At 32.5% G+C, this 72089-nt stretch overlaps 5 protein-coding genes across 11 annotated transcripts in view; 2 read left to right on the top strand and 3 right to left on the bottom strand.

The window, feature by feature from the left end:
- Positions 1-12669, bottom strand: part of LOC123712475 (monocarboxylate transporter 13-like) — an 18476-nt gene extending 5807 nt beyond the window's left edge. For 2 of the 3 annotated variants that reach the window (XR_006754100.1, XM_045665579.1), the window contains exons 1-5: positions 12347-12669; positions 7243-7366; positions 4976-5119; positions 2630-2896; positions 897-1041 (exon numbers count right to left, since the gene is read on the bottom strand). Coding sequence is in view for 2 of the 3 variants with exons in the window: in XM_045665579.1 (XP_045521535.1) it covers positions 897-1041; positions 2630-2896; positions 4976-5119; positions 7243-7366; positions 12347-12463 (797 nt within the window). In the remaining variant the exon portion in view is untranslated. The remainder of the gene's footprint in view (positions 1-896; positions 1042-2629; positions 2897-4975; positions 5120-7242; positions 7367-12346) is intronic. The other variant, XM_045665580.1, reaches the window with a different exon arrangement.
- Positions 12670-19992: 7323 nt separating this feature from the next.
- Positions 19993-47870, bottom strand: LOC123711761. 2 transcript variants are annotated; one of them, XM_045664512.1, is made up of 9 exons: positions 47497-47870; positions 40735-40871; positions 38011-38281; positions 27654-27937; positions 26246-26596; positions 24807-25020; positions 24326-24481; positions 22840-23031; positions 19993-22479 (listed from the first exon to the last, which is right to left on the bottom strand). In XM_045664512.1, exons 2-9 carry the CDS (start codon positions 40846-40848, stop codon positions 22343-22345), a joined length of 1719 nt encoding a protein of 572 aa, XP_045520468.1. In that variant the 5' UTR covers positions 40849-40871; positions 47497-47870; the 3' UTR covers positions 19993-22342. The 2 variants fall into 2 exon arrangements, with proteins under 2 accessions (XP_045520468.1, XP_045520469.1); XM_045664513.1 differs by having other exon boundaries at positions 47728-47867.
- A 1410-nt stretch (positions 47871-49280) lies between these two features.
- On the top strand, positions 49281-56970 carry LOC123711679. 3 transcript variants are annotated; one of them, XM_045664366.1, is made up of 7 exons: positions 49281-49388; positions 50096-50195; positions 51801-51927; positions 53389-53532; positions 53934-55400; positions 55904-56095; positions 56823-56970. In XM_045664366.1, exons 2-7 carry the CDS (start codon positions 50097-50099, stop codon positions 56954-56956), a joined length of 2163 nt encoding a protein of 720 aa, XP_045520322.1. In that variant the 5' UTR covers positions 49281-49388; position 50096; the 3' UTR covers positions 56957-56970. The 3 variants fall into 3 exon arrangements, with proteins under 3 accessions (XP_045520322.1, XP_045520324.1, XP_045520325.1); XM_045664368.1 differs by lacking the exon at positions 49281-49388 and having other exon boundaries at positions 50073-50195; XM_045664369.1 differs by lacking the exons at positions 49281-49388; positions 50096-50195 and adding an exon at positions 50822-51189.
- Positions 56971-57554: 584 nt separating this feature from the next.
- On the top strand, positions 57555-67523 carry LOC123711680 (monocarboxylate transporter 9-like). 2 transcript variants are annotated; one of them, XM_045664370.1, is made up of 7 exons: positions 57555-57672; positions 61746-61991; positions 62388-62658; positions 62727-63065; positions 63150-63707; positions 66063-66254; positions 67186-67523. In XM_045664370.1, the coding sequence occupies exons 2-7, from the start codon at positions 61920-61922 to the stop codon at positions 67317-67319; spliced, it is 1566 nt and encodes a 521-aa protein (XP_045520326.1). In that variant the 5' UTR covers positions 57555-57672; positions 61746-61919; the 3' UTR covers positions 67320-67523. The 2 variants fall into 2 exon arrangements, with proteins under 2 accessions (XP_045520326.1, XP_045520327.1); XM_045664371.1 differs by lacking the exon at positions 57555-57672 and having other exon boundaries at positions 61407-61991.
- Positions 67524-68557: 1034 nt separating this feature from the next.
- Positions 68558-70811, bottom strand: LOC123712223. Its single transcript, XM_045665227.1, has 2 exons — positions 70754-70811; positions 68558-70565 (listed from the first exon to the last, which is right to left on the bottom strand). The coding sequence occupies exons 1-2, from the start codon at positions 70809-70811 to the stop codon at positions 68566-68568; spliced, it is 2058 nt and encodes a 685-aa protein (XP_045521183.1). The 3' UTR covers positions 68558-68565.
- Positions 70812-72089: the final 1278 nt, after the last annotated feature.

The following is a 72089-nucleotide window of genomic DNA, read 5'->3' as shown; positions in this document are numbered from 1 at the left end:
TACTATCTTCTGTCAAATAGATGTGATAAAAAAATAACGGGGAGTGATTCGTCTTTTGTTTAGCAACCCTTACTTAGACTGATGTTTTGATTATAAAATCGCTTTAAAAAATACAGTCATTGGTCTCCCTGAACTAAATAAAAGGGAGGATATGGACACTTATAACACTTTATTAATTAAGTCACATAAAAATGTTAATTTTAAAATGTTTTTGCTGTTTATAACTCGTTTTTTGATATAATATTGAATTTATAATCATTTTTATTTGAGCCATATACGTCATTCCGCACAGCGTACGTAAAACATAAAGCCAGGCCCAAGAATTTGAAATTATATAATAGTTATAAATAATACTAGAATGATATATTTTGCGTTTTTAAGTTCTAAATATAAAATTAGCTTCAAATGTTATATTTTGTTTGCAATTACATGGATGAGGTTGACAAGACAACCTACGCCGTTAAGGCAACTGCCAAAGAGTAACCATTCAAATGAAACGCTTTTACTTTAATTTACGCTTATTAATGATTTGTCAAAGGATTTAAAAATAAAAGTGAGGGAAAATTTTGTATCACAGACGTAATTTAAATGTACATTAGTACTTACTATACAGCGTGACCACGACGTTTCGCGTGCTTTACAGCATAACTGTAAAGCACGCGAAACGTCGGAAAAAAAATTAAATTTAAAATTTTGTAAATAATTATAAGTTATAAATAATATATAATATAATAAAAATAATAATAAATAGCTTCAATCCGTTTAAAGAGTGTTTGTTATTAATGTACATTATTTTCATTTGCTATTTATGAGGAAAAGTCCCGTTCTTGCCTTCAGGGCCGGAACTTTAAGTGCAGTTAACAATAATTTATTCTAAATGTTAACTTTGTACTTACATAATGCTTTTCTGGATCGACTGGTGCCGCAGAGGTGATTTCTTAATCTCAACGACGTCATCACCTGGCAACATTTTTATAACAGCTTCGTCAAAGGACTCGCATTTGTTTTTAACATTGATAACGTCACAATGTGATGAGAGTTCTGAAAATGATGTATAAACACATAGAAGCAACAAACACAATGATGACACAGTGCCGAAACCACAGTGGACACATTTTTATTTATTGAAGAACACCACAAAATGCATTTTCTACAGTACTATGATACAAACTATAACTATCACACTACATGTATCTAAAATTATGGTGAACATAAATTTTACAAAGAAAACAATAAAAATAAAACATGACCAATTTTTTTCGTAGCATACACATCAGATAGGCAATTAACAATGTTTATTTTTAAATTGATCAGCCCAATACTGAACATATTAAGCTCTGGATAAGTAGTGTTTATTATTCTATATTCGAGAAGAGTTCGAATGAGAGGTGCCTGAACTCCTAGGTTGATTTTTACAGACGGAATTTGGAAAATTCTGCAGATTTTGAACCTTAGGATAAGGGACAATGTTAAATAATGTTAATGTCATTTTACGAAATTTAAACTGTAGGTCAATTCTGTAAAATGAATGATTTGGAATGGCACTAACTGTCTGTAACAATATGCCGATTTCTATAATTAAGACGTCATTAAGGACAAAATGTTATTACTATAATAATAATAAAGTTTATTTGTAACACATTTGTAAACGATACCAAAGCTTATTGAATTAAAATTAAATTGTGATAAAATATATCAAGTTTGATTAAAGTTTTTAATTTTTATTAAAATATATAAACAGCCACAAACTTTGAATAATAATAAAGGTTTAGTTATTAAAACTATGAATTAATTAAATTAAAATGAATAACTGTTGATAATTATGCATCCCTAAAAAATATGCAAAGAGATATGAAAGAGAGAAACTAAAGTAATCAACAAAATAGAACTAAAGCAAAGTTTGTGAGTGTGAGAAAGAATTCAATGTAAAGTCAAACTCAATTGACTATGAACAAATTTTCTGTTGCATCGTAATCAAGGCTTTCTTGAAATTCGGAAATTGCTATTTTCGTTTTTTTATTGTTACTGTAAATACTTAAGAATTAAGTTTACTGTGGAAAAATGGCCCCAGAAAGCAGAAAGCTACCAATTATGGAGTAAGACGGATAACATTAAAATATATATTAACAGAGTTTACTTGGTTAAATATAAAATCCGCCCAAAAATCAGAATCATTGTTAGAAAAAGTAGTAGTTATGAACTTTGCGGTTAGTCACGAGATGGCGTTAATATGCAAATGAATAATAAACATGTCAAAGGGAAATAATTGTGTTGTCGTGTATAATTCGTTGGTCTGGCCTTTAGTTTCTATTGAAGTCTAAAAGAAATGGCTACGCAAAATGGCCAAATTAACCGATTTTAATACAATCCAAACTAGATTTGTAATTTAAGTCGGAATATATATTTTTATATTTGTAACACAATGTACCTGATCCAAATTCAAATTTACTGCCAGTTCAGCCAGGCCAGGCTTAAAACGGACGAGAAGAACTGGCAATGAAACAGTTCGTCACTGTTAAATCACATATATATATATATATATATATATATATAAATACGAGATTCAATTAAGAATGAAGAAGAAGATGAATGATTATAGAAGCGTATGTAGTCTATTTTTTTCACTTACCTTTAACTTCAGGTGCTTTGACCATATGCCATTCAACTGGATGCATCACAATCATTGCGAACAATAAATGTAGATCTATAGCCATTATTAACGCAAGAGTCCACCGAAAACCATATTCCGCTAGTAAAAAAGTTACTAGAATTGGAAATGTGATGGATGCCATGCTACTCATGGTCTGGTTAGCGCTCATCATGGCTGTGCGTTTCTTTGTAAAATAACAATTAAATGCTGTAAAACTAACTGGTATCATAACACCGAAGCCGGCACCTGGAATAAAAATTGCATCAACGAAAAATGGACAGTCTTAGCTTTGAAATTGGCTTAAGACAAATTCATGTTTTCATAAATTTCAGGTTTTTACACAAATTAAATGTTGAATTCTCAATTAAAAGCGATTTTTTCTTAGTATTTCAAATCTTTTAAATACTTTATTTAGATCTATTTATCTTTATATAGAATCTACATGAGCAGTGTTGGCCTAGTGGCTTCAGCATGCGACTCTCATCCCCATAAGTTTTAATTTTACGAGTGTACGAGCTTTAAGCATATAAGTTTATATAAGGAAAAGAGTCTTAGACTAGACATAAAGATGATAATCAGCACAACCCACATACATACACTCAAATTCAAAACATCACACAACACAGCTGAATTAAGTGTACTTAGTTAAATCTATTTAAGTATTTTTATTTTTGTAAACATTAAAACCTTTTTATATATTACTATGTATTCCAACTTTGGCTATATCATTAATATATTTGTTTTTTTTGTTTTCTGTATATAATTTATTAGAGCCGTGTTGGCACAGTTGTTTCAGCGTGCGATTCTCATACCTGGGGTCGTAGGTTCGATCCCCGGTTGTGCACCAATGGATTTTCTTTCTATGTGCGCATTTAACATTAGCTCTAACGGTGAAGGAGAACATCGCGAGGAAACCGGCTTGCCTTAGACCCAAAAAGTCGATGGCGTGCGTCAGGCACAGAAGGCTGATCACCAACTTGCCTATTCGATTAACAAATGATCATGAAACAGATACAGAATCTGAGGCCCAGACCTAAAAAGGTTGTAGCGCCATTGATTTATATTTTTATTTAGCATCTACGCTATTAAGCAACTGAAGTTTTAGGTTTTTGATTAAATGTGAAAATCTTGGGATCGAGGAAGTATATATTACAACACGGCCGACTAATCGAGAACATAATAGCCGGACGCAGTGAATTCATCTATCTAAAACCTTTTTTTTAGGAATGGAATCTCGCGGTGGCCTTAAGGGCTTTTACAGCTCAGCTCGGGCTGTTTTGGAGAGCGTAGCTCGGCCTGAATTGGCGTTTATCCCGCGGCTAGCGCAAGGGCGTCTCCTGTGAGACTTGGACCTCGGCTTGGGCCGTCGCGGGGTGGGTATCTAAAACCGATGCAGCTACAACATTTTATAGATCTCAGATATATGTATCTCTTTCATGATTACGTGATCTCATAGGTAAGTAGGTGATCAGCCTTCTGTGTCCGTCACGCGGGTTGGCATGCCAGTTTCCTAACGATGTTTTCCTTTACCGTACGAGCGAGTGTTAAATGCGCATATAGACAGAAAGTTGTTGCACAGTTGGGGATTGAACCTACGAACTCAGGGGTGGCGCACGCTGTCCAACACTAATGTTCATATTCATGAATATTTAATTTATACATTTATTCATAGTTTCCGGAATATTCATACGCCTTTTTGCGCATTTTATTCATTAAATTAACGTAAAATAAATAACTGTTAATAATTAAATTCGTATACCTTCAGATAATAACACAAACTACCAGCAAATAGATATATTTAATGTGACTAAACAATGCTTAAAAAATAGTAATTTATTTTATTAATAATGGCTTTGTTATTGTTCCTTTATATTAAATATTTATTATAATGATCAATGAATCTTAGAACTTAGAACTAATAATCTAGAATTTAGTATGAATTTGTAATTTGTTATATTTTTAGTATAAATAGGTAAAACTGTGCTTTATGTTTATGTTTGAATGTGTATTCCGTTTTTGGCTTTTGTGTATAATGTAATTGTTTGAATATTGTTTAATGAGTAGCTGTAGGAATACTTTAATAAAATAAAATTTATTGATAAGATTTTTGTAATTCTGTATTTTATTTAATTTAGTATCTAGCGAAATGGAATACGCTGGGACAAAGCGGTAGAGGGTAGACAACAAACTGAATAGAACGCAGGGATTCCCCGGGCATAGTCCGCGCTTCGTTTGCATCTAGATCAAACAAGATGCTTGTTTACATAACTTTTATAAAGCGCGTTGTATTGGCAATTAAATTTTTATAATCTAAACGGTATATACCTCGTATTACACCAAATGTAAATACTAGTTGATATGTCCTTTTCACAAATATTGTCAGTATATCTCCTAAGACGAACAATCCAGCGCCGACTAACCCGACTTGTCTGAACGAATACTTCTTAAGGGCTATGCCGCTTAGAAACCCTGAAAAAAGCATACATTAGTTTTAACGGAAATTCAAACAATGTAAAAATCTCTTGGACTTCATTATATGTCATATAATATGAACTTAGGACACCTAGTCGATAAAAGGTTTGGCAACGCATTAACGAGTCGTCTGGCGATGAGTGTCCAACATGGGTTACTTAACATCAGATCAGTATTCTAACCGTTTGCACTATTCTATAAAAAATACAACTCTTCATTCATCGTTCATTCAATTTTTTTCGGTTAAAATAAGTAGCATATTTGATTGTTTGCTAGGTTCGTTCGTTTCGCCTTCATATGGAGCATTTTGCTATGCTACCCAATATAGACTGTTGGCTTTTCCCAAACTAAAACCTAAGTACTGATTAATAAAAGCATTTTTTGTCCATAAAATCTTCCACAAGGTCCAAGATATACATGGAAAAAATACTCCAATTTGTCCAACTGTCTTCGAGTTCTGCGCTTAGCAATATATATACATAATATATATTATTATATTTTATTGTGATAAGATGTTGTTTCTGAACTGCTGGCAGTGAGTTATATAGTAAATTAGTTACCAAAATTTGTTTAGCGTCTTGCCATATTCATAAATCCATCCATATTATTATAGATCTCGTAAAATAAATAAACTATTAAAAAAACTTATATTTAAACCGAGGTAGGTATATCATAAAATGTATTTCAATCAATATACTTTGAACGAATATTAGGTACTTAATCGCTAATCGGAATAAATCGCTTGTTAGCGATAAGGTTGCCTGTTGCCTCAGCTACGGTTATTAGACCGAACAACTCTTCTGAACCCAAATTTGTTTGTATAATTATGTTTATTACGGTAACAAATTATAAATAAATACTTTGGGACTGGCTTTCAGAACGTAAGACGTCACAAGATGTGCCAGTTAATATTTCTTGGATTTGAATCGTCAATTTAATTGTCCAAGTATATCAAACATATGCCGAAATTAGGCCATCCCTTTTCAATTTTAATCTAATATCTCGGCCAAATCAATCAATGACAGATGCAAAATGAAAATGACAATGACATAGCTCTCTTTTAATTTCATAGATTAAGATATTGGTTAACCTTAAACATAGATTAGGGTCAACCCAATGTAATATGACCCAACTTTAATAGATTCACGATCTAATGGAAGCGCTTGTATTAACTTTATAATTACTTTCATGTGAACAAAATTGAATGGCGGCCATCTCTAAACAATTTAATGAAATCGAGTGCTGCCAAAAACCATTTATCGGCGTTGGGAGAAAAAAATACCGTCACAATTTCGGTTACGCGTCACATTTTTCCGTTACGCGCCATATTTTTCTTGTCCCTACCACGGTTGATTATTGAGTACTTTCTCCAGCGGAGTAGGGATAGCATGTCGTGTACAATGATAGTAATAATTATATTACAATTAATTAAATTCTGTAATAATCTTAGTAATAATATGGTAATATTAAATTGGTTGAAAAATAATAATATTATTTGTATTTATGTCTATGATAATAAAAGCCTTATGTTAAACTTTACATAATTTAACTTGAACCAATTTCTGTAAAGTTGCATATAGTAGATCTATTTTCGAAAAATAAGGTCATAAATAAGTTTCATTTCTTATTGGTGTACACTAGTACACGCACTCATTTTTATTTATTTATAAAAGCTGGTCAACGCTCCGCAAACTGATACAAGAAACATAAAATACAATATTTAATGCGACATGCGACTTATTGACAAACAACATACACGAAGAGATAAAAATAAATATTCTAATAACCACAGGAAAATCGATTTCACAGTGTCAACGGGATCTATGGATAGCTAAACCTCGTTTAACAGATTGCTCAATCTGGATATGGTTTTGGCCAAAACGCGTTCTTCTGAAAGGAGGGACAAATTGGATATTGGGCTGTCTTCGGGATTCGAGAGAGTACGCGAAATATAAATTTAGTCAAAAGGCCTTAAGGTCTTAAATACCTTAAATGCAAACGATATATCAACTAATTTTCTACGATTCTACAAACTACATCTTAAAGTGCGCTTAGCTATGGAATTTTATACGAATACTATTACTTAGCGTGACGTAAAAAAATAAAATCGAATTAATTACCTGCAATTGATAATGCACCATTATATACACCTATGACTAGAGGAAGACCACTCGCACCGTCTTGTTCCATGAAAAAACTATTGAAAAGTATACCAAAGGCATTTGAAGAGCCGAATCCAAACATCTGAAAATAAATGCAAAAATGTATAGTTCTATGGCCTTGGTGTTGAGAAGTTAGAACGTAAGTTCGGACCTTTTGTTTAGTTTATTAGGGGGCAAACGAAAAGATTCTTATTGAACCAATTGCATTTCATATATATAGGCAAATTTATAGGAGGGAATATTTTATAAAAATAATGATTTTTCAGTCCATAGTAGTATCTATTATATTTCTTCATATTCATACCTCGATTTACTAGATAACGAAAAAATAAAAATTATAAATTAAATAGGAGGCCAGTAGGCAAATGATTGATTTCTTTTAATTATTTAAAATTATTTCTAAAGATGTGTACTTAGGAATGGAAAAAAAGGCTTCAGATACTCTAAAATACTATATCCGTTAATTACACAGTAGTGTTCTTAATTAAATAATAAAATCAATAGAAACCAAAATTTTCGTCAAGGCTAACTATTGCATACAAGGATAAAATTTATTGAATTCAATAAAGATTATTTTTATAGGTGTAAGTCGACGAGCTAATATTATGATAATAGTTTATATTCGTGATTATATTCGTCACAATAATATAAATTAGAAAAGTATTACACAATCGTAGCAGACATTTAATTTAAATTTGGAAAGTAACTATTACGTAAAAAGTGTTGTTTTATAATATGGATATATGTTAGCTGTATTTATTTAAATATAACGAATTTATTAAGCCCTATATAAAGTATTTCTTATAGTTGTTGTGTTAAATATTGCGCAATATTTTGCAAAAAAAAAGACGATATATTTAAGTGGTTTGCGTATGTGTAACAATGAATTGTGTTAAATATAACTGAAATAAATATCAAACTGACCTTCCCCTTCAACAGTTAGTTAATTTAAAAGGTTTAATAGTTTAAACTAGTTAATTACGATAAGTGTATTTTATATGCTCGTTTAAGGGTAGTATATGTATCTGTTATATTTAAGTGGCTTTTAAGTATTGAACTATGGTAATAACAATAATAACATTCAATTTATAAATTCACAATAAAACGCGTTTGAATTTGTTTTTTTTTACATTACAATAAGTGACAAATTGTTGTAACTGTAATATTTTTGTAACTATACTGTAAAAGACGTAAAAACCAGTAATCGCAGCACATTAATAAAAATATTCCTTAGAATATATTGAACTCTACAAAACAATACGATAAATATTATATCATAATAATGTTGTGAATTAATTATCATAAACCAACTTTCACTTATTAGTAATAAATTATCGTTTCTATCTATTGTGATAATGCTATTCTCGAAGTATTCGAGATGAATTTCGAACCTACTACAAACGATAAATAATATTCAATTACTAACTACGTTGTCTGATTGTATTTACCTATACTAATGCCCATGGGGTCTTCACAGGGTCTTGCTGTATGACAATTGTTTAGTTGTCATTTTTAGAAAATATGTTTTGTTTCTCAGACAAATAAAAAAACAGCAGTGCTACAACCATCTCCGTATGGGCCTCATATACCCTATATATGTCGTGATCATTTATTTGTCTAATAAATAGATCTGCCTTGTGTACCTGATATACACCGCCGACTTTTGGCTCTCATGCCGTTTTCATCGCAGTGTTTTCCTCCACCGTATGAGCGAGTGTTGAATGCGTGAAGAAAGTCCACTTCACTGCTCCATTTTGTAGGCAAATACGGTTTAAAAACGATCCTAATCAGTTATCTTTCTAGGACATTATAAACACACTTATTCATACAAATTAAAACTTACTTTGTGACCGCATAAGGGAATGCGAATTCTAGATTTGACCTCAACCGAAATATCTCTCATCAAGAAAAGTACGATAAATACAAATACATGAAAAAGATCGAAGGAAATCATTGTGTCCTGTATGATTAATCGATGGCATGTGCTAGGCACAGAAGGCTTTATTTTCCTAGAAAATTTGTCAAGAAAACACTTTTACTAATCAGAGGCCAACTAAATATGTGGTGCCAGACAATTGTTACATTAGGATTAGTTTGATTAAATACTTCGCTTGACAACTACGTACCTAATTACTTATCAGCCTACTTTAACTGATATAGTTCCGTTTTCATATATATGGAGAGAAGAGAAAATAAAACAATAAAAGGTTAATTGGATCTATTTTAAGGGTACGTTTCAGTAGATTATAGCTCAAGCATTAAGTTAAAAGTTTATCAACTCTTGATCATCACGCTGAATATTTTTAGTGTTTTGATATAAATTTATGTCCTGACCAACTCTCCAATGTATACCACTGTTATACCAATAAACAAGCTATGGGATTAAAACAAACACAGAAGAACTTAACAAAAAAATTGCATATTTCTGGAATTTCTTGTAAATGTTTACAAAAAATTTATAAGAGAAATAGGTAGTAGTGTTTAATCATCCGGATTACCAATACCATTAACTTAAGTTGTACATATACGTTAGTTTTTTATTACTTCCGACGACAACGTACATAAAAAAAATTACAAATCTGTTTCATTGAATTGGTTGCATGATAAATGCATTATAAATTACCTATGTCGACATACATATTAAATTTTACATTATATACAATGTTTACAAATTAATATGCATTGATATGAATTGGACTAATCACGAGCTTAAAAGCAAATATGATCACGGATATAAATTTTAAGCGCAATACCAATAAGTCAAATCGTCAAATAATCATAATAGCAAATCTTTTGAATAACAACCTAATAAGAAATGAATTAAACGTTATGTAAAAAACAGTCCAATGTAATTATTCAACTACATGAAGGTCAAACTGTGCTCAATATTATTTGACATCTCGATAACGCATTTCGAGTATAAAGCCTTCATTATTTTTAAGTTTATCAAATTTCATCAGATAGTTCTGATTAATCAATATTAATAATTATATTTTTATACGAAAGGCAAATTTCACTAGAGCCGCCTTGACGTTTTCACTACCCCTTTATGAAACCAATCTATTCCAGTTATTACCGAACCGTTACGACATAGGGGCTCTCATGAGAAGAGCGTACACTTGCAAACTTCCTTGTGTTGCGGGTGTCCATGGGTGGCATTAACTTTGAGGTGACCCGACTGTTCGTTTGCCTCCTATCCCTTAAAAAAATAGTATGCACTAAGACATGACCGACAAATCTCTACGTGGAATTATCAACGTTTCTAGTTACAAGTTCAGCCATCAGTGTCTCAAATATTATAAGCATTAGTCAATCTTATATATATTTAGATAGAGTCGAGGCAGAAATGGCGATTCCTTAACAAAATCTTAATCATAACAGCATGAAATCATTTTAATAACACACTAAGAGTGTATATGAAAAACCATATTACTCCAAGTAGAACCATACCAACCATTCTTGTGAGTATATTTATTTTCGTCTATTAAAATAAACATTAATATCAATTACACACTAAAGAGATTCACTCTTAATTGTATTTGTATAGTAAACAATAGTAATAAAATTACTACAATGATGCTACCACTATCCAAAAAGATATAAGGAAAATGTTCATCAAATGTACATAGATAAATATAATTAAATTTCTCCTCAGTGATCGTTAAACAATATGGGCATATATTTCTTCGTTTCGGTAGTAAACTTATTAATTATAGTATTCACTATGAATTCGTACTGCAAGCAAAAAAAATCAATGGCGCTATAACTCAGCTCAGATTTATGTATGTTTCATGATCATTTGTATATAGAATAGGAAAATAGGTAATCAGCCTTTTGTGCCTGACACACGCCGTCGTTTTTTTTAATGTTAAATGCACACATAGAAAGAAAATCCATTGGTGCACAGTCTGGGAACGAACCTACGACCTTAGAGATGAGAGTCGCACGCTGAAGCCACTAGGCCAATACTGCTCTTTAAGCAAAACCAGTTTCAAAAATAAAGCGTTACTTCACAGTCAGAGTTTATCACGCATTTTGACACTTTTAAGTCATTTTTGTAAAAACAATTTAAATGACCATACTATATCACGCAAGTAACGTGTTACATTCTAGATCCGCCCTTGGTCAATTTATGTATTAATACGTAATAATTTCGGCCCATTTTCTCAACGACAATTTTTATACAATGTCTGAAGGCACACACTAGTTTAAGATAATGATAAGATACCAGCAGTCATTAGCACGACAATAAAACAAAAGAAAGTAAACACGCTCACCAGTAATTCATTTATACATATAACATTAAAATGTAATGAATAAATCTGAAAACGCTTTCGTCAATTGGTTCTTCAATAGATCAGAATGACTGGCTACTTAAAATTGTATTTTATCTATCTGTAACATAAACAGTTTGACTAATACTATAAAAACCTTTCTTTCTATAATGAACAGTGTAAAATTGGAATCGTGGATCTCCGGATTTCCCGCACAGTTTTAGCTAAGTTTAATTAATAAGTAGTGTTTTTTTAATGTTATACTAAACTAAATCAGTAACGTTCAGAAGTTTTGGCTACATTGTGTGAAGTTAATATTACATAAAACGAATAAAAATTAAATTATTACATTACACATTCTTCATGCCTAGATAATAAAAATATTCGATGCTTATTCAATTCAACTAAACTGTGAGACTGTTTTTAGACATTAATTGACGCCGCTCAAAAGCATTTCACTTTTTTAGCAATTTACCTTTAATTTTATCGCATTTCAGTATATTTAATATTTTGTGATGTAATCTTTTAAACATTTAAAGTGTATGTAACTTGAAATGGGTCAAGAGAAGCCATTTCCACAGTTGTTAATTAAAATTTAAATTTAAAAGTGATTTCGAAAACGATACGTTTTTGGTTCGGGAATTAAACTGTTTAAACACTACAAGTGTTCAACTAAGATGCTTGTAATAAAATGTTTATTCAATTAAAAATAGTATTAGGTAGACTTACAAAGAAATGAAGACCACATGACTCGATAGAGTTAAAATACTGTATTGAAGGATACTCACAAATGTAAATCCAACACCAAGGCATACAACATATCCCCATCCCCCATCTGGGGCTACACCTGCCTTTTTTCCTTCCCCCTGTTTATTTCCCTCCAAATGCGCAAAGGCTTCATCCATTATTATTTTTTTCACGACACAAATATAAACGATTACATGTGATTTATTAAATTAAATCATAACTTTCCAGACTTTGGAGGCGACTGGTGCGCGGTGCGGTCTACTTGAATCTGCCATTTTAAACATATATGGAGCATGAGGTTCCGACTGAAGCGACTCGCATCCCTACACACAATAATACTGTCAAGTTAATTTTTATTATTCAGTATTTCACGACCACGATTGTGCCTTTCATAAACGTGCTATAAAAATAAAACACTAATGGAATTATATATTAATTGAACTAATTGACTATGAATTAAGTGAGTGAGTTAAGATTATCTAGCTTTTTTCTAACTGGTTGAGGTTTGACGTAATTGCCGAAAAAATTTCTCGTGCGTCCTTAAACGAGTTTTGGATTTGAACATTTTTCAGTTCCTCGTGGATTGAGTTACTGCCAAATGATGATTGGAATTGAGACATATCGTGGGACGATTGATAGTTATTGAAATTAATTTGATGAATTATAGTTACATTTAACAGTTCTTCAAGGAGAAAATAAGAGAAATAATTAAATTCTTAATAGGCCTGCAACTTGCTCACCCTTTTTGGCATAATAAGTATTCTTGGCGATAGTGGCAATATTTATAAATAATAAAAAATGTGTGCGTATACTAGTGTACACACGTAAGAAGTAAAACTTCTTTATGACCTTATTTTTCGAAAAATGATCTACTATATGCAACTTTACAGAAATTGATTAAATAAAGTTAAATTAGATAAAGTTAAACAAAAGCCTTTTATTATCATAGACATGAATACAAATAATACAATTATTTCATTTTACCTTATTACTACTAAGATTATTACAGAATTTCATTAATTGTAATAGAATTATTACTCTCATCGTTATCGTTATTATATAATTTTGTTATTTATGGCTTCGAATCTCTTCGAATCAACCGCGGTAAGGACAACAAAAAGAAAAATGTGACTGTAATTTTTTTCCAACGCCTATAATAAGTTTCTCTTCAAAAATGAATCGTAAAATCAATTGCGCAAAACTCTGTGACCGCTGGTCCAATACGAAATGTTTTTTTTAAATCCTTGAACTCTAAGGAAGGTTATTATGGAAAGAAAAAAAAATAGTAATTTCGTATTTATTTCGAAAAAGTCCATAGTCTTGGTGTAGCATAGCATAATGTTTTATATGTTGCTAGGTAACTAAGAGGACTAAATAAAAATATAATATTTAGTTAGTTAGTAGGGCAGTTAGTAATTGAATAAAATTGACATTAAAGTTCATACGTTCAAAATTTATATTTTTGAAGCGAATCTTGTATCCAATGTATAATATGTTTTCGTTCACAATTGATATTCACGATATCTAATTGTAGCTAACAATAGTACCTTTTTTATTTAAGCAAAAACTGACAAAACTTACTTGAGTTTTAGGTGTTATGAATGCGCGAATTACATCACGAAAATACTATTTAAAAATAAATAAAATCTAAATTAGATTTTATAAAAGTGTTTTTATATTAATAAGAACTATTATGAATAAACGTTTGGATTAAAATATATTAAAATTAGCGTAAAACATTTCCGTATATAAATAATTTATATATATAATTAACTGTGCAGTTTTATTCGTGACATTTCTTCATTCGGTAATATTTGTATAAATTATATTTTCACCAAAATACATTATAATCGACCCGGCGGTGGAGTACTGGCGCCACTTTCGTATATTTTATATTATATAGCGATATTGCTTTAATAGATAAAAGCAAAATTCTGTAACAGTCGGTGGCGCGGCCAGCTTTTTGCGTGTCTCCTTTGAAAGTTCACCTCTGGAAGCGAAGATAATCCAATACCACAAATACACTGAATAATGCGTGAAGTATTTTAGTATTACAAACCTGTTTATTTGTATCGTACACATAAGCATTTCTGCAAGTTGGGAGCTATTAATAGAACTTGTACGTTTTTTAAATGTAAGTAATTAATTAGTAACTAATAACCAGTAGTTCCGTGCTTTCGTATGTTGTGTATTTACGTAAGAACTAAACCACTTAAATAATAATAATTTAAAAACAGCTTTACAGCGATTTATCGATTTATTAAATTTGAATAATTTTTAGTCACGTCATCAATGTACGCCAAAAATTCCTTTAGTGTTCGAATACAGTACATACTGTAATACATACATTCCATAGTACCATCTATACAACCTTCGCTTGTGCATACATTTGTATGAATTAATTAATTCATGTATCAGCTGATTTCCATTAGGTAAGCGAGCGAAGAATTCAAAAAAGTTTAAACAATAACAAATGACCTCATAAAAGAAACGGGATTTATTTTCTTGGTGAAAATTTATCAATCGAAATCTGTATCAAGATATTAAGTAAAGCTATTATGACTGATGTATATAATGACAACTAGCGTTAAAAATTATATAATAACTAGAAAAGGATTTATCAATAATGACCGCAGTAATTGTTTTACATTCTTAAAACTCATGATATACAAATTACCCAAAGAATTTCAAGAGTCTATTAAAAATTAGAATAAACCCGTAGACAATATACTAGATTAAGATATAAGAGATTATAAAATATACATTGTATTGATACACTCCCAACGTACAATATCAGGGCTTGTATTATTATTACTATCAGTAACGCCTGATCGCTGCTCCATATATTGTTAACATTCAATAAGAGATGCGACCCTGACGTAGGATTTGTTTTATTCACGCTTATCCCTCAATGTTACTTATAAATTCAATATCCGCGTTTAATGTTACGTCCCATTCGATGATGCCTATACATACTCGGGACCACAAATTTTATAGGGATTTACCCTTAGATTTAATTAATATTTACTGGAAACAATATGAAATATACATGACACGTATAATAATATACATTCGAATCTAAATAATATATATATATATAATTTTTAGACGTATTTCACAACGATTACACAACACTTCGTAATATTTGCTAAACTAGCTTGGTTTTTTTTTTACATAAGGTCATAATATATACTATTATATAAATTTTAAAATCACTATTATATATAATAACAAACACATAAAGTATTAAAATAATTCAAATGAGGCGAGGTCTCTAAAGAATGCATTAACAATTCCAGAGTCGTTTTATTTTGTTATACTATAAGAAACGCTGTGTTGCTAAGCGATTGTTTTTTAAATCCGATTATATGAGGAATTGGTGTCTCGTTATTCGAGAAGCCCCGAAATCGTGGCGGGCCAAAGCGCGTAATAAGTGTACGATAATATACAGGTATCTCGCAACAAACACATTGAATTCCGTTTATTTTTAACTTTTATAAACGGCCAATTCACATTGCATGCTTATTTTTTGGATTTTTTGTTCACCGTTTTCTTGCCAAAAATTAGAGACGTATAAGGCTACTAAGGTAGACGACGTTGGCTGGGGCATCGTGAGCTAAGAGTAGGTCAGCCAACCTGGATCGACAGAGCGGAGAAAGAACTGCTGCAGCTAAAATGCGCTGGAAGATTCAGATTTCAGAACCAAGACACTTGATGGGTCGCAGAGGCTACGGAGTGTGTTGATGTTTTAAACTGTGGTCTTCTGAACTTGCCACCAACACATTATTGCCATTGATTATATTATTATCTACTTGCAACTTAATGTTAGGGTAAATGAAACTGCGTAAATAATATTAATTGATTGTGCTTCAGATATATATAGTGACGTATTTAAAAAAACTTAATTATTGATTCTTTGTTTTATAGGTCAAAACAAAAAAGTTACAATAACTTAATATTATGAAACCTTTAATTTTTTATAAAAATAAATAATACACCAGGAACCACTTTAAAGCAAAATATTGAGTTGCAGAAAAAGTCATATTATTGCGTAATTTCTTTCAGTTCATATGTAAGGTCGGTCGCGCGCACGAAGTATTTTTTATCTTTTCTCAATAAATTACACCGAATTTTTTATTTTTTATGCAATAAAATGTCAACATATATTCATGCAACTCCATCCTAACCCAAAAGTGATAATAAACACTATAAGTACGAGCTTTAGACCTGAATTAAAAAACCATATCACTATCGAAGCTTCAGTTTAAGTTCAATAAAAGATCTCTTCAAAACTCTATTTATCCAGATCAATATCGTAAGTCACTATCGTGAAACAGGAAGTAGATTACATTACCATCCAGAGGACCTCAACCTCCAAGGATGTCTTATCAGCATGGTTAGATGTATCACTATCAAACCACAATATGTTAGAAATAGTTTCAAAAATAAATAAATTATTAACTTTTATTTTCATCAATATTTTAATATATGTATAAGACTAAAATTTTATCGCAATTAAAAAGTACAACGTGATTGCCGCGTTACAATTCTTTCTTTGCGAAGTTCTGAACGTAGATTGACACTTCTGACATCATCTGTTTTCTTAATATAACAGCGGACAAATGAGTAAAAGGCTCGACTGATGGACCGCCGCCTATGGACTCTATGCTAGAAAGCTCGCAATGCGCAAAGCTTTAAGTCTGGTAAGGTTATGGTAGAGGGCGAAAAGTAGTGCGAACCTACCTCGGCTATAATAATTAACGTTGGCAATATTAAATGTCTTATTATAACAGAAAATGATATAATAATTTCACTAATTAAAAATACACCATCATTGTGAAACGGCCTTAGACATACATCGTATTTTAATAATCAATGTGTGTCCAAAAATAGCAGGGGTCGTTTTCCTAAGCATTTCTTGACTTTCTCGGTCAAGCTCATGACGTGACATTTTACAGTATGGGGAATTAACGGGTATAACAGGCATTTCTTGTCACTGGGAACGACAGAGAGAATGGCCAGAAGTCGGTTTTTTTTATGTAGTCAATACCGACGACCGAGTCATTTGGGATGAAGAAAGGTCTTTAAAGGCTGTTTGCACTCTCGAACTTAACGGTTTTGGCGTTCTCACGTGTTCATATTACGTTATTAGGCATTAAATCAGCCCATCACCCCTAATGTATACAACAATTAAAGTATAGATCACTCTCGATAATTCGAAAATGAAAACCAGAGATAAATTTCAAATTACTAAGTTTAACCACGAGGATGATTCAAGTAAATAAGAGTTTGATCGATTCGCAATCACAATTAAATACGATACTACAATTATTCACAATTTTTTTTTATATCGAAGACAAGTCCGTAATCTTTTTTTCAGTTATCGACTTCTCGTTGTCGTCTATCATTGTCATCAAACATTAACATGACTTATCAACGTTTGAAAGACTGAAATGCAAACTTATCCATATCCTATTTATGTATACAATTAGCAGGTCTATGCATGATAAAACACGTCTAACTATAGTGTAGTCGTAGAAAAGCTCGTACTTTAAGTTATCGGATGTTGGCGAGCAAGATCCTATTCCTACAACTTCAAATAACCGAGGAGACCAATTGACATTGATTTTATTCAACTTATCGAGAATATTTCAAGTGACCGAAATAAGTTAAACTATCGAGAGATTCAAATTAACGAGAGTATTTAAAAAATTAAAAGATACCTTCTTTAATCTATGCGTCCAGTTCGCGAGTTGGCAGAAGAGGGAAGGTTTAAGATTAGAAGTTTTTATGTATTACTATTTAACGTATATTTCATTAAAAAGTGGATGACCTAGTAGATTATGCATAGATTACATAATGACCCTATGTAATCTATGCATGTTTTGGCGGGAACAGTAATGACAATTGACCAGTCGTTTTGGTGAAGTATAATTAAATGATTTTATACCGATGCTTGTCTAATATGTTGTCCTTTTATACACATATATGTGACGTTAGACTATTTTAAAGCTAATCTAACTTAAGTCTAACTTAAGCTCTGGTCTACCTCGTTGATAATTTTAGCAGTAGCAAAATTCATACATCTTCATAACTGTCTTCTTAGGCGTAGGGACATAGACAATGTGCGTGTTGTTCCCACGAGAATGTAAGTGCGTGCTCCTACTTCACCAAGCTTCCTGCTGATGTCATGTGGAACATGGTGTGATGGTTGAAGCTCCTTACAAACGTTGTGTAATACAAAAAAAACTTGACGGTTAAAAGGAGTGGTGGAGAGTTTATTGACAGTTCTTCTCTTCCGTTCTACGCCCTTGATTTGAAAACTGGCAGTAAATGTAAAATTAGAAGCATTTCTTTTTCTTTTTTATAGACGTTCATTTTCTTTTTATTGACGTTCATAAGTGTACATTGTGTTACCTATATGAATAAATGATTTTTGACTTTGACTTTGAATGCTGACAATCTTTTTGCTGTATTGTTGTATGTATGTTCACATTACATTGCAGTTACTTTTTATAAACTCGATTCGTAGCTACAATTTAGAATGGTCCTAATCGTTTCTCAATTGTAATTGTAATTGGATGTAACATGTTTTAATGTGACTTCACTAAAATTAATATTTTTTTCATTACTATTTAGATTATAAACTATACTCACAGACTTGTCAGATTTATATTACATTTACTTCCTCGAATAGAACTTCATCCTTATTAACTAGGCATTTGATCGATATTATGACGGATTACTTTATTTTGTTGGTTTCCTAAAACACGCTCCGTTTCACAAGCGTTCTAATTTGGTGAAATCTGATATCCGGAATTAAGACCGCATTAGATATCCTAACTAAACTTTGTATTACACTGCTTCATTTAATGCAATATTCGTTGTAATCCGGAAGAAAACCTTTTCTTCTTTTTAAATAAATATTTATAAACACATTCCACACGTTACAAAAAAGTCTAAAATCATTAAATTTTGAAAATTATATAGAGTAGCTTTTAATGTATTACACGAAAACGACTGGTCAATTGTCATAACTTTTCCCGCTAAACTATCACAATGAACGCCAGGCATAGATAATATACGGTCACGTTATCCATAGATCTTCTCTAAAAATCTATTTTGTGGTAATATTATATTACTATAAGAGATTCTCCAATATATATTTAAATATATGTTTATCTGTATACAGAGGTGTTATTGAATTACCATATTAACTTTTGTCGTCGGATAATACTGAGGCTTACACTAGATCGAAATTTCTTTAGAGTAATCAAGTTTTTTCAGTAATATCTATTGTAAACTGGTTGTGACTACCTGATTGTCAAGATAAATTTCTGCCTCCACTAAATGATACATTTATTAATGTTTCGCCTGCAATTGAACTTATGTATATGAACGGCCCCGGCTTTGGACTGTTATAAAACAAGATGATCCATTTAAGTTGTTTTTTTTTTTATTTTTGTTTTAATTTTACTATTTTTCCATAAATATATATGTTATAGCGGTAAAGTGTCTGTTAACTATATTAGTTATAATCTAATCAGTAATAAATTAAACTTAGAAATTATATTTTCAAAGAAAAGCTACTTTGGCGCATACCTAGTCTTGAAACGCCTTTATGGCTAACAGTACTTACCTGTATTACTTTGATGAAGTATTCATGCAGGGAAATAAAAGGCGCAAATAACCAAATGGGTAGTCGTTTAATTTGATTTTTCTTTTATGTACAACATCCGAGATTATAAAGTACATTAATACAAACACTTCATAGAGCGAAGTTATACTGAGACACCAGCCATTGTTAAAACTTATTGTAAAAATAAACTCTTTAAACCTGCGAAATAATCGAATCATGCAAATGCCAGCTAGACATTGACATTTGACGCTTGAGATGTCAGTTGTCAAGTTTTTCATAGAGGGGAAGATGTCACAAACAGTAAATCAGATATAAAAATACTTAAATACTCAAAATATAGATAATGTTGTTTATCAAAAAACATCTTACAATTGAAAGGCAGGCATTAAAATTATTAGTACAACAAATATAATTCTAAATTTGAAATTATTGGCACATGAAATTATTAGGTAAAATTTGGCAAATTTTTATTCAAGTTTTTTGGAAGATAGAAACATGTAAATGTATTTATTAATAACATAAGGCATGGTATATTGAACAAAACATATCACTGGACCATAATTAACAATATTAACACAACCTATAAAATATATTTCATAAATGTGAACCGGTAACAATATATTTAAAATTCAATACACGAGTATCACTCATAAAACATTATCATCATTTGAAATAACAAACAATAAACTGGATCATAAAAGGAAGTCATGCTGATTGTTATTATTTAAAAACGTACGTAAACAAAAAAAAACGCTCCTCAATATTAAAAATTTCATTATTAGGAACAGTGTACTAATATGTCAATTTCATTTTCTAACTGTAGAACCCTTAGTACAGATCACATTCAATACTTTTGTAGACAGAACGATTCAAAAGCGACACTTTTGTTGATATTTTTTATGAAAAATTATATTTTTAGAATTATTGTACAAAACTTTGTACTAAAAGTACCACAGGTTGGCTGTCATGGTATCTAGATACCCCCTTATTTATATAATATATTTAATAGTCTCTTTCTGATATATTATGTAATGCTACAATGAAGTGACAAACAGTTGAAATGGATATGTCTGATTTCTATAAATAAAAAGGTTATATTTTTTATAGAAAATATATATACTCTGACCGCATATAATTGCCAATTCTATATCTAAAACTTCTTCTAAAACTACACATCATACATTTTTCAAGAGAAAAGATCAGCTGTCAAAAGTGTAGCATTGTCACTGTTACCATGGTAACAAAACAAGTACAAATTTTATAAGCCATATTTTAGATATAGAAACCGGACGTTAATACTAAATAAGGTTTATACGTAAAAGACGAGCTCTGAGTGAGTATCTCATAAAGGGTTTTATAAGGCAATACATGAAATTACTTAAGCACTACATCGCGTATATAGTCAACAGCTAAAGGAGCATTTATCTATAAGATCTTAATCTACGTAAAACTTCAAAAACTACAACAGTCATCTAAAAATACAATCAATAAAAGAGCTACGAAGTTAAAAGGTCCTCTAAAACGATTATAATTGGGTAAATGGGTTTAAAATGTATTAAAACATCATATCTCATACCAACCACACAGGTAAACAATAGGCAGTTTGGGTAAAATTATCAAAAAATCTAACGCAAAAAATATGTTTTTTAAGAGTACAAAGTAAGAAATAACCATATAAACTTAAGAATCTCAATAAAAATCAAGTAGAAATATTTCGTCAATTAAAAAAATTAAGTCATGGTAGTGCCGATGATTGAGCTGTACAGGAAATCATAAAAAAGTTACATTATTATTACAAAAATATAAAGACGGAATTCATATTTTTAAATTGCATGTACTTTTGTGTAAGTAAAATTTTACCGCCATCGTAACCTATTTAATTAAATGTCAGAGAACATAGAAAAGACATAAAACGAGACCACAGACTTTTCACCGCAAATTGTCATCGGACTTTGACAAGTACATATATCATGTACGTGAGACATCACTGAAGTAAAAAATGGCGGGTTTCGGCTAATATAATTTTTGTCCCGCAAACTTGTGGTGTTATTCCATAGCCAAAAACTATTATAGGCCACGAAGTAATCGCTACGTCACATATGACAATGGCAATTGATAGACACAGCTTATTAATAATTGTGCCATTTTACTAAATAATGTTGAAAAATTTGTTGCTTATAAAATGAACGAGAGAATTACATGTCTTACCTGCGTTCAGAACTACCGTCATTAAACAAGAATAATTAAACTAAAGTTATATGCCAACGGCAATAGATAAACATATTTCTAGGTAATGAATAAACTTAACCGTCATTCATTATTCCATAGCCAACAATAAAACGAGCTATAGATTAAAAACAAATTCGTCCATACAGTCATACTAAGTACCGTATAAGTACTATATTTGTACAATCTTACGTCGCCGGGTTAAGTTGTACGCGTACTCTATGCCCCATACGAGTACGCACGACATTATAAGAGCGTTTTGTACGTGAATGCATATCGCGAAACTGCCTGTGAAATCTCTCACGTAGCCTGAAATTAAAAAAAAAAACAAATAGTAAAATATTAATACGAAGAGGAACGATACAATAATGTTTTGTTTACATTGCATTGGATCCAAAACTGGACCGATTTAAATAAAATTTTCACATTAAAACTCCCTGATGAACATTTTTAAGTTAGGGTTTACCCAAAGTATGAAATGATACAGGCAATTTTATATAAAAAAAAATGCTTTTTTCTTTTAAAAAAAAATCTAAATTTCTTGTCTTTTTCCAATTCCGTCAAGATCAAGCGCTCAGTAACATATCAAAAACATATTAAATTTGGCATGACAGGAGTGCTAAGTTACGAATCTAAATCGTTATACAGGAGTAGCCAGAGTATACTAACCAATCAGTGGTCCAATAAGTACAACTAGTACACCCTTGCTGACCATGTGAAGACCAAAAGCAGCGGGCAACTTCTCCAGCGGGCAGTACTCAGATATGGTTAGAGTGAAGTTGCTCAAACACATTCCACGGAAGAAACCACAAATTGAGAGCCATACCATAAGTGGTACCCATTCTGATTGCTCTGCTAACACTGAAAATTGTATAATTTAACTTTTAATGGAGATTTTGACGGTCCTGAGATACAGCCGAGCGTAGAGATTTCGAAGAAGATCGTGTTTTGGGACCTGGGACGGGTTAAAAACATTTAATGAGGAAAATTGCTTTGCAATTCTGCGCTCAACAACCAACATAGGTCAATAAGTTATCGCAGCTATACCAATTCTTGAAAGGCTTCTGGCAATGTAAGTGTCCATGGGCGGCGGTATCACTTAACATCAGGTGAGCCTCCTGTCCGTTTGCATATTAGATAAAATAGGTTACGGAACACTGTATAACAAACTCAATTTCAAAGCTTTTTCGATTTTAAAATGGAAATCCCAGCCGCACTCATTGACAACTCCGTGGCGTAGAGATTAAAAAAAAAATCAAAAATTCAAATTCTTTACTTGTTTAGATATTGTACAATAGAATTCAGTTTGAGGTCTCCCTAGTAAGTCAGAGACATGTGACAGGGAAGCTTCGTTCTTCTTTAAATTTACCAAGTTTCATCAAGGGTATCCAACACAATTGGTATATTAATAATTGAAAAATTGGTGTTACTACCGTCGTCCGACATTATAACAGTCAGTGCGCACGTCCGGCGCAGGCGACGTTCGAAACTCAAGTGACTAAAGAATTCACTTACTGCCACAAAACAGTCGCGCCACTGACATCACACAGACTAGGCATTGTCAATTGTCAACGTTGACAGTCAACCTTACCTTACCACACCGCATTCTACGACTAACTTCAGAGTGGCGGGAATTTTAAAATATTCATTCTCCGACATATATATGAATATATTATGATGACTATGTAATGTGTTTGTGAAAGACGAAACGTGTGCGCGTGTTGCATGAAAAGATGCATTAAGAAAAAAATTATATTAGAGGATTTAACAATGCTTCTGTTTTGTTGTAGTTGAGTGTACCCAGCCAATGGTTTAAAGTTTTACATTTGATTACATTTACATTGATACAGATTTAGGGACAATTGTAAGTATTTTTTCAGTACTGACAACATTTAAAAAAATCATACAACATCCTATACAAGGACTCCGGGACGGCTGCATTTTGAAGTAATTTTTTTTATATTTTAAATTACGATATTATTTAGTTACGCATTGCTGCTTTTGTACAAGTAATATTACCATTTTCTATTATTAGTGTTGACAGGAGAAGAACTAGCAACACTTTGCATTATGACTTTTAATTAGTACAATTAGCTAAGGCTAATTACATTAAATCTTAAGAGATTTAAAGATTAATGTATATAAGTAATACTACCTGATCGTGTTGCAGCCAAAAAGAATGATGAAACGAAGAAGATCATCTTCTTGGAGATGGTGGTTCTGTCGAAGATTGGTGGCAACACCAGCCTAACACCGATATCCGTGATGGCTGTCATGGACAGGCAAAACGCTGTCTCGTTCATATTATAACCTGAAAATATTTAGTTTATTATAATTGTCATTAATACAGATTTTAAATGTCACATGGAGGTTGGTAAAGCATAAAACTTTTTATATAAAAAAAACATATTAGAATGGTGGAAGAGTTATCGCCAGTTCTTCTCGTCCATTCTACGCCCATGATTTAAGAACTGGCAATTAAATATGAATAAACGATATTTCAGTATTGTGTTTACGTTGTGATGAAAGAGACACCGTGCTTTCCAATAATATATAGTTTTTATATAAGAACATATACGTAAGATATTTTGTGTTTTAAAGAGAAAAAATCTTTAATATACAAGATATATATATACCTAAACTTCTAATAAAGAATGGTGTCAACATCCTAAACTGCAATTCCCCGCTCCAGAACAGAGAGAGTCCAAGTAGAAGATTAAGAAAAGACCAGTCTTTTAGCAGATCCAAGTCCATCATAGCAATAAACTTTCTTATGAAACCATCCTTCTTCTTTTGTTGAGGTTCGCTCTTCTTTATTGACTTCATTTGTAGAGCGTCTTCGTCAGCCGTCTGAAATTATTAGATTTTTGGATCTCTACATCCGATGACGATTTTATTTGAATCCCGGATTGTAGATTATATAATTATAACTAGCTGCCCCCGAGAACTTCGTTTCTCCTTAACGTGGTTTTAGTTAGCCTTAATACCGTGACACGAAAGAATAATTTCACTGTATTATCGTCACTATAATTTGAATTTGATTTACACTTCGGTCTAAGTAACACGTGGTTGGCTATGCTAACACCAAAAATTAAAAAAGTAGAAATAATTGAATTTCACGGTATTTCGTTTACTACAAAATAAATTTAATTTATACTTCAGCCTCAATAACACGTGGTAATCATGATATTAAATTGTAGCTTATATGACACGTTTGTCGGTTTACCATAGCAGTGCCATCTATTGATTACTTACTCAATCCAGTAGAAAAGTATCGACATCTGTTAGAATCTTTTGGAGTTAACTGATAATTGTGACTGTCAATTAATTATAGACAAATAATTTGCAATAAAATAAAATTACGAAATTATTAAAGAACTAAGCTATCCTATTTCTTAAGTTGGTCCAGACTGCTCATGGTGTGTCAATTTAATTTAAACTCGATTAAGGAGTTTAGGAGTCCATCGAGGCCAAGATCGTGACAGGAGATTTATATATATTAAGATATTAATATTATCGGGATAAAACAACGGACTACTCTGAGACCCTCTAGACTTAGCGCGACCTACAACTCTCTAATATATTCAATGTTTAATTTTTCGTATATAACATTATTAATAATGAAATCTTTTTTTGATATAACAGAGGCAAACGGGCAGGAGGCTCACCTGATGTTAAGTGATAACCATAAACATTTACATTGCCAGAGGTCTCACAAATACGTTGCCGGCTCTTTAATACAAAACATTATACATTTGCGTGTCGTTCCTACGAGAATGTAAGTGCGTGCTCCTATTGGTGTGATGGTTGCAGTTCCTTACAACGTTGTGTAATACAAAAAAAAAACTTGGCAATTAAAAGGAGTGGCGAAGAGTTTATTGCCAGTTCTTATCTTCCGTTCTACGCCCTTGATTTGAGAACTGGCAGTAAATGTAAAATTAGAAGCATTTAATGTGTATTTTTTATTGACGTTCATAAGTGTACATTGTGTTACCTATATGAATAAATGATTTTTGACTTTTGACTTTAATACATTCTAAGTAGCAAATAGTAAATTATAAGCTTTAGTACTTACATCTAAATACAGCTGAAAATAACTGCCAGTAAAATCCATATTTGATATATTTGATATCACAGACACTTTCCTCTTCCTGGCTGCTTCGCTGATACTCCCACTCGACTTCACCATCGGCATCGCCGCCAAAGAGGCAGCTGTTGTCAACCCTTGGTCCTTGGAATTCTCGAAGTCTTGTAAGGGCTTATCACAAGTCTTGGCCCTCGGCAGACCAACTGTTCTCACTGATGGATGGTTCATGTTGTTGTGGGACCTTTGGGTGGTCAATTTGGGCATGGGGTGACTGACCAACGGATTAATTTCAAATTTATCATCATCTTCCTCGTCGCTTTCGTTTATACGCTCCATTTCCTGGAATTAAAAATATTAATTATTATCAATTCAGACTCAAAGCTTTGGAAACATTATTTATTATCAGAACCGAATACGGTGGCAAAAATAGAAGCTATTTTGGAGCAAATCTCAGGATCTGTTGTTGTCAACAACAGCTTGCCTCGTGAGATACGGGAAACAAGGTTTCGTTACATATTATACTTTTTATGTTTTTAAAATTAATATTTTTCTCGTGTATGTGAGATGTATGTTCTAAATGAGAATACATTTGTTTAAACCTAAAGTTTGGTAGTTCTTACTCGACCAAGCCAGGACCCAAAGGCCTGTGATTAGAATTCTATTTTTATGTATGTATATACTTGATACACACACATGCAGTATACAAAACGATTGTGAAATTAAAATCTGTTATATAGTCATACAATTTGTTTATTATTATGTCTAAAGTTTTGTAAACATTACCTTATCTTTTAGGAATTGTCTCATGAATTCGACTATACGGTGAGGAAAATCTTTAATGTCCAGAGAAGCGTTTCCCTACCTTTTAAGAAGAAATTACTAGGCAATTGTTCAGTAAATTTTCAAAACATAATGAAAAACTGAAATTAAATTTCCAGATAATTTTAATAAATTATCGAAAACCCCCCCTTACCAATCAAATTGCTTTTAAGGGGCGTAGTCCCCACTTTGGGAAAGACTGGTGTATAAATTTATCTAAAACCTTTACATAAATTTAAACTTAAAAGCCATCGGCCTAAACCGGCTTTTATAAGTTATCCTGAGAACTTTGAAAATAGCAATTTATGATTATTATTATTAAATGATAAGAGAGAACGACTAAAAACCTTGAAAGTTGAAAAAGCTGAAATGATTGAAAAAATTGTAGTTTGGAGGGTCCTTCACTGCGTCGGAGGTCGTTTAATATTAAATACAAAGACATAATGCTATCCTTATAGTACTCGAACACAAGCTATTTTCAAGTTTTATTTATTATTTTATTTTTAATAATGTTACCTACAATTAGTGAAAACTAAGATAATAATCTTATTATGTTTAGCTCATGTACTCTCCTTACCTTGACGTGCTGCATTTCACAATCTATAGGTTCATCAATTAGATGCCGCTGCACTGGTTGAAGCAACGTTGAACCAAGTACTGCGTGGAAGGCCAGCGCTCCCAATATAACCACCGTCCATCGGAACCCGTACTCCCCTAAGAGAATCTTGACTAGCTGAGGCATAACCATTAAACCAAAGCCCGTACCAGCCATCGACAAACCGACGGCTTGACCACGCTTTTTGGAGAAGTAGTGGTTCAAAGACACGAAGGAAGACGACGAAGCTAGTCCAACACCGAAACCTGAAAACAAAGTATAGAAATGAACGAAAAGAGTTTGATAACAAACTAAAACTAAAATAAATACACATAAATATTACATCTTGACTCAGTATACCTATTTTCTTCGATCCTTGTTATTTACATGTAGGCGATACGGGGTTTATTACATATTTTTCATTATTTACTTCGTTGCAAATATACAGAAATATAGTACAATTAACATAATTAGATAAAAATGAGGGCAACTGGCGGCCTTATCACTTTCCAGCTATATTTTACAGGATTACAATGCGAGAGAAAAAAGTAGAATAGTAGGAATTATGAAACTATATGGAACAAAATGAAATTAAAACATAAATAAACAGCCAAAAGGACAGTCATAAATAAGGACTGACGAAAAAGAAAGTGCACATGAGTCACGATAATTCCAGATCAGTTAGTACGAAAGTTTGGTATACGATGTGGACAGATAATACTTGTTAAGTAGAGAATTGAAGATAGATAGAAAAGCAGCTTATTTATTTATTTACACTTCGTTACCATATACAAAAACACACATATAAAAAACCAGGTAACATTACTTAGGTAACGGGCGGCCTCATTGCTAACAAACAATTTATTACAGGCAACCCTAGTATGGAGCAATAAAAAAACACACCTACAGAGGGTAAGTACAAGAAGTGTTTAACAAAATAGAACATAAAATAGCGTGTAACACTAACTAGAACATATTAAAGTATAATATATAGGAAAAAGAAAAATTATTAACAAAAATGTAAAAGCTAATCCGAATATGTATCGCAATACATCGAAATGCCGCCAGAGTTTAAGGTACATTGTAATAGGGACCAAACTTTTTGAATGTATTTTGATTTTCTTTTGAATCATTATTACTTTGTAGGTTAATTATAAATATTGTTTGTATTGTAAATGTTGTTTAATTTTATAAGAGTTTTATCATATTTTTAATGACTCATATGACTATTATAATAAACATAAATTAAGTATATAATTTAAGCAGATATAAAAAAATATGGTATTTTTCCATGATTTCTTTAAATTATTTTATTTAATTTCTATTCTAAGTGAGCGAGTAGATCAAAGCTAATCATATAGTTAAGGCAGTAGTCTGCTTTACAGGCTTCAAAAAATCGATTTTTCGTTTTTGTCTTAATCTATTCCAATATGAAGCATTTTTGAAGAAGAGGAAGGATTATTTTATGGCCCGGGGATAGCCGATTAACATCGGTTAATTAGTTTACAACATTAATTAGTGTAAGTATCCAAAAACGTTCATTTTTTTGGACCGAAAATTTTACAGCCCGTTTTCTCGAGTTTTCATTTTCACAAGTTTTGGAAAACGGTGCCGGCGATAGTAAAAACAATATATGTCCGATCGAAAAAAACCAGTGATCTAGCTTCAGTATTTAATTATCTTCTATTTGAACTAAAAAAGTTGGACAAAAGTACTATTTGAATTACATGTTTTGCAACTTAAAGTGAATTTATTTTTTCAAAAAAGTGTTTTTTTTTTTCAAACTTCGAAAAAAATGGAATTTCGTCATTTCTTCGGTATTTTTTTAGTTCATATAGAAAAGGAACTTGTTTTTTAAAGCTTGAATATAATATACTATCGTCTCAAAATTTCGTTTACCGCAATCATTTCCTTCCCTTTCAATTTAAAAAAAAAACGCTTTTTTTTCGGCTCCTAAAGCAGACTGCCTTAATGAATAACAATTAATATATATATATATATATATATATATATATCAGTAGCTTATTACGAGACAGAAGATTTTTAAATAAATTAAAAGACTGAGCTCGAATGATATCAAGCGGTAAGGGGTACCAAAGCATGATACTTTGCACAGTCAAGGAGGAGTGATTCAGTTTTAAACGTAGAGGTTTCTAGAATTAGATTGTGTAGAGATCAAATCTATTGATTTGATGATTTACAAATCGAAACAGTTATGTCGCGCACATTCAATGAATTAACAAAGTCTTAATTAACTGGGTCATATACGTGATCGATAAGTATTAGGAAATTCTATAAAATTTTAATAAATGCAGAGCACTGTTGGCCTATGTGCTTCAGCGTAGGACTCTCATCCCTGAGGTCGTATGTTCGCCTGTTGTGCACCACTGGACTATCTATCTATATGTGCATTTAAGGTAGGCGAAGGAAAACATAGTGAGGAAACCGGCTTGCCTTAGACCCAAAAAGTCGACGGGAGTGTTAGGCAGAGGTTGATCACCTACTTGCCTATTAGATTGACAAATATCATGAAACTGATACAGAAATCTATAGCCCACACCTAAGAAAGCGCCAAGGTTTGTTATTATTATTAATCAAGAGTATTATAGCCCAAGCTATTTTACATGACGTCATAATGGATTCTGAATATATATTCGACATCCATTTGTTTATTTTTATTTTAGAGAATATATTTGTAGGACATTCCTGAGCCATATTCGATTGTCATTTGTTTTTCTTTAAGAATAACGCACACACTGTTAATTCCTGATTTAAAAAGATAAAGCAGTTATGTTATAGAATCGTAATCAACAAAACGTGCATAGGAACATTGATAGAAAATATCAAGGCCACAATTTCCCAGTACTAACAATATTTACACAAATAATTAATTCATAAACAAATTTTCAGGTTTTTTATGCATCGCAGTTAAGCGTCTATGCTAAACTATGAACGATATTAAAGAGTTTCTGCAAACAATCTATTCTAAAAATAGTATTAATCTACTTGACAGAAACTTATGACCAAGGTTTTCATAATACATACTATTTTTAAAACTAAAGGTATGACGAGAATTGAGAAATATATCTGAATATCAACCCTTTGTAGAATATAGATGTTATGACTTTAAAACCTTCTACAAACTACAAAGTAAGTACAGTACGTACTCATTCTCTATCTTCCTTTAAATTTCTTCTGTACAAACATTACCTGTCCACATCGTATCCCTAGCTTTCTTACTAACTACTTACTGACGTGAGACTTATCTTAAATTATCGTGATTTATGTGTCTTTTTACTTTTTTATTTTTAATGTATCATCTTTTTAGTTTAGTTTGTTTTTTGTTCCTGTTTAGTTTTGTTTTAATAACTGTGTATAACATGTATTTTTGCACTTCTTGCCTATCTTATGTAATTTAATACATTTTTATTTATTTTTGTCTTTACTTACAGTGGTTGCCTAAAAGAGATCGCTCGAAAGCGATAAGGCCGCCAGTTGCCCTCCTTTTGATTTAATAATATTCAATTTTTTTATATTGTAATGTAACGAAGTGTTAATAAATTAATAAATAAAAATGCAAAGTTTATTGAAATATGTCTTATGAGAAGACAAACACAATGAGCTGAAAAGAAACTCCAAAAAATCTACGCATTCATTGTGGTAATCGTAACATGCTGGCTGGATGGCAACATGCAGCAGCTTGGTGCAAGCTTAATAATCTTATTTAACAATAATAAAATACAGTGGTACAGTCCCAAAATAATAATGCGCATACAGATCTTGGCCAGTGTTCATATTCCCAGAATCATTGAAACGTAAGAGCCCTAAGCGATGCACTTACATTTTGTACCTTGTTCCAAAGAAATAGGAGTCAATATCATGTGTACAATCGAAAACAATTCGGACTGTGTTTCAGGGAATACGACCACTGGCGAAGACTGTATGCTCATTATTAATTTGGGAGTACTGTACCTCGATATACGAATGTTTTTAGATACGAGCGAGCGATATTTCGCTTTGACTGAGAGCTTTCGTCCATTGTTTTCGAAGCATTTTTGATATGTCACGAAACCATATCACATTTATTATTGTTATAACCGAAGTTGAATCTATTGAATTAAAGCGTGAAATAATTTTCTTATTCAAAAACACTTAAAACACAACGGAAAAAATTAAACGTGTATGTACTAGTGTAAATTAGTCATAATAATGTCGAATAAATTCAACCTTATTTGCATATTTCGAACCGTGTCAATGTGTCATGGAAATTTACAAAATTCCCGCTGATTAATGCATTCAGAAGCCGTACGAACAAAGAATAATTATTCCCAGAATGAACATCATTATAGACTAGTGTTGTAATAGATCTGAATATATTTATGTATAGCTACGTGCGGAGAAAAATTCCTCGAATTCGGTTAAACTCCCATTGGGGTACAGAGTAGACAGTACTGCGTCATTCAGTCTATTACGTCAAATGGTTTTTGATATTGAAATTTTAAGACATACGGAAAATCGCCAAGACAAAAATGAATAAAAAATGCGTCTATTGTAATGTTTACAGCAGAATTCTGATCTTTATAAACTAAGAACTTAAAAACAAAGTTGCAGTCAATAAAAACAACTTTCGGGTCTTTTAATCAGTTAAAATTAACACTTATACCGTTTTGTTTAAAAAGTGTTAGCACGCAAGTCCTTCTAAAGATTTATATATTCGCATAATAAAATAAACGAATGTTCCAGCAAGAGTAGCGCGTATTTTTGATATAATAAACGTACATTGACCGGTGTCATTACGATAATTCAACAAACTGTTATGTATTCATTTAATATGATGAAAGATGGAAATCGTATTAGATTACGGTAGAGTTTAAGAAAAAAAGTGTGTACAAAGAACACATGTCACAAATGAAACTGCTTTGGCAAACAATTTTTTTTTTGTCTCAAAACAAATTAAGTCTTGTTCATATTGTTACGAAGACGGGTCGACTGCAATGTTTCTAGATTTTTCCACTAGTTAGAGAACTTTTCAGCCGGCTGTAATATGATTTCTGACCGTTTCAGGAGAGGGTCAATCATATATTAGAAAATTGTAATTTCCATAATGTTACCCTAGTTTTCAGGAAGCTGATACCTTTTTTCAGTCAGTTTCAGAACATGTGTAGTCGAGTGATGCAGTTTTCAGGAAACCCGTTTGCAGGCCTAGGTATACCCCTTTGATGAAGGAATATTCTAGACCAAACTTTCTAGGTGTGAGACAAGGACGAAATAATACGAGAGAGAGAGAGAAGATCAGAACTTTCTCGAAACTAGACTGAGCACTCTAGAACGCCGTACGACAAGGACGGAGTAACGTGCGACAGAGACAAAGAGTGCGGACGTTCTAGAATTGTGCAATCGCTACTCAGTAGCAAGCCCGCCTAGAGAGTTCTCGAATATTGTTTAGAATTATTCCCAGGGATATATAAGCGAGCCAAAACGCGACTAGTCACTTTTTAGTTTTGAATGCGATAACAAAAGAGAAACACCGAAGCGATAAAGTGATTACAAGTGATAAAGTACTGTGTGAAGTGTGCATAAGTGAAGTAATGAGTGACTGTTTTTGTGCGTGTTATAAGTGCATTTCTGCGATTATTTTGTGCTCATAAATTCCTCATAGATTTTTCAAGAAATAAAAGCTTGAATAAATCTAGGGCATTTTCTATCTAATATTCATACAAATCTAAAGCATTACATTTCTGAGACTTAGAGGGAGGGAAAAAGGCAGATATGTTAGGAATTTAATTATTATTAAAATATTAAATGTCGAAAATGACTATAAATTATAAATTTAATTTTTTAAATTCATTTCATCAAATATAGCTTCGTGTAAATTTTAAACAAAGTATGTACTTTATACATAAGATAGAATGACCAAATCATTTTGAGATTGATTATAAAAGTCCAATTCTGTACAAACAATAGCTTAAAATGTGTTTTACATAATTGCTTTTGATAATAAACAACTTTAACTTTGCACAGACTAAAAACGCCTACGCCCACGAGTTTCATCATCAATCATTTCGACAAATGCCAAGTCTATAAAAAAACCTAATTCTAGTGGTATTCAGTCTAAAAGCAATCGGCAAGTATGAATTGGTTTAGAAACTTTGGAAGTCACATTTCAGTGGATTTTACTGTTACATTTAAATATAAGCCAAGTTATAGTGGAGTATCACACACGGATGTCAAAGTGCCATACGTTTGTGATATACAGGTATCTTTTATATCGTCTCCGAATCCGAGGTTAAGGTTCAGTTACATTTTTTTTACAGGGAGGCGTAAAAACAGTAGTCATCGCAGCCCATGGACACCCATTTTAGTGGGTGCGTTGGCCTTTGACGGAGTATGCCTTTTTTTAAACAATTGAAGATCATATCTCCATCTATTTACGAATTAAACACTCGCTCGTACGATGAAGAAAAACATCGTGAAAAACAAAAGATCACGAAACAGATACACATATCTGGGGCCCACACGTACTAGCGAAATTGGTTTTTTTTTTGACACAAATTTATTAGATGCTTCTCAAAAGTATTCTTCATGGCTGAAGGTTGCGTCACTGTAATGTGCCTGCTGCACTGCTAGTGATATCTCGCCACTTTGTTGGGTCTATCTTCCTTTACGGGAAGCATCGTGACTTCGACCTTGACGACCACAACCAGCTCCTCCAGGTTATCTGGTTTGCGACGGGCGATATGATCAAAGAGTCTCATAAGAAGTACGAGTTCCCAATATTGATTGGTTAGTTCTCTCATAGGTCCATGGTATGCGAAGCATCTTTGTCCAACATCACATCACCAGTGATTCAATGCTTTTCCATCTTGCGCTCGATTCGTCCATGACTCCGAACCGTAATGGAATATAGAGAAAAACAACTTTCGCACTGTTCTCATCTTAGTTCTATTTGAGACTCTCTTATCTAGCCAGATGTGCGTTAAATTGGTCTTAGTATTTTTATGAGATTGATATTAAGAATAATTAATATTCTGAATACAGTTGAAACTATTTTCAGAGAGCTTGTCGTACAATCCATAATAGTGTAGGGAATCTCTGAGAGATAAATTTTAAGGAAATTAATAAACTTGCCTCTCCCTCGCAATATATGTATGAAAATATTATGTATGTGTACAAAAATAGTGATAAGTTTACTAGAATAGAACATACGCACAATGTTAATACTCGGAACAAACGCAGGCTGCTATTTCCCCTTAGTCTAGCTATTAAAGTTAGTAATTGTTTTTTTTGGGAAAAGGGATACTCTTCTTTAAGAAAATCCCAGAGGCTCTTTTATCTCTGCCTTTTAAAAAAATTATTAAAGAAAAGCTGTGTAAAGTTAACGATTATGTAGTTGATAGTGTTAGAGCACTAGTTCCAGGCCCTTTTATCTGCGCCTGCGCCTGCGCCTGCGCCGGCGCCTGTCTAATAAAGTAGCCTTACTTTTAATAAATTTGCGATATTTGTTTTACAATAAGTGTTGTTTGCCATTTTGTATGATGATGTGGTATTTTTAAAGAGTACTGTGAGTTTTTTACGCCGTATTTTCCTCTCGTCCTACACCCTCTGTGGTATTGTTAAAGAGTACTGTGAGTTTTTTTACGCCGTATTTTCCTCTCAGCCTACACCCTCTGTGGTATTTTTAAATAGTACTGTGAGTTTTTTTACGCCGTATTTTTCTCTCGGCCTACACCCTCTGTGTTATTTTTAAAGAGTACTGAGAGTTTTTTACGCCGTATTTTCCTCTCAGCCTACACCCTTTGTGGTATTGTTAAAGAGTACTGTGAGTTTTTTTACGCCGTATTTTCCTCTCGGCCTACATCCTCTGTCTTCTTTGCCGACGAGTACGTATGTCTGCGATTTAAATTCAATGACGTGGAATAAGTGATACCTGTATCTTATATTCCATAATAAACATATTTTATTTTAAAGAAAGGTCTCAGCGTATAAACGATGTCCTCAAAAATGCAAATTCTGATTCACTCTCTATATTGTGCAAGATCGTGTGAGGCCGGATTTTTAAGTACGTAGTTTAATATTTTAACTTAAGTTAACAGTTTAAAAGGCCGGCAACGCACTTGCGAGCCAGAAGGCAATGTGAGTGTCCACGGGCGGTGGTATCGCTTAACCTCAGGTGAGCCTCCTGCCCATTTGCCTTCCATCACATAAAAATACTAAATAGCTATCTATAGGTTTCGTGTACCTTTGTCTTAATTAATCGATAAATATTTTCTTAATTGTAATAAATCTATACAATTAATAAACCTGAAACTACTGGTTCGAATTTATTATTTTAATATAGTGTATTTATCGGAACTAGTAGGGAAAGATTATTGAGACAGGGCTAGAATATCTCCCGTACGTTAAGAATATATTTGTTCTGTAAAAATTGAAGAGTATACAAATACACTTTTCTTTATAATCTTTTATCTTAAAGATAAGTTGTATTACACCATTGTTATATGAACAAAACAACTCATTCTACTATTGAAAAGAAATTTGCATTTGTATACATATAATTTTTTTCCTTGTAATATGACGGAGCGTTGCAAATCATTTATAAAGAACAATATATTGTGCATTCATTGCACATTATATATGCTATATGTGACAGCATTATATATATATATAAGTTGGCTTAATAGTTTACGCCTGGGACTCTCAATCCAGAGTCACATGGATTTTTCTTGAGCACACATCGAAACTTTCTATGAAAATTCCATCATCAAAATTGGAGGCATAATGCGAAATACCATTCCATCTCGATTCCTGGCGTTCCACAGCTCAGCCCCTATTAAGGCACTTTCTGCAGCGCACCACCTCTTTGTGGTACCAGCTGCCAGTAGAGATATTTCGAAACCGATACGACTTAGGGGGCCTTCAAGAATAAAGCGGCAACCCTGAAAGGTCGGCAACACATCCGCTACCCTCCCGGCTTGACTGCCCGACTGGCCTGAAGGTTTGCCTCCTGTCACCAAAAAAAAAAAGTACCCCTACGGCAAATTGGGCTTCCAAAAATACGACTACATAATAAAATAAGATTAACAGAAATAAGATAAAAACAAAAGTTATTGACATACTATCATTAACAAGATAGAAGTGGTCTACACTGCTCGCAAGAACGATGAACAAACAGGGTAAAAAGGTGGAAATCTCGCCAGAGAAAAGAAAATCGTGGTGTTTTGTATGGTGGGCTGACGAGCTCAAGTTGATGGGGAAGATTGGCAAAAAATGCACAAGATAGCATGAGATGGAATCGGTTGGGGAAGGCCTTTACTCTTTATTCTTTTCTAAATAGTATTTTTTTTATATAAAATAGGGGGCAAACGGGCAGGAGGCTCACCTGATGTTAAGTGATACCGCCGCCCATGGACACTCTCAATGCCAGAGGGCTCGCAAGTGCGTTGCCGGCATTTAAGAATTTGTACGCTCTTTTCTTGAAGGACCCAAGTCGAATTGGTTCGGAAATACTTCAGTGGGCAGCTGGTATTTTAGTTTCCTTCCTGCCACTGTCAAACTTTTAAGCCTTCTGCATAAACACTTATAAACAATGTCCTGTCATTCTCAATAGTGACTCAGTAGGTATTTTCTAATTAATATATTAAATTTTAAATTGTAATTCACGAACTTCACTTAAGATTAGCTTTTAGTTTCTTTTAGATTAACTTAATAAATAATATTATTAATACTGTAATTTTATTTAGTTTTTTTTTTTGGTCCTTTTCCTTACTAAGGTTGCCTGGAAAAGATCGCTTGATAACCCCCTGTTGAAACTCTAATTTATTTGTAAGTTTTACCAAATTAAATAAACAAGTAATTAATATGTTATTGTGCCATTGGATTATGGTGTCACATGAATATTTTAACAGATGTCAATAAAAAATATATTCAAATAAAATCCACGTAATTTATCTATATTATGATGACATCTGTCTATTAACGTTAAGCTATAGCCTGTCCATACACAACGTGTTATAATACGTTTCTTTATAGACAATTAGTAATATGCGCCTGACACGCCGTCATTGATTTATCACCCTCGCGATGTTTTCCTCGGCACTAATTACAATTATTAATAACCATAACAAAGATCCATTCAATCAGTACTTTGGTCCTGTTGTTCTAGACTGTCACACAGTCATATTATTTTTAGTCATAGAAACAAAAGAACTAAACCCCAGTGAATATTGACAATACATCGGAATATTTCTGCACTATTATTTACGCAGTTGTAAAATATACTCAAATTCTAAACATCACACGAAATACGACTATTGTTTATACACCTATTCTACGTACTCACCTCCCATTATGCTGTATGTAGCTAATATATGTGCTATACTGTTCGCCGGTGCTGTGAATAATAAGCCCAAAGCACATATTGTTGAGCCGACGAAACAGACTTTTCTATATGAAAATGTTTTTATCACTGGTCCCACGAAGAAACCGGAGAAATTGACGACTGAGTCTAGCGTACTGGCGATCACAGATGCGCCCGTTGTATGGACGCCTAGGTCGTCTAAAAGGTCCTTGAATAGCAGACCAAAAGACGGCTCCAGCGACCGGGTGGAAAACTGAAAATTAAATTAATACTTCTTTTTATTGTCTATATTTAAAAAAACGCATCTTAGTGTCATTAAATTTAGTTATGTATTATAAAACTCTCTAAAAACATAGGCCAAAGTATTAAGTAAATTTTTCTGGATATGTAACCATGGAAACAAATACAATACTAACTTTTATTTCAACATGAAATGCGAGAAAACCCCCAGCGGCTTTTGTCCTTGTCGGATCTGGCTAAGGTGGTTTTACTGGGCTCGCCTAACAGTCCCACATACCCCAGGAACTTTCCGCAAATTGTCTATATCAATACAGACACATCGCGTCACCATATATCGAATAAAAGATTTCCTTTCCTGAACTTTGCTATTTACTTTAAATTAAATAATAAGTTCACGGTCATCGTAGACGTTATATATGCCTCATCGCTTATAATATTATCACGCTATGATCCGAGATTGATAAGGAGAAATTATTGGATAGCAACAAGGCCAACGTTGAAGGGGATAAAATATAAATTAATATAAAGGGTTATTAGTCATCATAATAATAAATATAAATAAAAAGAAAATTTAAACAAATTAAAAACGATACTTATTCATTGAGCGAGGAAAGTACGAGGGGTCACCGCTACAAGCTATCACCAATTTAAATCTTTAATTGGCGCCTATGCACTTGAACCCCACGGTTCAAGTCTACTCCAAAGGGAACAAAATTGACGTTGGTAGGTAGGTTGGACTCAATGTCCGCACTTAGACGCGTCCGTTGTGCGTAAAAAAAATTGACGTTGGAAAAATGCTCTTATATTTGAGGCGTTTATTATTTTTAATAAAGGTTAAAAATACATAAAATATTGATTGGGAATAGTGGTGTTTTGGGCATTTTAATACCAATTTTTAAATTTCTTTTCATTGTCTATATATTAAGTTTTATTTATTATTATTACTATGTAGGTTAAGAAAATTGAAAATACTATATATTTATGTGTTGGAATGATATTTATATTTAAGAACATCGTATAAAAAATAAAACCTAAATCTTTTAATAATGCAATTTTGGCGAATTCAGCCAGTGTGCATAGAAATATATCCGTCTCACGTGCAATATTCGGGGTATGGCCGCATAATGAAACAAAACCATTTGACAATTAACATGAAATCAAAACGTCAAAAGATAATCATAGAATGCACTTTGACTAGAATGCGATTGTGTCATGATGCATGTGACCAGTTAAATATCTATCATAAACGTTTATTGTCGACGCATTACTGTTTAAATTAAAGCGTTCAGACTTCATTATATGGACGTAGAAGGTCATACAGACTAATCGACTCAACAAATGAAGATTACATACATTTTAATATAGGGTAAAATACTTGAGTAAATCAGGCACATCTACCATGCTTGAACCACCAAATTCGTCGTCCAAAGCTACCCAATGAATATACTTCCTCAATGTGGAAAATGTCGATATGAGGTCATGACTAAATATAGTCATTTAATTTACATATTTAAACAGAAAACATTCTCAAATTTTGACGATGGTATGCTTTGTTAGCGATTCGTATCTAGTGTATATATTTTTTTATGTAATAGGAGGCAAACCGGCTCATCTGACGTTAAGTGATACCGTCACCAATGGACATTGTCATAAGAGTCGCAAGGTGCCGACTTTTAAAGAATTGGTACGCTCTCTTCTTGAAGGACCTCGAATTAGTTCGCAAATACTTCAGTCGGCAGCTGGTTCCACATGCGCGGCAACAACTGCCTAAAGAAATGCTCAGTTGTGAAAATAATTACGTCATAATTTCACAAACAAATTATTGTATAGACGAACAAAAGGTCACTGATAAGAGCACGACGTTTATCATTGCTCTGACTCACGTGGCCGAATGTCTGATATACATTCACTTGGTTAATTATTCAAGGAAAGGAATATATTCTGACTATATCAGCCAATAGCTATCTAACTAGTACTAGGCCACGCGTGTTTAATGTTTTTTTGTTAGTAGATAAATACGCAACAAAACATTATTTAACATTAAAATTTTCCTTTTGAACTTAAGTTTATAAAATATGAATTGATGAGTTGAAGGCTTATTAATGAAATGTATAGTAATGTCTGTTGACATAGCTGTTACACATTGAGAAAAACACTTTTTGAACGGATTGAAGCTATGTATTATTATTAAAAACTTATAATTATTTACATAATTATAAATTTTAATTTTTTTCCGACGTTTCGCGTGCTTTTAAGTGTGCGTGGTCACGGTGACTGAAGACAAAAGGTGTTAAATGTCAAAAGTACCACGCACACTGAAAAGCACGCGGAACGTCGGAAAAAAATTAAAGTTTTCCGACAAAATTTAAATTTATATAAATAATTATAAGTTTTTAATAATAATACATAGCTACAATCCGTTCAAAAAGTGTTTTCTTAATAAAATGTATATTAGGTAGTACTCACATTGACTAAACTAACTCCGAAACACACCATCCAGGCCCATCCACCATCCGGGGCAACCTTCCTTGTGGCCGGCTGCACCGTTTTTGGGAAGCCTTTACTCTTCTCCACCGTCATATTGCCTTTTGTCAGCTACGTGTCTGCAATGCAAATTACTGTTAGATTCGTATTAGTTAATTAAAACGAAATATTTTATTAGGTACGCATAAATTGTTTACAAAATTTTTTGCTTACTCTACATTTTAATGTGTTTTCATTTTTATATAATATCATTATTTCAGCCTTATTTATCATATTACATACACATATTCCATGTAACCACGACGTCAATTATTAAGTAAAGAATTGAGCCAAGAAGCAACTTCATCTATATACAGTAATTCTCCTTATAACCTTGACTGCTATAGGAAATCGCGTTATAGAAGTACACAATTGAAACAGGTGCAAAGCTACGCAATACAATGGAGTTGACAAATCAATCTAAATTTCATACTACAAAAATATAACTTAAGAAATCTCCGCGTGTAGGAAAACGCGTAATCGAGGATTACTGTTTTTTTTAGATTCTTTTTAATGCATATGCAAACTTTTTGCAGTTACTACGATATATTTAACCTTAGCAACGACGAGTCATAACTTAAGTGATAGGTATCGATCATACTGGTTACTCAACCAAGAACCATGGTTGACGTAAGCAATTCTTATCAGCCAGCTTGTTTTGATTCGCAGCCGGCACGCTTCTATACCAAAAGCCGGCAACACGATCTACACTAGCGAGAATCATGCAGCTGCCACGTGGCCTGAATGGGCCGAGTACCACGTGCTCGAGGTCACCTCAAATCGGAAAGCGGAATTACATACCGAACGCTATTTCATTTGAGAGCAATGACTTCGTTTTGTGTTTGGCTTTCGTGATACTTTTTATTCCACGGAAATACTATCGTAACAATAATTTGATTAGTGAATTTCGTGTAAAATTATTAATAGGTCATGCTCAATTTAAAAACAGACTACTAACTATCGTGTACCGTCTTTGATAAAGAATCGAGAATCGCGTTGATATTCTAAAAATAGTCCAGCGACACAAATTCGAGAGCTTCATAGTTTACTTTATTTTCGTACATTGATTGCAAAATTTCGAACGCTGCATTAACTGACAATAAAAATGGTTTTTGTTTTTCGTCTTTTGTTTTTATTAATAATGTGGAGTGTTCGTTTTAAGTATTATGTATACTTTGGAGGTGCTAATTTAAGCGGTATTGAAACCATACAAAATTCTTTAAGATTATTGTTATCTACCTACTTTAGAAATTAATTTGTAGTGATAAAACAACTTATGTGGCACACAAACCCATATTATTATCTCTATAACAATTCTATAATAGCAATAGATAATATTAATGTATTTATAGAAATAATTTAATTATTATTTAATAATAATTAATTTAACTATGTCCTTAGTTCTATAAAATATAAATACACAATTTAGTTGAATCTTACATCTCCACAGACTTAGGATCTATTGTATATAAATATTTCGCGACTACGTCATTAAATTTGAAAGGAACGAAACAAAAGAACAATATTTATTCCATGAAATAACACACAAAAAAAACAAATTGTCACTTTAATAAAAAATAGTCCCAATGCGACTTTAGTTGCTCTCACTAACAACACTGATTTAAGTGATCTCATACGATCTAAAGTCACAGCTATATTTTTTTTAATGTAATAGGAGGCAAACGGGCAGGAGGTTCACATGAATTGGTACGTTCTTTTCTTGCAGGACTAGGGTCCTGTCGAATTGGTTCGAAAATACTTCAGTGGGCAGGGACTATATACACTAAACAAAAAAGTAAATAATTAAAATAATAACATAAAACATTAAAAGACAAAGAAAGGGGAAACTTGTGAATGGTAAAGAAAACGAACTAATCACATACTCGAATATTCAAGAGTTCAATGAACTTTGGTCAATTACGGCGTGCCAAAAATGATTTAATTTTTGACCAGCAAAATTATCTGCCTTACGAGGTATAAGCATGCAGCATACGTAGGATATTTATGGGCGTGAATTATGTCATACAAATATATTTTCATGTTTTGGTCACAATGAAGGTTACCGTTGAACGACGTGACCCAAGACACGCTATAATACGTTGGCGTTGTCAAGGCAATGCTAAGTGGAAAAATCTGGAGAAATTAAACACCATTTTGAAAGCGCAAAAGACTGTCACGTCACACATACATAAGTAGATACACATGCAAATCTTTTTTACTCGTATATTTTATCTATATTTTTCAGAGGTTACATAATGTGTTCCTTTAAACTAATTGTATTTCAAAATTATTTTAGGTTTGCGAGACGTTTGACGGCAACCTAATGCTTTCAGAAGCTTTTTTTCTTTCGGAATCTAATCTTTGTTTTATGAATGGGATTGTAAATTATAATACAATAAATGTAATATAATATACATAATATTATGTATATTTATTTTCTGTTAGGACGAATCTACATATACATTCAGATGAATGGATGGGAGTTTCGGAGATTAGTTCACCTTTTTTTTTTAATTTTCCAATAAATACAGATACCGGCAAATATTTTGAACAGTCCTTGCCTGCGCGAAAGCGATTTTTAGGTATCACTGGGGCGGCGGGAAAGTGACGTATCGATCGCGTGATTGGTAAATCAGTTGACGTTTGAGTCCCGCGCTGCGCAAACTTTCCCCCACTCCCTTGTTTAATACTCTGTGGCGGTATCTATACAAGCCACAAGCTCTTATAAACTGAAGAGTGCTTAGGCAGAGGGAACGTAGTTAAATCTGTTGAATATAGCCAATATATCCATGTTCACTATCTCTCAATGAAATTTATTGTAAAGAAAATGATTGATTTAATCTATAATATTGTAAAGAGTTTGTACTCTTTTGAATATTCATGCATTTAGTCAAATTAACACGAAGCTAAATTTTTCAATAGTCAGAAATTAGTTAATTTTAAAATTTATTAATTTTATCTTGGTACTAAAAAGCCTATTCCCTAGACAGCTACCAGGTGTGGGTTAATATAATTCGTATACAATTGTAATAACGGTAGCCGGTCACGTCTCATTAAGTATTGCCTGAGTTCCCTGGGGAATCTGGGAATGATGAGTTTGTTTGCCTCTATAAGTATCATTATATGTTATGGAACACGAGAGTGAAGGTTCGCGGTAAGTGTCGTCCCTGAATCGTTCCCAAAGAACAGGAGTTTTCTTTCCCGTGTTACGAGGTTGTTTTCCAACAGCTATACTATTTTCTACTGACTACTGATACATCGATCAATAATGAACGTTTAATTGTTTCGATCTCATGTATTAAACACTCTTAAATGTAGGTCAATGGAATCCCAAGAGTCCTGAGGCAATCTACACAATCTTCATTATCAAACACTTCAATGATATTGGATTTTTATTGCACAATATCACGTATGATGATGATGTTTGATCCGTGAAATATCTTTGATATCTATATGATAGTATTAATTATATGATCATTAATTTATTTTTGCAAAAACCTACCTGCAGCCGTTTATTTAAAGTGAAAGTAGTGTAATTAGTTGTTAAATTTTAAGTCCTATAAACATCCATTAGTGCGGGAAGCGAACACATTCTGATACATATGAGAATATATTATCTTTGTTTGTGTCTTTTTTTCTTTTAATCCTCAAACATACCCTTCTTATATATGCCACACTAAGTTAATGAAATCCAGACAAAACTATTAAATAATCGATTTTTTTACATTGAAAATTTTTGACAGTCAATAGGGGTATATTTGACCGTTGGTTATCTGCCGCCTTTTAGGAAATTCCTCAATTCTCAAGTTTAAATGACATGCACGTATTCATCATGACCCAAGGCGTTCACAATCTAGGACTCCTAGATAGTACTTTCTCTAATAAAAAAAAAGTCGAATCTAGTACACTACATGCTTCGGCAAATAGAAAACTGGCTAACACCGTAACGTTAATTATTTCTACCCTACTAATCCAATATTTAAACTGATACGTTCGATCTTTACGTTGAAACGGCTTGACAGTTTTTAATTGAATGTTATATACCATGTAAAATAATTACATGCATACATTTAAAGTGAGTAAAGAAGCCTGAGAGATCTTAAATGTTGCCAAAAAAGTGGAGAGCCCGCTTATTGAGGGGCAGAGAGAAAAGATCACATTACCTTACCACCGAATTCACCCGCAAAAGCAGAGTTTAAATAGATCGAAAAAAAAACTAAGCACAATCCAGGAATATATTACAGAATATGTACAAGAAGTACATCTTATTCCGATGTTCAACAATTTCGATAGTCCTTAACAATGAAATCGTTTATAAGTCCTATACTATTATTGTCGATACCAAATAATTATCGGACAGTTAAAAAATTGCGCATTTTATCACAAATCAATTCAATGAATAACAAGAATATTAGTCGAAACCTGTTCTAATTACTCCTACGCTCGCTAGTTTGCCAAAGTAAACAATGCGTTAGGCAGTATTATGCTTTGTTTTTAGAAATATAGATATATATTTCTGGGACAGACTTATAGGTTAGAGGTTAAGTAACTGCTTTGTTATATAAACACATACATATTGTATGCTGCCACAACGCTTTTTTAAAATCATATTATCAATAAAGAAAATACATTTTATCGGATTATTTTCGCAATCATTCTGTTGACGTGTGAATACAAGTTAAACTATTCGTTTTTCATATTCACGTCATGATAGTAGCATAGTCCTATAAATCTGTTTTTCTCTGTCCAAATTGTTGTTCCGCGAGGTCTAAGTACAAATACTTTGTTTAATGTGTATCTTATACATGCATATTAATGTCTATGGTTACCCTCGTAAACCATAGACATTATTATGTATATTAAAGATCTATTCCACATGGCTTGTATGTCCACAGGTCTTGAGTAATACAATAGATATAGGTCCGTCTAAAGAAGTTCACTCTGAATTACTAAATAATGATGTATTTTAATTCCAGATTGAAGTTATCATGTGGAAGGACGGAGACATGTGACAAATCGCGACAACAAAGGCTTTTGAAACCTTTTTGGATGACGTAAATGTCTGACGCCCGGTTTTTATAACTAGACTTTGAGTAAATTTTATGGTTGGTTTTTATAGTAAAGTATAAACATCATACTTTTATATACATTTTAAAGTGTTATTAAATATACAATACTTTTGCATTTTCATTTTCCACCTGCTGTTTTAATCTAATAGTCGAACAGTGTACATTTGAGTGACAAATTTACACTGGATTAATATGAAATCAGATTTCTATATAAGATAATAATTTTGCAAATAAGTAATTAGTACGTTGAAATACCAATTAAAATAGTCAAAGTCAGTAATATGACCAAAAGACATTGTATTTCCCGTTACTTAAAGAAAATATTTGTTAAATGATATTTCAAGTAAGTAATATTTTAACACTTATCTCTCATATTATTTTCCAATATATCGAGTTTCACATTAACTATTAATGACCAAAAATGTATCTAGGTATCAACAGCAAAATTAATTCAATGTTACTTAACGTAAGTAAAAAAGGAAATACTAATTAACATTGTTTGTAGCTATTAGGAGATTATTGCATCAATTAAGTGTTTGGACATACAAAAATGAGGTTGACCCCTATTCATTCATTAAACACTAGTTAAAACTAGCTACTCTCTTTTAATTATATTGTTTTAGCATATTTAAATCATACCCAAAAGCAAATTTCAAATATATTTTTCCTTTTATGGTCAACAAAGCTTGAGTTATACATATATACAAGAATGAGACTTTTTATAAATGTAGGTATACTACTGTTTATGCTATTAAAACATCTATAGTGTTCATTAATAAAATTAAACACATAATTTTTAATTTCTATTAGAGAGTATAATTCATTAGTTTTAAAAGCTTTACAGATGCAGATGGATTCTGAATTAGGAACTTCAAACAAATATAAATAATAAACAGTAGCCAAAATTCAAAAGGTATAATACAAAATTTCAATCATTCCGGTCAGTTTAATGCTTATTTCTCCTTTCTTTCTAAATTCTTTTGGGTAAGATTCTGAAATAAAACTTAGAAAAAACTATAACTTTCACATGTTAATTTTATTTTAAGTTTTGGTTAAAAATCATACTTAATTAGTGTGAATTTATCCAAAGGTACTATGTTTTGACTCTGATACTAATGTTGTTCTTCATTTTATTTAACAACTTAAAATATATAGTCTCTATATTCATTACGGTGTATATATCTACTTTCAAAAGTCTAAACAGATTGATATATTGCCAACTTCCCCTGTGACATACATAAAGAAAATAATTTCTATATATTTTCAGAGTGGTTGACATTTGTGGCTGCCATTAAATATGCCTATAAAATAGTACGATGTATATGAGTTTAGAGTTTCTTTAATAAGTTACTTTATTTATGTAATAAAAAAAACTGTTTTTATACAGCTTCACTTGCAGCCTTAAATTTAAATACATATGACTAAGTTTAAAATGAATATATATAGCAAAGTTCCCTAGACAAACATATTTATCAATTCTATATTTAAAAGAATTAATATTTCTCTAAATCTGTGTCAAGGACTATTTACTAAGATTTCATATTTATGAATTCTAGTCATTAAAACGTAATTATCTTTATAAAGTTACAAACTAAAGAAAGTTGCAACTTGCACTCAATTATAGTACTTTACTTACCACACAAAATGTACGTCCCATAAATGCAATATTTATTTATTTTCAGTACATAAAATGCATTTCATGCACTTTATTTCTATATAAATATCAAAATCAGCTCCCAAATACTTTAAGAGGTACACGATTTAATTGGCACAAAGTAACAAATGAAAAACTTTACTAAATTCGTATTGTAAGTAAACTTTTAATGCGGCCCAGTAAAAACTCTTTATTGTTGTCTATCGCACTCACAATTCACAAAATAACTCTCATTCGTCCGTTGTCACTGGTCACCACGCAACACCTCGTTCACTTTGTATTTTTTAAGGAATTTGTAAAATGTAAATTGTGTTGTGAGATTTGTGACTAGCTTATTCTGTGGTGAAATGTGAATATCATACTCAGTACTGACAATGTCAATTATGAAGCTGATGTCAACACTGAGATTTGTGACACTCAAATTAATCTTGTTGCTTCTCGTTTTAGATAACCCTCTGTATAACAGATGGCGCTTAACTACTATTCGCCTTCTACACCCATTGACTAAATTATTGAAAAACATATATTTCATAATCATAATCTGGAAATCCATAGGTACTGTTCGTTCGAAGAATAATTGAACTCGATAAATTGTGAGTGTTGCTTGAAGAGTGATTGAGAAATAAAAACTTTGCTTTATTGTTTATGGCGTCATCTACCATTGTTATGTAAAACATAATATCATGCTTGAATTTGGTTTTAAGCTGATTTTAACGACAATAATATACGCTGCTTTGTAGACTAGCTTGAAAAAAATACCAAAATATATTTTATTTAGCTGGCTTTACGAGCCTAAAGGCGAGCGTGTGGGACAAACATCGACACAAACGGTATATTTAAATTTACCAAACACAATTATTATTGTAAAACAGTGCAGGCAAATCACGTATGACTAACTTTAACTTCTACTTACTCATTTATCATTACAAATAATTGTGTAAACTCGAGATTAGTTTTAAACGAACAAAATCTTTTAGTAAACGTTTTTAATAAGTATTGAAATTATTATGTGCATGAAGTACAATCTTTGCCCTACTAAATAGCAGACTTGTGACCAATTTTCTTCTACACCAGCCATTTAGAAACTGTATCGATATTATTATCGTAGTTGGATAGTACTTAAAACGATAAAATTTCTAGGGCAGTCAATATCTATCCTTATTATTTGTTCTATTTATTGTGGACAATTTATTAATATGTGCTGTAAAACGCTGTGTTATAAGAACTATATCACACTTTTATGTTTATTGTGTCTACAGACTGTTCAAAATTTTTACCATAGACAAAAATAAATTTGCCTATAAAAACGGAGGCTAAATATAATATGACTTCCCAATAGTTACTTAAATAAATATATTAAATGGATAAAAGCCAGACACTTTTATAGTGACAATCTTCACGATTTGAAATTATATTTCATCATGCGTACTCGAGATTATATTGAATACAGAAAATACAATATTATTTATAATGGCACATCCAAAAGGAGCTTTGCTATAGGGTAGTTGATAACATACGGTCACAAGGCTAATTCTCTACATGCATTAGAAAAAGAAACTCATAAGTGTATATGTGTCCAACGTGGAGGCCTAACCAAATACTCAAAAATGAATACAATTTTGTAGAAGGAAGAAATAACAGATATTAAATAAATTATCACCGAACACCATCTATAGCAGGTATTATGACGTTTAACGTTATAAATTAATATAATCATTGTTAGTACTCTATAGCTCTCTACGCTTTATGGATTCAATGCATTTAGTACTTACAAGTAATATCACGCGAACGTCGTGTGCACTTTTAATCATACTGATTATAACACGTCTTCTTAGAATTTCAGTACATTTCGCATTTGAAAGGTTTCCATAAAAGTAAGTGTTCTCATGAGGCTAATCTTTTAATTTTCTGATTTAAATTTATAAGTATTTCGGATGACAATAAATAAACAACGTAATCTTTCTCCGATTAACAATCTTAAGAGTAATTATTAAACATCATTGGACAGTTCATATTGTAAACAAATCAGCCCTAGAACTGTTGCTTTTGCCATCAGATTTGTGTATCTGTTTTGATTATTTTCTTTTCTTTTTGGCTCACAAATTAGACGTTCCGGTATTCATCGTATAAGTAAGTAATTGCAATGCGCTCATAGAAAAATTACAGCTAGGACATGAACCCACAACGTCAGAGTTGAGAGGCTCAGTCTATATTATTATATAATAAAAACTCACATAATTGTATTTAAGATCCTTATCTTGTATTAGACAAAAACCGTATATAGTCGTGAACTTGATCAATAAGTTTAATCATATCCAAGCTTTATATTAGGTTTCCTAACAATCATGCGTAAGGCGTACGAATATTGAATGAATTCAAGATGTTTTACGACAAAATTTTCATAATTTGTTTTATCAATGCTAAAGCGGTTTTGTTTTGATAACGCAAGGTCTAATGGATTGACTTATACACAACTAATAAACCGTTTATCTCAAATGAGCATTTGCTTAAAAGCGACTCGCGTTCTACTGATATATCATTTCTATTGAATAGTTACTGTTAAGCCATTGTGTTGTTTCAGAATGAAATCGAAGACTGCGGAGGTTCGGAAGGAAAGTGAGTTTATTCCTCCTGACGGAGGATGGGGATGGATGATAATTTTCGCTGCGGGATTTTCAAATGTAAGTTTTCTTGTTTTATTCCAAACTAGCACTCGTAAACTTTGTTTCGCCTACATGATTTTTGTTATTTAGCCTATCAATTTAGTAGCTACATACTAAGATATGAAACATTTTGTAATGCAAACAAATAGAGACTGTTCAGGAATAAAAACTAGTATTGGTTACGATTTTCTGTGCATTTTTTCCAATGTTTCACTCCATTTAATCCTGTATCAGAGTTCAAGGAATTAATTTAACATATTCGAATTAGCCCAGCGGTTTTCGAATCTTACGCTTAGAACATATTTTAATATATACATTTAGAATAAGCTTCAACCCATTTCGTGTAAAAATATATTTTTTTTAATTTTATAAATCATATTCCTTTTCTCGTGAATTTTTTCAATGAAAATTAATGTTTAAATATTCTATGACGATAGACATAAAATTCAGACATATATTATAATTTATTACTAATTTGTTCAAATACATGCAACTTACGTATTACCAAATTTAGTCAAAGTGACATATTTTATATAATAATTTTATTAATGACAAAGTAATTATTTATAAAAGATAACAATCACAGACGAATAAAGATTATAAAGAATTATTCATTTTTAGCTTCATTGATAATTGAAAACCAAAAGAAGTAGCAACTTTATTGTTTTTGTATTAACATACAGCTGATGAACTGCAAATATAATTTATTATTTTTTAAAAATTAGAGTGCAATTGGCTGGTAACAGGACCTCGTAAGATGCGTTCATTTTTCCGGGGCATTATGCCATGATTTAAATGTCAGTAATGGTAGAAAGTAAAAAATACATAGGAGTATAATAATTACCGAATAATTCATGAAAAAAATCGTACTAAAAATGAAATTATTTATTTGCAATATTGTTCAATCCGATTTCGACACAGCACGGCCTCTGCACTCACTAAAATTACAGATGATATTAAGCAGACCATGAATGATGAACAGGACAAGAACAACCTTGTGGTCTACTGTAAGGTAATGCCTAAAGTCAAGTAAGGTAAATGACTTGAATTTAGTAATGCCTTCAATTATGTAGACCACGAAATTATCCTTATCCGTTCCGTTCTATCAACATGTATTAATCGGTCATTAACTGGTTTCAAATTCAAATCAAATTCACCGACATCTCGTCTTCTTAGTCTCATATTGCTGCTGGTGTACCACAGGGTGGTGGCCTTCCTTCCTCTTTTCCCTGTCAAATCTATGCAGTATGTATGCAGCCCTTTAATTATACAATCAGTCAACTTTCAATAAATTACCCTCTGCTATACAGACCGACTACAACTTGGAGAGAATGTTTATATAAAGTAAAGCTTATGGTCTTCAAATAAGCTGTTGCGTAATTCTAGTGTCTACTACTTGTTTTTTTTTTAATTTAGTTATTCACTTCTTACACTTTACTTTTAGTAATTTGTCCTTTTAGAGTTTCCTAGAAGAACTCGGTTGTTACCAATAAAGCCACATGTCACCTAATAATTTATGTAACCTTATTTTATGTTACTTTAAATATCGAACTTCAAACAAATGTCTAGTTGAGGTTTGTATGTAATATTTTATGCAAGATTCGTTTTTTTTTTATACTTCAGCTATCTGCCCTGCCAATTCTCCAACAATTTGGTCTCCTTTTTCGTGAGAAGTTCGCCCAGCTTGGCATCAGTAGCGCGGAGACCACTACAATTATCAACATGAACTCGGCACTGACATCTTGCGTCGGTGCGTGAAGCGCCGTAGAGGGTAACTCTTCTATACAATAACGACACATATCCTTATTTATATGTACACTTTATAAAACTAAGTCTATTACTTGAACCACAGAATCTACGAAAATAACAGAATATACGACTTTTTAAAAAGTAATTCAACCAATTTTGACTTGTTCGTTTAAATCAATCAATATTTCGCTTCGAAACTATAGTTTTTATCATAGCAATAACTAGACCCATCTAGATTGTTATCATTCAAGACTGAATCATTATGAGTAATGTTTTCTGTAATTAAAATTTATATTTGGTCTGTGCGATCGAAACACTAACGCATTGTGCAATCAGATAATATCATTACGTAAAACTTTATCGTTTTATAATTTTCGATTATTTTTATTGTGTTACGATGTAGTTTCTTCATTATGTATATCTAATTAAGCCATTTGTTATTTTTAACTTGGTATACCAGTATGTCTGGTTTTAGCAGTTAGAACGCCCATTTGCGTAGGTACATCCTTTAGGTTCTTTCTCGTGTTTTGTGTTATTGTGACGTAAATAAAGTTATTATTATGAATTCCGCTACAATGAAGAACTCGGACGTGTTGCTTTAAATTAGTTCCTTTATTTTAGTTCTAGATGAAAATAATAATTCACACAGATAGATCATAGATATAATTGTTTGCCATAGTTGAAGGATACGGGATAAAGTCCCGTAATAATTCTAGAATAAGAAGATAATATTTATGTTTACGCATTTGTAATATTCTATATGAGAGATTAAAACTTTATATAACACTAGCTGACCCGGCAAACGTCGTTTTGCCATATTATTTATAGGAAACATTTTTTTGTTCAATAAAAATAACTATCTGCTGTAATAAAAATAGGGGTTAATCGTAGAGGGGTGACAATTAAGGGTTGTATGTTGTATCATAAAAACAAAAAAAATGTCTAAAAAATGAAAATATAAAATCTGTGGTGGACACCCCTTAGGGGTTTGGAATATAGATAGTCGCCGATTCTCAGACTTATTGAATATGCATAAAAAAATTCTTAAGAATCGGTTGAGCCATATCGGAGGAGTATGGGAACGAACATTGTGACATGTTATATATATAGACATTTTATATATATAGATTTTATAGTCTGGTTAATCTTAGTAGACAGGGAATTTATCTGTATATGGCTTTGTCTGACTTCTTGACTTGTTGATATGATAAACTGATAATCATAAATAATTTTAATGAGGTTAGGATCTTTGCTCCAAAAACTAAAATATGTTCAAATATAACGATAATTTGGTGCGCAGTAAAAGTAAAAAACCAAAAAGGTTTTAATACATGCAAAGACTTCAACTGACGGGATGTAAGACAAAACAAATAATTTAAACAAAAATCATACGTTAAGTAAAAGTTAATAGCAATCACCCTACTTGTGGCGATATACTTTAATTTTATAAAAATCTTTTCAGGACTAGCCAATGGTCCAGTTTTCAAAACGTTCAGCTATCGGCAAGTTTCACTTACTGGTGCAATAGTTGTCTTCACTGCTCTTCTATTTACTACCTTCTCCTACAATTTTACGACGTACCTTATAAGCTTCTCTATATTGTATGGTATGTTACCCTTTATATAGCTTTAAAAATATATATAAACGTTGCATTTATCATATATTTGTAATATTAGGTACATATTTCTTCACTTATAACAAAGGTGTCTACATTATTATTAATATGCTTGCCTACTAGATAGAATTCAATTTTATAGTTTTGGATCAATTCATATACATACATAGTTAAATCTTTATAATATCAAAACATTTGCTGTAATCTACTCAATATGCGTTACTTCTATTTTTATCACCATAATCAATGTATTCAAACAGTATTTATTTCATCTAAACTTATCCTTTAGAGAGCCCACTTTCAAAGCGATAAAAAGATAATATAAATCCACACTTATTATTATCAGAAGATTATAAGGAAAATAATCCCTCCAATATGTTTATGCATTACAGGTGCAGGCTATGGAATAAGCAGCTCCGCTAATGCCCTTGCTCTAAATACATATTGGAAGAGTAGAAGACGATTGGCCACAGGACTATCATGGACTACTACTGGTCTAGGACCCATGCTGTGGCCTCACATTATAACTGCGTTGTTCGCTTACTTCGGCGAAACCGGCACTGTCTTGCTATTAAGTGGTTTCTCCTTACACGCAATTGCATGCGCTCTACTCCTACAACCTGTAGAATGGCATGTGAAATCACCTAATTCGAAGCAAGATGAAGAATTTATATCAAACCAACCCACATCACAATTAATTGGCGAAAAGAAGGGTGAGAGTGGTTACTTCAGTCAAGTGTCTAAATTAAAAAGCCTTAGTGTGTTTTCCAGCCAATATTTATATAATGAAGACGACCCTGTCAATACGGGGTATGAAATTACCGATCCTGGTATTCCTATGATGACCCGGGCAAATGATGGGTATTTCAGCCAATCTAGACAATCGAGAATATCTTCGCATGACGCATCTGCTAAAGCATCACTTCTTAACTCAAAAAAGCCGTCCATGTCAAATCTATTAGAGAATAGATCACGAAAATCCTCAACATTTTACTTAAACGAATCTAAGAAAAACTCGTCAGTGAACTTAGGTGTGCTCAACCAAGAGGTGAAACCGCCTACTAAGGCAAAACGACAAACATCTGTTAATGTAAATTTACAAATCCCAGAATCTGAAATCGAGGATTGTCCTACATTAAAAGCTCCACAGGACCTTAAAGCTGAAGAAAAAGCGGCCGTTGAGAGTATTGACCCAGAAAAAGCTAAATATATCGCAGACCGAGCTGAAAAACATTATGCCGGAACCAAAAGTATTAAATCTTTCAAAATGGATGGTCAATACGGTGAGAACTACAGTAAAAATAACCACAGCAACATTTCGTTTAAAAATCAAGATGATATTGAAGAAAGAAAATATTTAAAAGACAATCATAGCAATCAATCGAACAAATCCAAAACAAGACGAAAGTCTAACAACTTTGCTTATGAAAGCGAAGTTTTGAAGCAAGCTTCATTAAAATTGGAGCAGTACCTCAAGGAAGTTGAAGACGATAGTGAGAAATATACGTTATTAATCGAAAATGAAACAAATGACCAAGAAAACGTTGATGAAGAACTAACATTCTGGCAAAAGCTTACATTATTCTTTGATTTGGATCTTTTGAAAGATTTAACGTTTATCAACCTTATGCTTGGGATAACGCTAGCAAATTTCAATGAATTGAACTTCTCGATACTAACCCCTTTTATCCTTGGTGATTATGGGTTAACGAAATCTCAGATTGCATTGTTTATGTCACTTCTTGCGGGAATCGATATTTGCGTCAGATTTTGCATTCCCTTCGTAGCTGGAAAGATTGGTTGGGATAATAACTCCTTCTTCTTATTCGGAGTTATGTCTATGGCGATGGGAAGAGTTGGTAAATATTTCTTATACATTATATAAAACGGCCAATCTTTTATCTTACTTATTGAAGATTATTAAAATGATCTAGATACGTTTTTAATTGGACACAAACACGGGAGAATTCAAAATTTTAGTTTTTAATTTTTTTATAAATGCTTAATTTCGATTTCTATTTTTATGGATAAATCGAATTGGTACATACAAACTTCGTGAAACTAACCATGTGAAGATTTACGTTTTCTTTGCTCCTCTACAAAAAGACCTAATATCGGTAAAACGCCTGAAATTGATCTTCATAAATTGTAGCTAATAACCATCTCTATCAGCTTTCTAATAAAAACCGCACAATCAGTTATTTAATTACGAAGCTACAGACACAGCTACATACAGGTCAAACATTTATCACCGAGACTCAATAAGAAATAAAAAAGCATCGAGCCTCAATAAGAAATAAAAAAAAGAAATAAAAAATAAAAGTAACAAACGGCCACGATTTAATAAGTCTGATTGTTCCAGTACTAGCCTATTGCCAAGACTACAAGGTGGTACTCCTGGTAGCTGTTATAATTGGCTTTGGTAAAGGTTTGAGGACAGTGTTCATGGCTCTAGTGATACCAACACATGTGCCGCTGCATAAACTACCAGGAGCGACTGGTATACAGCTTTTGACCGCAGGAATTGTTTATCTCACTTTGGGACCTGTTGTTGGTGAGTTTTGCTAAATTATTTTAATCAGGCGCTATTTTTAATACATAGTACCTACTTGCCGTAGTCGGAAAGTAACATGTTTTGTCCTACTTCCTGAGGAAAAATAATCATTTCTGTTTTGTAAGTATCGACTACTTTAAATGTAATACAAAAATAATGAAAAAACTACAATTCAGATTTTTTAGCTAACAAACTTACTAACCTATTGTTATTTTTTGCATTATTTTAAGCATTTATGAATAATATATATAAAATCCTAATATACAGTTTAAATGAAGATCGCCAAAGATTACCTTTATATACACAGACATATTGATATTATATTTCTATTTAATTTTTACCTTTTCCGCAGGCGCTTAATATTTCTAACTTGGGTGTTTTTTCGTTAAACATATTTTAGGTTTTAAACAAAACTCTAAGGTTTATATGACCTTAATGACGATTTGTTTGTGAAGACTTCTACCAAAATATACTACTTTAAATTGGTTTTAATAAAAAAATGCGTTTTGTTTTTTTACTTTTTAATTCATTGAAGCAATCAAATTTAAAGATGTAATCAAAAATTAAATTATACGATTGACATAATTCATTTCACGCATATATATTTACACGAATATAATTATACAGATTACGTCATACAATACATTTCATATAATATCGACCTTTAAGAGTCTATGTTGTTATTTATTGCATTGTCCAAGTGACGTTTTAGCAATCTTTATTTCAGGTTGGATCAAAGACAACACGACAACTGCAGTGACATTGCACTGTTTGAATATATTTACTTGGCTTACTGCCATCTCTTGGGGCTTGGAGAAATACATAACACGCAAACACACAGACAAAGAATTACAATCGTGATATTTACTATTGAACCATGGCTTGTTTTATTTAGATATATTGAAAGAAAAATCCTTATGGACTTATAATGGTCTGAATTAAATGATATTTATTTTATTTTAAAGATGGCGGTTTTAGATAAAATTAAATTTGAACAGAACACATAAATGAAACCAGGAACCAATGTCTTTGAGACAATAATAATAGTATCGTAACAAATAAAGATTAAAAGCATTGAAATTACTGAATATCGTATTTATTTCAACAATTAATGTTACTATTAATACTGCCAAAAACCAACGAAATCTACCAGTCCGCCATTATGAAAAGGAAGAAAGAAATTACGTATATCCGCTATTACACGTCAAAGTAGATGATCAATAGCGAATGCTTGATGACGTCACTTCCGTATAGTGTTAATTAATTACAAAGCTTTTATTGATGTTAGAGAAATTATGTAATAAATATGATCATAATATTTTTAATACTAGAACCGTTTTTAATCATCACGCTAATTCAATTTCAAACCTATTAACCAGTTATGGTGGTTTGTGTCGTGATACAGTCAACACTGTCAGCGTTAGTCTAACACTCGTGATATTTATTGTGATAACACAATTACAATTTGTTTACATAATATAAGTGATATCGTTCAAATTATGTGATAAATAAAATGAGCTAAAACGCGTTTAATAATTTCATATGTGTGCACACACAAATCTTCCACGATAAAGATCGTAAGTGTTAAATGTAATTTAATGATTATATACGGATTATCTTGAGCCAAATTTGCTAAGTATCTTAACCGCTTAACTGATATACAATCTAAATGATAATATCGATAATGTATTTATGATCTAATAATACTTTGGAAATAAAGGACTTAATTGCTGTACGACAACATCTATTTTATAATGTATAACATATACAGAGCAGTGTGATTCTAGTGGCTTCAGCGTGCGGATCTCATGCTTGACGTCGTAGGTTCGATCCCCGGCTGTGCACCATCGGCCTTTCTATGTGCGTTTAACATTCGCTCGAACGGTGAACAAAAACGTCCTCAAGAAACCGGCTTGCCTAAGACCCACAAAGTCGACGACGTGTGTCATCCAAAGTTTGCTGATCACCTACTTGCTAATAGATTGACAAATGATCATGAAACAGATACAGAAATCCGAGGCACAGACTTAAAAAGGGTCGTAGCGCCACTGAATTTTTTTTTGTATACAACATGTAACATACCTCCTGTAAACTCTTGACTTAATGCAACCCCTTGTTGGTGCAAAGGCCGTCCACAGTGAGAAACCATCGCGTTCCATCTAGAGCCTCGTATTTCACGTCGCTAGATGTCTTACCGGCTCGCGATGCCAGGTTTTCTTGGGACAGCCACGCTTCCGCTTCCAATCAAGCGCCTGCTTGGGGGATTTGAATCTCATCGTATGGCCTGGCCTATCCATTTACACCTGCGTTGCTGGATCTGCTGGCTTTTCGGGGTTTCTTTTCAGTGCTCCCAAAGTTCCTTATAAGATATCTCGGGTCTGTAGGATACCCAAGATACCGCGAAGACAATGGTTGAGGGGCTTGGAGCTGGTGCGAGATGTCTAATATTTATTTATTAACAACTTTGTTGTTATATATAAATCTCATAAAAAAAGACATAAATACTGCTACGTCCTATTCGCTGAACGACAGCCAAAATAGATAAATTTAAATTATACACTTCTAAATTAGATAAACTAAAACTATTTGATAAGCCTGATTTTTTAATTCATAGCAAATGTAAAACAGTTTTTGAATTATTTATTTGTTAAATTTTTCTCTTATCTAAATACTAATTAGCTATTCGTTGTTTATTGGAATGCTCATAAGGGTCATAAGTCTTATCGTATTGCAACATCATAAACCTCATTAAATGTTTTAGACCTAATTCTACAGTAACCTATAAAACAAAAATATTATTTATTATTACAATAAGAATCGTTTCATTGAAGTATAAATTACATCTGACATTAAAAAAAATCGAGGGCAAAGTTTTGGACAGAACTGTCAAAGTGAAATTAAAAAATCAAAATCGAATCAAACTCAATCGCCTAGCGCAGGCAGATAAATCACCACTATTTGGAGTTGCCCACTAAAGTATTTCCGAACCAATTCGAATTAGGGTCCTTTAAGAAAAGAGCGTATCAATTCCTAAAAGGCAATGTTGGCCTAGTGGCTTCAGCGTGCGACTGTCATCCCTGAGGTCGTAGGTTCGATCCCCGCTTTTGTACTTTCATTCTATGTGCGCATTTAACATGAAAAAATCGTGAGGCTTGAAAAAATTTACGGCGTCCGGCACAGAAGGCTGATCACCTTGCTAATTAGATTAACAATTGATCATGAAATAGATACAAAACTTAAAAAGGTTGTAGCGCCATTGTTATTATTATTATTAATACAGGCCAGCAAAGCACTCGCGTTCTATCACTTAAGATCAGGTGAGCCTCCTTCCGGTTCGTTCTATAAAAATATAGTAAACGAAATACTAAATGATGTCGCATTTCGTTAGATTGTGATTGGTCACACTGGTGTGAGATCAGACTAGATGCTGTAGTCTCAAACGAAACATGCAATTAATATATCTTGCATTTTATTTTCTTAGCACAGTAAACTGTTATGTGAACTCGGCAAGGAATCTTTTTAGACTAAAATATCTAAGAAATAATTGAAACCAATGAGATATACCAAAAGCAAGATGTGACATTCCGTATTCGTTCCAGTATTGTTTGTATATTAATAATATTTGGAACCGATTGAAACAAAGACCGCGTAAATGAATCGTACCAACGGATTAGTAGATAACAGTGAATATTGATTTAATATAGATAATCTATTAGAAGTGATGGATTAATTCATTATTTTAAGATGCTACTGATACCGTTGATTTTAATTTGTACCAAGGCTGTAAATTTTGGTCACTCACTGTTTAAACTTTAAATGGTCGGAGTTACGCCTCGAGTGTTGGTACAGTAATTTTAAATAAAAATTATCCTTGTTTAATGCGGGTTGAAAATAAATAGTTTACAGTATATTTTTACATTAATTAAAACATGCACAACGACCCAAGAACATTTTGGTCCATCGAGCCGGATAACGAAAGTCATTATACATTTATCTAATCTATTTATAAAAATGAATCTCTATTTTCCTTGGTCACGGCATCACGCGTGATCGACTGGACTGATTTCCCTATTTTTTTTGTTGTTGTGTTTGTTATTGTCAGGAAAACGTTCTTATGAAAGAAAAAATTAAGAAAATTGCGCGGAATATTAGAAGATTTAAGAATACTTCTTCACTTTTGTTACGAAAGCAAATTTGTTTTTTTCAGTGCATAGCTTTTACAATTCAATTTTTTTCATGTAACCTTATGGCGTTTGAGATGACATTGACAGAATGCGTGCTGCAAATATCGTCAAAGAGGATATAAGAAAAACGAATATCGTTTAAAACAAATACTTCGATTGGAGTTATTATGCTGATAAAATACATATAAATAATTACTGTCGCTAATTGTTTGTGGCATTAATCATGAAAATCCTAATGTTTTTCACATGGCCTATAATATAAATGGCCATGACAGTTATATGTCGCCTGTTCCCATTTCGGAATAGGTACCAACAAAACTATTTTACATCCGCGCCAGAAAAAAAATCAAAGATCATCATTTTTAGTTCTTTATACCAATTCGAGATCAATATTCATGTTTAAGACAGGACAACGTCTGTCGGGTCCGCTAGTTCAACAAATAATATATAAGATAAATATAATTTAATTAGTAATAAATACTTTTAATACTTACTGCAGCTATATATTATGATGTTATTGATTCTTCCACTGCTTAAGGGCCTGGACTTAGTTTGTTTTTAATAAGGCTTAGTTATGTCCCATTAGAAATTTACCGCATTACCGCTCTCTTTTGGCTACCTCCGGGGGAAGAAGATACATTCATCATTACATTTTCCAAAATTCATCTAACGTTGTAGAAAATACGTTACGACATTTTTATAGTGCAAGGTCATAGATGTAACATGCATATTTTCGTAATGGTATAAGAAAAATGTAATGTAATGTAGTGATAAAACAAACCAAGTGGGCGTCTAGGTGCCTAAGTATGTGTTACATACATAAATGTTTAAAAGATATATATCACGACATGAGTAAGCCTATTTACTTCTTTTAGTAGAACGTAATTATTGATGCAAATTTAAATATTTATGTGTATTCAATTTTAATCGGAACACAATATCGACACTCGATAACATACATACATACATAAGTAAACATATATTAAGTTACTAGCTGCCCCCGCGAATATATTTTTTATTTAACCTACTAAACAGTTCAGTCAGTCAATCATTTGTCAGAGTTCAACGAATAAATCAAAAATATACTCGAGCTGGTCCAGTTGTCTTCGAGTTTTGCAAACAAAAACTATTTTGCTATTTATTTTTTCATTTCGGTCGGTCATATGACGTCAACTTTAAATTTACCCGCCGTAATAACAGTTAATTCAAAAACAACAATAAACTGTTAAACTGATAACAACCTTAGTCAATAAAAAGAACACTTAAAACGAAGACTACATTTCATCTTCTAACACAGACTCCGTTTATCATACATTAACTAGCCTCATTTTCATAACGTTGTTAAATAAAACTAATTCAATAAAGATTACATAGATATATCTCTCGTCCAATAAAACTTCACTGTTGATAATACAACATTTAAGTCATTGCGATAACAAGTGTTCGAATGTCTACTTTTGTACCAGTTACTTGCTACCGTACTTCGATTCGAGCGGGCGTGCTATTTAGAACATTGGAGTCAATAAACTGTTAAGTGGATTAACTCTGGGACATATTAGTCGGAAGTGCGCATCTAAAGTAATTATGAAAACTGAGTGGAAAAATTGTGCGGTGTATAAGTGATATATCTGAGAAACATTATGTCTCGAGCCAAGGTTCCACCTGACGGAGGATATGGCTGGGTGGTTACGTTTGCATATGCTCTAAATAATGTGAGTATTGAATTGAACCACAACACGATATAAAGTTACAAGGTATACTACTTTAATGTCTCAGTTGTGGTGCCGATCGAGATGTGTTATAGTTGCGAGTTCGATCCGAATCTCTCGCCTGAATGTCAAATTTGAAATTGTTTTATTTATTTATCAATGTATAATTACGATTAACGGATACGTGATAAGGTGCTTAATTTTGTTTTTTACAATCTAAAAAACATATCTGTTCATGAATAATAAATACTTGCTGCTATGCGCGACTTATGCTTGACGTTATACATGGTGTTTTTACGCTACCAAGTGTAACACCATTTGTACCTATAAAGTAATTGCTAATTTAATTTAAGTGCCGGTTATGGGGGTAAAAGCGGCAGTAATTGACTCATATTTCAGGTTGTGGTACTCCCCTTAATTGCGGGGTTCGGCCTTGTGTTTCAAGAAGCATTTTCAGACACAGGTCTGTCGGCAACACAAGGGACGCTTATTATTATTCTAAACCATGGCTTTGGAATGCTGTTATCGTTCTTCGGAGGGCCAGTTCTCCGAAGATTTGGATACAGAAAAGTCGCTGTGGTTGGTGCCATACTTATATCTATTGGGCTTATGCTGACAGCCATTTCTTCTAACTTCTGGCTATTTCTACTATCTTACAGTATTATTAATTGTACGTATCATTTTCCTCAGTCAACAATGAATATTATGACACGTTTTCATGATCTTTTACTTTTGCAGCTATGGGAGTAGCGGCTGTTATGGCATCGTTTTCATTAGCAATAAACTCTTTCTTCAAAGAGAAAAGAGGAAGAGCTATAGGGGTTGGAATGTCAATTACAGGCCTTGGAGCTATTTATATGCCTTTACTCATGAGTGTTCTTATGTACGCGTACGGTTGGAGATATGCAGTCCTTATTTTGGGCGCAATCTGCCTACACTCACTTTTAGCAGCATGTCTCCTTAGACCAGCTAAATGGTATTTAAAGGTTAATCCAAAAACAGAAGAGGAGCAACCATTGAACAAAGAAGTAGATGTTGAATTAATAAATGGTAGTGTAACACCTTCCAAAGATATAGGTAAGCGCCTTCAAACTTATGCAAGTCAAACTTATTAATTTTCAGTATATGAATTTTGGTCTAATTTATTTTTTCTGTTTACAGGCATTTCATCAGTTTCGAATTCGGAACATATAAGAGAAAACGGAGATGTACCAACAGATATTCTCAAAAATAGAAATGCTGCCTCGCAGCCAGACATTTGTAAAACCACTGATGAATCATACCTATCTGAATCAAGGTACAAGTGGTGGGAATCTCAAGAAATTAATTTGGGTAGTTCTATTAATATATTCCGAGAGTTCGATAAAGTACATAAAGAGAAGGAAGTTGTATGTGAGACAAAGACTGAGGATAAGACGTATCTACAAAGATTCATTGATTTCTTTGACTTGACGTTATTAAGCGATCCGATATTCGTCAATATGTTGGTTGGAATGTCCCTGGCTTCCTGTGTGGAAACGAACTTTTCACTTCTCCTTCCAATTATCCTGAAGGATATGCTTCAATTCGAAACATCTGAAATTGCGAAGATCATGGCGGTGATTGGCTTTTCAGATACACTATTCCGTTTTCTCTCACCATTTATAGGAGAGTGGTGCAATAAGCCACCACGAGTTATGTACATGGTCAGTTTGCTGGTCATCATCTTTACGAGGACTAGTAAGTACTCTTATTTGTTTAGATGTAACATCTGTTTTAAATAATAAATTTGTATTATTTGGAAGTTCATAATTAACTTTGTGCCTACTAAGATGACCAGTGTGATGGGAATTTTACACATAGTATAAGTAGTCTCTCCTTATAATTTTTTGTACGAGGAGGCAAATGAGAGAAAGCTCACCTTATGTTATGTAATACTGCCTGGAAAGAAAGTCTTAGCCTAAGTCGACAAACGACGGACATCGAGGTGATACGGATGGTATTTTGTATTCTGCCTTGACGTCCGCTAATACGACTTCGTATAAAAGTATCTCCAGAGTTACTTTATGCGAAGTATCCGGAAATACATGGCACTCATGAGCCGATTATTATGATATTTTTATAGAGTTACTGCCATGTAATGTATGTTTACAGCTTGCATGGTAACAGATGACCTACTAGTACAGGTACTTTATCCTCCTTTATGCAGTGTACACACACAAACCCAATTTCTAGCCAAATAAAAAAATATTTCAATGAATTAAAATTGTAAAGTATGTAATTGATTAGAATTTTATATATCATAATGAGATGGGATTTAGTCAAATAGCAACATAATTTTCGAGTCTACTCTGCTAATGAAGGTATTTAGATAACACGTCGTCATATCATTACAAAATTATACGTTTTAAATAGATAACATTTATTGATGGAGATAATAGTAAATTAAATCAGCGGAAGTTCTACCATTCTATTAAAAAAATCCGAAATAAACAAAAATCGTCGCAATAATTACTGCTTTTATTTTAAACTATCTGTGTCCTGTAACATAATTACGCATTCAGCATTTTATCACGGAGTTATTCTATAACTTTTATATCGCTTAAAATAGTCATTACAATTCAAATATTCATAAATATTATAAAAATTATCTTATATAATAAGGATATACTCAAACTCAAAATAACTTTATTCAAATAGGTAAGCAACTTCACGTCGTTCGTCGTTCAATGAACGTCAGAAAAGAAGTTAAATTAATTGTAAATTTACATTTACTACCAGTTCGCAAGTCAAGGGCGTAGAGCGGGCAAGAAGAACTGGCAAGAAACTTTCCGCCACTCTTTTTAATCGCTAAGTTTTGAGTCATACAAATTGTTTGAACTGGAGCAAATCAATCCCAAGGATTCGGATCGTATAAATATTCGCCAAATTTATAAAAAGCTTTATTGATTAATTTACGTTTACCGAGGGCTTTGAATTTATTTAGTGATAAATCTCTAATTTCGCTTGGGATATTCTATAAACAGTAAATGAATATATGTATGTCAATAAGAACTTTTTAAATTAATGTTGCGTTTGGATATCGCAAAATTAAATGTTACATTTATCACTTTGTTTTAATAAATTGAATTAGATTACCTAAAAAAATACAATTATATTTAGCTACTATTACTACTATTTAGTATTTTTATCCTCTCTGAATCTGTAAATCTATAGGTACTAATTAAGCGGATGAGTTTATTACATACATGCTAATCTAGAAAACTACCAACTTCCTAGTCCATGAATAAAGGCCGATACGACCTAATTACCGCGTTATTCACAATGTAAAGTATGAATATAACATTTTCTTTGTATCCTATGCTTAATTATAAATATTTAAACAGTCTTCTAAAGTTAATTACACGTTCGTTTATATAGAAAGACCATCGTAGATAAAGTCATTACATACAATAAAGTAACTACACGATTTCTTTTTCATTCACATAATATTTTGTAGATAGATAGTGCTTGCTCACGCTTTGTCTTTAGAGAATATTTAAACACGATAATCAACTAAACCCATAGAAGTTACCCAGGGCCAGATTTAGAGGCCTCGGGGCAACAAAGGATCGGAGGCCCCTTGGCCCCAAATTGCCAAATGAAATGAATAGTTTCAGTCGAGTTTTTCAATCAATAATTTATTGTGAAACCAAGTAGATTCTTTTAGTATTTAACAAACATTTAAAAGGAACATTTTACTAGTGTTTACGAGTCGGTATTTAAAACATTTTTTTGCGATTTCTTTTATGCGTGAAGCCCTGGGGCGCTAAAGCCCAGGTTGCCCTCAGCTAAATCCGGCCCTAAGATCGAGCGAGAACATTAGTTAATTAATGATTATTCTTACAAATAACTTAAACAATAAATAAATAATTTATAGGTAGGTTAGGTACGTACCTATTTCGTAGTTTATATCGAAATTATTTAAACAATTATTATACAATTCATATCAAGTATACATAGTTACAATCTAGTATTGATCTAACAAAACAGTTAATATGATTTTGATGGTTGAGTAACCCCAGTTAACTAATAATTCATTGTTAAATTTTTCAGTAATGCTATTCACAACATCGTTCCTCGGAATGGTCCTCGTGGGGCTTGCAATAGGAATCACCAAGGGTGTTAGAACTGTGTATATGAATATAATTATTCCGAGCTATGTCCCTCTTGAGAGATTGCCGTTTGCTTCGGGAATACAAATGTTCTTCAATGGTATCGTCATCATAACTATTGGATCATCATTAGGTAAGATTTGACGTCATATTTTTTAACAAACCAATTCTCGTTGCTCTACAAACACTTTTACACAAAAAGTTACAAAACATAATGTGGTCTTAGCCTCATTTGTTTTGTTTCTTTGAGAGACATTTATGTATTATTTAATTTTATAGACTGTTAAATTATCAGCTTGTACCTGAGTGATGTCGTCGATTTTGAGTTTTCTCACGTTAGACTTCACCGTACGAGCAAGTCTTACGTACGCACGACCAATTGTAACGTACGCACGTAACACACAGTTGGGATTTGAACGCATGATCTCAGTGTTGAGCGTCCGGTTAATTAACTAGGTTATCATACTTCGTGTATCAAGTGTCTTTACTAACTAACAATGGGCGTCGTAAGCGTCGTATCGGCGTGTCAGATTCTGATAAGGCTCTGCTGTTACCGCATCCCGCCTTAGGCGATTGTTGGTGGCGCCTTGGGGTTTTAGTGGGTATGGACAATATCGAGTCCCACATAACCCTCCCGCACTAAGCGTAAGCGTGTCCGAAATGCATTTCCCCAAGTAAAAAAAACTAGGCTAACATTGCAACTTTGACGCCGAAAACAAACCATTATTAAATAAATGCTTAGTGACTAATGAATTAAATATTATACTGCTCTAATATCTACCTCTATATTATAATGTTTCATCCTTAAGACATTGGTTTAGCAATAGAGGCTCACGTGTAGAAATTCTCATGAAATTCCCTTTTCTCCCGTTTGGAGGTGAACACGAAACGATGTAGTATTATTTAACACCATCTCTAGTGTAAATCCATACGTGATCTTTCCGTTTCACCATAATGAAATAAAAGACGATCATTTGTTCTTTTGTTTTTAAATCTCGTAACCCAATCTTGCTTTCATAGTTCAATGGACCCAGCGACTAATTTTTTCCGTAATTTTTTTTCAGGTCGTATTCGTGATGTCACAGGATCCTACACGGCCCCAATAACAGTACTCAACTTTGTAACATTAGTAACTATTATCTTATGGAGTTCAGAATTTATATACTTTAGACTAACAAAAAAGAACACAGGAAAGTAGTGTATATAGGGGATGTAAATAAGTGTTGTACATATTATTTGTAGCTTATAATTTTCAATATTTATTATGGTTTATTATTAAACTAATCTAGCACAAATATTTACAGTTTTATGTACAAAAATATATTAAGATACAAGTGTTTCAATAGATTTTCCAAACAAAGATATGGCTTGTGAATTAAAATATAAGATACATAAGTTGTTTGAATTACAATTAAACTTATAAGGAAGAATATTACAAGCAAATATTTGTACCACACATTCGCGATTAGTTGCCAGAACTAGTTTAGTATAACAGCTGAAATTACAATCTATTATTGCTTATTAATTATAATAGATTTATAAGAGAGTTTAAAAAGCAACAAAATGTTTCTCTTAGTAAATATGTTGCGTCTGAAATAGAATCACGCCATTAACACAACTATTCTATATACAATGTAACTATTACAAATTCTAGTCTAATAAAAGCCACATATACAATTTTGGCTCCGTATCTATGATCTCGTATTCGGATGACACACAAACTGAATTATAAGAAAATTAATTAGTTACTAAAATTCTAGTCATTATTGTCACTTACAAAGTAAACAGTTCAATTTATGAGCTAAATACAACATACGCGTACTCATAAAAAAATTGTCTTTGTATTCAATGTTTAATGTCACTTCACATTATCACAAACTATAGTCTTTTAACCTAAATATGAGCTTTTGAATTCGTCTACATTCATTTCATTCATTAAAGTCTTCAACTCTGGGACTCACTCTTCGATTCTTCGTTCTGAAAACACACATTGGATATAGTATTGTCGTTGGTTAACATAGCTTTTACACATTGAAAGAAAACAATTTTTGAACCGGATTAAAGCTAATAAGTAAACATGCGACTCTCAAGTTGTTAACTGTAAATAAATGTAAAATAAATATATCAATTTTATAAAGTTATAAACGCAAGGACTTTAAAATAGTAAACACGTTTGCTGGTTGAAATAATAATTGTTTCGTTGGCACAGTAGATAGTTTTAAATTATTCATTTTAAAAATTATATCTACGCATCGGAAGGACTTTACTTTTTTAAATCTATTTTATGTAATCAGTATAAATTATTCAAAAATAATATTACCTCACGCCCTTCCTCTTTCGAAGTATCTTCAAGAGACGTACTCCCAGTAAACATGCGACTCTCTAAGTTGTTAACTGTAAATAAATGTAAAATAAATATATCGATTTTTAAAATACAATACAAACTACAATGATTTACACTTACTAATTTGGTGCCACCCTTTAGTGAAAACATCTGATTGTTCCCCCATTGGAGGCCGATTCGAAAATCTTGGTGACTTAAACGGCATGTCATCATTTGATGATCTAGACTGCACTTTTGATTCATCCTCATTCGAAAAATTTGACTTTTCTCTCCATGGCTTTGAAGTGACTACATAAACCTTTTCTTTTGTTAAAGGTGATATAGACGTTTGTATGTAGCCCCAGGGAGGAGGAGTCGTTGTTAATTTCCTAAACTTAGAAGCTGCCGTATAAATATGTAGTTTTTGTATTTCACGCAGTTCATCATTCTTACCGCTATCGTGATTTATTTTACTACGATCAATTGTGTTATAATGCATAAATGGTTTAGGAGATATATTGTTTGTTTTATTATGTCTAACTGTATATTGTATACTACTTGATCCTTCGTGATCATATAAGTCATAATTATAGTTATAATTGTCTGTTGGAGTTGTTAAGGGGCTTAATGTGGTAAGGAAATCGTCTGGTATTTGCTTAGCATATTTTTCGCTAGGCCTGGTCTTGTTAGGTACTTTGTAATCCTTTGTATACTCTTGTTGAGTCCAGGCATCTATTGTATGTTGTAATCTTATTATATCAAATGGAGCTTCTTTAACTTCATACTGATCGTTTGGTTGTGTATTTATATTATCTGAATTATAATACTCAGTTACAGCAGAAGTAGGTAGTTCTGTTGTTGATGAAGATTCATAACTTCCAGTTGGTCTATTACTAGACTCTGTTTGTGTTTGAACTTTTCTAGCCCGGAAATCCTTCTCTAAAGTATATGGCCAATCTCTATTGTCGTATTTATTTTCTTTTTCTTGATCTGCGTTGGTATAAGGAATAATAATTTGGACAACTTTGGCTCTATTTATATTACTTGGTTTTTCTGGCGAGTCTTGAGCATAATACATTCTGCTTTCATCCCAAGCACTAGTAAGGGTAGTGACTTGTGGAGCTTCTGTTGTTACAACTTCATCATATATTTCATATTCATTAACATTCCTGGGCGTAGAAGGAGAAATGAAGGTTGAGAAGCTCTTGTGAGGAGCATTCGGCTTAAGATATAGTAATGGTGAATCTATATGTTGTAGGTTGCTTTCAGTACGATATTTGTCAATATCTTCATCTTCTAATCCTCTTAAATCAGCAAACACCGGATTATGATTAGAGGGCACGCTCATTTGCTTTAGCTCAGTTGCTATACCTGAGTCATATAGATCACTCCCATAATCAGCTCCTGTACTTTCAAAACTTGCATCGGGATGAGAATTAGCCGCAGAAATATGGTCTTCCGAAGCTTGTGGGGAAATGTCACGAAAATCGTCAACAATAAAGTTGTGAGGAATATTTCGATAGGCTTTTGTTTGATTATTGATTTTATTTGTATCTATATCAATAACAGGAGATTGAGTGACTATTGCTGGATATTCAACAGAGTGAACAAATTCAGCTATAGGTATACTTTTAGCTATATTAAGATTATTGATATGTTGATCTAATTGATCATTTCCTTTCGTACTGTGACTTAAGTATTTTGGTGCAAATGGCCGAAAAGGTCGAGCATTAAAAATTGGTGGTAATGGTGACACACTTAAATTTGGTAAGGCTACAGGTTGTAAGGTATGTATGTTCCTACCTTTATTCAGACTAAATGGAGCTGGATTAGATAAAGCTATAGAGACATTTGGAGTATTTGATAATGGGTTACTGTCCGGAAGTACTTCCGTGTTCACTTTATGAGATTCAGCACCAGTAGATGATACTGAATAAGGTATATCTAAGGCATATGAGTTTACTATTGGTTCGCCATATGAATTTTTAAATTGAGTTGGCTGCTCAACTTTCGGTAATTGAAAGTCATGTGAAGGATTTACTGTTGAAGAATATTCTACATAATTCTTGTTTGGTAATCGTTGGCTTGAGGTATGTTCATTATAGTTTGAAATACTAGGCGCTAACGTTGAAGATTGTGTTATATATATTGAAGAACTTGATGTCAATGAACTATACACATTTTGTGAATTATGATTTGATAATGGGGAACTATATGAATTACTTGAAATGTCATAAGATGAACTTACAAAGGGGTTTACACTTGGTAGGGTGTGTGATATTGTGACAGTGTGGCTTGGTGGACCATACGTTGAACTTGGACTAGTAAAGATATTACTTTCTCCAAATGTTTGTTTGGGTAGACCATATGTGACATGAGATCCGTCTGTCGAAAAATGATTTGGATCAGAGTTTTTGTTGAACCGTTGGGGGAGATTTTGCACACTATTTAATATATTTGAACCACTGGGGTTCGGAACTCCATAAACAGGTTTTGGGTTGTCATGATTTTTAGTTACATCATATCGTATAACTGGTATCCACGGAGAAAAATTGCAAGGATTACAATCTTTTTTTTGTGGTATACTGTAACTGCTGGGTGAATTATTTATATCATCCGAAATTTGCTGAGAGGGAAACAGCCACTGTGACACTTTCTGGAACATTGTAGGAGACGGAGTAGTTGTAAATGGCTGAGGTTGTGGGACAAAATTGAAATTATATTGTCTGTAAAATGGGGCTGGTTGTTTAAAGTCACTTGGTGCGGTTATAGGCGGTAATGGTGGTGGTGGTGGTGGAGGTACTTGATATTGGTAGCTAATATCTCCACTTTGGTGTGCAGACCTTACAGGTGCTCCATGAAATGGCACAGGGTGAATCGATAACGGCGGTGGAGGTGGTGGTCTCAACAGATCACCAAACTGAGATGCTTCATTCCTATAACTGTAAGAGTCTAACATCGGTTCACATCTTACAATCACTGTGATGAGTAGAACCCCAACCACCTGAAAAATACAAATATTCAATCACTATTATTTAATTTATGAAGTAGAAATTGCGATAACCGTGCATTTTGTAATTAGTTAGAAAATTAGAGAAACACGTTGCATTGCGCCATTGTAACTACTTCCCACAAGTTATTCTTTATACTTTTCTCTTTCCCATACAATACCGTCGATACGTGCCAACGGAAGAAACCTGTTACAATTTAAAATTATTTCTATCAATTACAACGCCTTATTGGATACAGCTACTTCAAAAGGTTAAAAATTATTTAGTAGTCTTCTACTTTTCTAGAAAACTGTGTAATCGTATTGGGAACATCTTGCAACACTTGACATTCGTTTGGGCACATCACTTGAATAAATATGGGTAAAAGTGAAATGTCTCACAGTTCTAGTGAATAATTACAATCACGTATTATTGAAAGATGTTTGAATGCATTACTACTGTATGTTGCATTGTAATTTTAGTGATAACATTACATAAGGCGTTACGATATAAGTGCAATTGAAGACATTTTCATTTCAGGAAATCAGAGGCGTTACAACTTTTGCAACCTGGACCCCAGATTTCTATATCATTAACATGTTGTATTTGTGTCAAAACTTAATTTTAAAAAATGTGTGCGTGTTCTTACGTGTGT

Source organism: Pieris brassicae, chromosome 7 (assembly GCF_905147105.1).
Source record: "Pieris brassicae chromosome 7, ilPieBrab1.1, whole genome shotgun sequence".
In the NCBI taxonomy this organism is placed as follows: domain Eukaryota; kingdom Metazoa; phylum Arthropoda; class Insecta; order Lepidoptera; family Pieridae; genus Pieris; species Pieris brassicae.
Note: the sequence above shows the minus strand (reverse complement) of the source record. Positions and strands in the feature narration are given on the sequence as shown.

Bases quoted from the DNA above. Each gene is read 5' to 3' on its own strand.
- LOC123711761 (XM_045664512.1), bottom strand. From the start codon at position 40,848: ATGACGGTGGAGAAGAGTAAAGGCTTCCCAAAAACGGTGCAGCCGGCC. The intron at 26,597-27,653 runs GTAAGGAGAGTA...TTTTAATTCCAG, and splicing joins GTGAAATGCAGCACGTCAAG to GAAATGGAGCGTATAAACGA. The intron at 23,032-24,325 runs GTAGTATTACTT...TACAATTTTCAG, and splicing joins TTTGGCTGCAACACGATCAG to TGTTAGCAGAGCAATCAGAA.
- LOC123711679 (XM_045664366.1), top strand. From the start codon at position 50,097: ATGAAATCGAAGACTGCGGAGGTTCGGAAGGAAAGTGAGTTTATTCCT. The intron at 50,196-51,800 runs GTAAGTTTTCTT...TTTATACTTCAG, and splicing joins TCGCTGCGGGATTTTCAAAT to CTATCTGCCCTGCCAATTCT. The intron at 56,096-56,822 runs GTGAGTTTTGCT...TCTTTATTTCAG, and splicing joins CACTTTGGGACCTGTTGTTG to GTTGGATCAAAGACAACACG.
- LOC123711680 (XM_045664370.1), top strand. From the start codon at position 61,920: ATGTCTCGAGCCAAGGTTCCACCTGACGGAGGATATGGCTGGGTGGTT. The intron at 63,708-66,062 runs GTAAGTACTCTT...TAAATTTTTCAG, and splicing joins CATCATCTTTACGAGGACTA to TAATGCTATTCACAACATCG. The intron at 66,255-67,185 runs GTAAGATTTGAC...ATTTTTTTTCAG, and splicing joins AACTATTGGATCATCATTAG to GTCGTATTCGTGATGTCACA.
- LOC123712223 (XM_045665227.1), bottom strand. From the start codon at position 70,811: ATGGTCTACCCAAACAAACATTTGGAGAAAGTAATATCTTTACTAGTC. The intron at 70,566-70,753 runs GTATGGTCCACC...CTTCAACGTTAG, and splicing joins TTTACTAGTCCAAGTTCAAC to CGCCTAGTATTTCAAACTAT.